The sequence below is a fragment of the Heterodontus francisci genome, unplaced genomic scaffold (genome assembly GCF_036365525.1).
Source record: "Heterodontus francisci isolate sHetFra1 unplaced genomic scaffold, sHetFra1.hap1 HAP1_SCAFFOLD_172, whole genome shotgun sequence".
Taxonomy (NCBI): domain Eukaryota; kingdom Metazoa; phylum Chordata; class Chondrichthyes; order Heterodontiformes; family Heterodontidae; genus Heterodontus; species Heterodontus francisci.
Genome location: NW_027141631.1, coordinates 2,243,865 through 2,315,953, shown reverse-complemented (window position 1 = coordinate 2,315,953; position 72,089 = coordinate 2,243,865). Strand labels below are relative to the sequence as shown.

At 46.0% G+C, this 72,089-nt stretch overlaps 7 non-coding genes across 7 annotated transcripts; 3 read left to right on the top strand and 4 right to left on the bottom strand.

Moving 5' to 3' along the window:
• Nucleotides 1-2,479: 2,479 nt before the first annotated feature.
• Nucleotides 2,480-2,552, bottom strand: trnaf-gaa (transfer RNA phenylalanine (anticodon GAA)). Its single transcript has one exon. It is a non-coding gene; the product is annotated as a tRNA-Phe (tRNA).
• Nucleotides 2,553-7,708: 5,156 nt separating this feature from the next.
• On the bottom strand, nucleotides 7,709-7,781 carry trnaf-gaa (transfer RNA phenylalanine (anticodon GAA)). Its single transcript has one exon. It is a non-coding gene; the product is annotated as a tRNA-Phe (tRNA).
• Nucleotides 7,782-16,653: 8,872 nt separating this feature from the next.
• On the bottom strand, nucleotides 16,654-16,726 carry trnaf-gaa (transfer RNA phenylalanine (anticodon GAA)). The gene has a single exon. It is a non-coding gene; the product is annotated as a tRNA-Phe (tRNA).
• A 6,323-nt stretch (nucleotides 16,727-23,049) lies between these two features.
• On the top strand, nucleotides 23,050-23,140 carry trnar-ucu (transfer RNA arginine (anticodon UCU)). The gene is given in 2 exon segments: nucleotides 23,050-23,086; nucleotides 23,105-23,140. It is a non-coding gene; the product is annotated as a tRNA-Arg (tRNA).
• A 27,003-nt stretch (nucleotides 23,141-50,143) lies between these two features.
• trnal-uaa (transfer RNA leucine (anticodon UAA)) lies at nucleotides 50,144-50,226 on the top strand. Its single transcript has one exon. It is a non-coding gene; the product is annotated as a tRNA-Leu (tRNA).
• Nucleotides 50,227-53,972: 3,746 nt separating this feature from the next.
• On the top strand, nucleotides 53,973-54,055 carry trnal-caa (transfer RNA leucine (anticodon CAA)). The gene has a single exon. It is a non-coding gene; the product is annotated as a tRNA-Leu (tRNA).
• Nucleotides 54,056-65,648: 11,593 nt separating this feature from the next.
• trnap-ugg (transfer RNA proline (anticodon UGG)) lies at nucleotides 65,649-65,737 on the bottom strand. The gene is given in 2 exon segments: nucleotides 65,649-65,684; nucleotides 65,702-65,737. It is a non-coding gene; the product is annotated as a tRNA-Pro (tRNA).
• Nucleotides 65,738-72,089: the final 6,352 nt, after the last annotated feature.

Sequence of the window (72,089 nt, the reverse complement as noted above, 5' to 3'; positions counted from 1 at the left end):
TAGGCAGGGGGTTGGACTAATTGCATCTTTTTGTCAGAGAGTCAGCAGAGGCACAATGGGGCCGAATGGCCTCCTTCTGTGCTGCATGATTCTATGAACATAAGAACGAGGAGCCGGAGTCGGCAAGTCAGCCACTCGAGCCTGCTCTGCCGTTCAATACAATCATGGCTGATCTCATCACGGCAGTTCTTGTTTCTTGCCAGTAGATGTCACTTCACTCCAATACAGTGAAGTTTACAAATCTGAGAGAGACACAACAGGAAAGAATTGTTCACATTATAGTGAATGTGTGGGATTTAGAAATACTAGGAGTGGAGACGAGTTATTACTTGTCTGCTCGATCCCCATAGCCCTGTAAAATTATTTCCTTCAAGTGCCCATTCAAATTCCTTTTGTAATCCTCTATTGTCTCCATTTCCACCGCCCTCTTGGGCAGCGAGTTGCAGATCATCACCAATCAGTGTAAAAAAGTTCTTGCGCACATTCCCCCTGTATCTCCTGTCCAAAACCTTCAATCTGTGTCCCCTAGTCCTTGTACCAAGAGTTAACGGGAACAATGTTTCCTTGCCAATTTATTTAAAACTGTCATAGCCAAAAACACATCTATCAATTCTCCCCTCACTCTCCTTTGATGCAGGTAGAACAACCCTAGCTTTTCCAACCTAACCTTGTGACTAAAATCCTCCATCCCTGGACCCATGCTGGTGAATTTCCTCTGCATCCTCTCAAGGACGCTCACATTCTTTCTTAAGTGTGGTAAGCAAAACTGGAAGCAACACTCCAACTGGGGGCTAACCAGAGCTTTATAATGGTTCAGCATAACTTCCCTGCTTTGTACTCAATGCCTCTTTTTTTCAAGCCCAAGATCCCATATGCTTTGCTAACCACTCTCGCAATATGTCTTGCCACCTTCAAAGATTGATGCACATGAACTCCAAGTCCCTCTATTCCAACACACACTTTAGAACTGTGCCATTAAGTAAATATTGCCTCTCCCTATTCCTTATGCCAAAATACATCACCTCACACTTGTCACTATTAAATTCCATCTGCCACCTGTCTGACCATTCTGCTAGCCTATCATTCCTGTTGCAGGCAGTTCATATCATCCTCACTGTTTGCCACTCCTCCAAGTTTGTTGTCATCGGGATATTTTGAGATTCTACTCAATATTCCAAGATCCAAGTCATTAATCTTTAGCAAAAAAAGCAGTGGTTCTGGCACTGACCCTTGGGGAACACCTCTGTCGACTATCCTCCAGTCTGGCAAAGAATCATTTCATAAGACTCCCTGTTTTCTGTCCTTAAACCAATTTTCTATCCAATTGGACACTGACCCTCCTATACCACGAACCTCAATTTTGTAAACCCCACTTTTATGTGGAACCTTGTCAAACGCTTCCTTAAAATCCATATAAACAACATCCACTGCATTCCCTTCATCAAGCTGCTCTGTTAGTTCATCACAAAATGCAGTTAGATTAGTCAAGCATGAACTCCCATTTATAAATCCATGCTCACTCTACTTAATTAACTCAAACCTCTCCAAGTGACTGTTGATTTTTTACCCTGATTATTCTTTCTAAAACCTTACCCACCGCTGCTGTTAATCTAACTAGCCTGTAATTAGCCGGACTGTCCTTACACCCTTTCTTGAATAAGGGCGTCGCATTTGCCACTGTTTACTTCTCGCACCTCCCCCGTATCCAGGGAAGATTGGAAGATTATGGCAAACTCTTCCATTATCTGCATCCGCATTTCCTTTCGCAACCTGGGATGCCAGCCATCCAGACCAGGTGATTTATCTACCCTAAGCACAGCCAGCCTTCTTAGTACCTCCCTCTCTCAATTTCTACCCTCTCCATTGACTCTACTCTCTTCACTTCGACTGATATTTTGTCAAATTCCACTTCCTTAGTGATCACTGATACAAAGTACTCATTAAGTAGATTAACATTGCCCTGCACCTCTCAGCTTATATTATCCTTTTTGTCACTAATAGGGCCGACTCAACCTCTTACTACCCACTTATCATTTACATGCTGCTCGAAGATTTTTGGGTTTCCTTTCATGTTGACTGCCAGTCTATTCTCATAGAAATAGAGAATAAGCAAATATAGAAGATGTAAGTATTTCCCATCCTTGATGAGGTGGAATTTTTTATGTTGTGGGTGGTAATGACTTGGCCCACGAGTGTGGTGGAAGCAGAGACAATCAATGATTTGAAAAGGAAATTGGATGGATACTTGAAGGAAAGAAACTTGCAGGAGGAAAGGGATCGAGCTGGTGAGTGGAACTGACTAGATTGCTCCGGGGTGAGCCAGCATGGATGTGATAGGCCAAACGACCACCTTCTGTGCTGTAAATGACTCTGTGTTGTTTCTCAAATTCAATCCACTGGTGCTTGGTAAATAATTTCAAAGTAAATTGTGCAACTGGAAAATCAGAACCAAGGCAAGGGACGCATAAGGAAGCAAAATTGCTGAAACCCGGGATTGAACCAGGAACCTTTAGATCTTCAGTTTAACGCTTTCCCAACTGAGCTATTTCAGCCCTGCATTGACAGAGGCTTGTTGTCCTTGTTTTGGAAGAAAATACATACATTCAAGTTTTCCAAAAAATTAAAGAACACAACATGTGAGTAATATTCCCCATTGCTTTCTCAGTACTGAGGGATTGTGAAGTGGGTGACACCCAGAAGTGCCACTGAGCCGCACAGACCCCGAGCTGAGAATGAAATGAGATCAAATTCAATCTTTCATCGTGAGATGCTGCTGAGAGGTAAGAGTCCTGAATCAAAGCGAGACTTGCTCATTTCAAACACTCCCTGTACTCTCTGCTCATGAAGCCTTACAAAAGGGAAAAACAGAATGGCACTCAAACTCACAACCCTGCCATTAAAAGTCTCATATTCGACTGACAGAACTGTCACTTCTACTCGGTCTCTTATTGGATGGATGCAACTCCAACGCAGGGATGGCATTCAAATCCTCCCATGCGTCCACATGTCAGACTGAGTTCCATGTTGTAGACTCAAGCAAAGGAAATCTGCTCACTTCCAAAACTATCAGCGAATTGAAGCTGATTACAATCAACATCATCAGAGGTCAGAACTACCTGGTGAAAGAAGACACCCTGAAGAAGGATCCACAATTATTCAAAGGCATCGACAAAGTGAAAAACAAGAAAATCGATGAGTCAATGCAAGCCAAACAACAGAAACACTGAAGAGTTCCATTCCATTCCAGTCCAGATGTTTTTGGAGTCAGGTCACAATTCCAGCAACAACTTTATATTACCACTTGGCTATCTGTACATTTAGTTAATTACAATTTTGTCGACAAGCTCTTTGAATCCAGTTGTCTTGTCCTCAAGCCAGCTCCGGATGGAAGTCAATTCCGCCTTCTGCAAGGCTGAAAACAATAGATAACCTTAATCTAAAAACACCAGCAGACCAGGGCTCGTCCGGGACTTGAACCCAGGATCTCTCGCATGTTAATTAACCATACTCACTAAGCGAGGATCACGCCCCTAGACCAACGAGCCGCTAACAGGCCAACCTTTATTAGCTGCTGTGGAATTTCACTGGAACCCCCCAGCCAATCATCCATTTTTTTTCAGATCAAAGCAACATCCTGCAAATGCTGAAATAAAAACAGAAAGTGCTGGAAATGTTCAGCAGCTCTGGCAGCATCTGTGCTGTGAGAAACACAGTTAACGTTTCAGGGCACTCACCTTTTGTTTAGCCATCCTTTCAGACTGCTTCTGTCCATCCAATCTCACTTTCTATTCTATCCACATTCTAACCATTCACTACGTTACTACATTTTTCATGAATTCCTCATTTCTTTTATTAATGACAATTTTGTATTTCTGGCCTTTGCTTCAGACACCACTACAAGTGGAATCATGTCTCCATCTACCCAATCAAACCACTTCGCTGTTTCCACACATTGCAATGTTTCTTTAACCCTGACAGACTGTGGAGTTTCTGCTGCTTGATTGCAGTTCTTGCTTCCCGCCAGTAGATGTCACCTCACTCCAATACAGTGAAGTTTACAAATCTGAGAGAGACACAACAGGAAATAATTGTTCACATTATAGTGAATGTGTGGGATTTAGAAATACTAGGAGTGGAGACGAGTTATTATTGCACTCTGCTATAACATCTTTTATAATGGACTCCAGCATTTTCCCCACGACTGATGTGTGGCTTCTTTTGGGCCCCCTTATCTCGAGAGACAATGGATACGCGCCTGGAGGTGGTCAGTGGTTTGTGAAGCAGCGCCTGGAGTGGCTAAAAAGGCCAATTCTGGAGTGACAGGCTCTTCCACAGGTGCTGCAGAGAAATTTGTTTGTCGGGGCTGTTGCACAGTTGGCTCTCCCCTTGCGCCTCTGTCTTTTTTCCTGCCAACTACTAAGTCTCTTCGACTCGCCACAATTTAGCCCTGTCTTTATGGCTGCCCGCCAGCTCTGGCGAATGCTGGCAACTGACTCCCACGACTTGTGATCAATGTCACACGATTTCATGTCGCATTTGCAGACGTCTTTATAGCGGAGACATGGACGGCCGGTGGGTCTGATACCAGTGGCGAGCTCGCTGTACAATGTGTCTTTGGGGACCCTGCCATCTTCCATGCGGCTCACATGGCCAAGCCATCTCAAGCGCCGCAGACTCAGTCGTGTGTATAAGCTGGGGGTGTTGGCCGCTTCAAGGACTTCTGTGTTGGAGATATAGTCCTGCCACATGATGCCAAGTATTCTCCGAAGGCAGCGAAGATGGAATGAATTGAGACGTCGCTCTTGGCTGGCATACCTTGTCCAGGCCTCGCTAACCGGTATATAATTCGCTGTTTTCTTTCTGCCTCTTTTTTTAAATAGTGGAGTTACATTAACTACCGTCCAATCCATTGGAACTGTTCCAGAGTCGATAGAATTTTGAAAAAAGACCAGAAATGCATCTGCTATTTCAAGGGCCACTTCCTTAAGTACTCTGGGATGTAGATTATCAGGCCCTGGGGATTTATCGGCCTTCAATCCCATCAATTTCCCAAACATTCCCTACTAATACTGATTTCATACAGTTCCTCCTTCTCACTAGACCCTATGTTCCCCAACATTTCTGGGAGATAATTTGTATCCTCCTTTGTGAAGACAGATCCAAAGTATGTATTTAATTGGTCTGCCATTTCTTTGTTCCCCATTATAAATTCCCCCGTTTCTGACTGTAAGGGGCCCACATTTGTCTTCAGTAATCTTTTTCTCTACACATATCTATAGAAGCTTTTAAAGTCAGTTTTTATGTTCTCTTCTAGCTTACTGTCATACTCTATTTCCCCCTTCTTAATCAATCCTTTTGTCCTCCTCTGCTAAATTCCAAACTGCTCACAATCTTCAGGTTTGCTGCTTGTTCTGGCCATTTTATATTTCTCCTCCTTGGATCTAATACTTTCCTTAATTTCTTTTGTAAGCCACAGTTGAGCCACCCTTCCTGTTTTACTTTTGCACAGACAGGAATGAACAATTGTTGTAATTCATCCATGCGCTCTTTAAATGCTAGCCATTGCCTATCCACTGTCAACCCTTTAAGTAACGTTCCCCAATCTACCAAAACCAACTCCCGCCTCATACCTTCATAGTTCTCTTTGTTTAGATTCAGGACCCGAGTCTCGGAATCAACTCTCTCACTCTCCATCTTATTGAAGAATTTTATCAGATTATGGGCGCACTTCCCCAAGGGACCCCACACAACAAGATTGTTAACTAATCCTTTCTCATTACACAATACCCAGTCCAGGATGGCCTGTTCTCTAGAGGTGTTATACACCTCTAACAATTCTCCACTCAATCTCCTTTGAGAAAGGCAGAATAATCCTAGCTTTTCCAACCTAACCTTGTAACTAAAATCCCCCATCCCTGGATCCATTCTGGTAAATCGCCTCTGCGTCCTCTCAAGGACCCTCACATTCTTTCTAAAGTCTGCTGAGCAGAACTGGAAGCAACACTCCAATTGGGGCCTAACCAGAGTTTTATAATGGTTCAGCATAACCTCCCTGCTTTTGTACTCAATGCCTCTACTTATAAAGCCCAAGATCCCATATGCTTTGCGAACCACTCTCGCAATATGACTTGCCTCCTTCAAAGATTGATGCACATGAACCCCAAGTCCCTCTATTCCAGTACACTCTTTAGAACTGTGCCATTAAGTATATATTGCCTCTCCCTATTCCTTATGCCAAAATACATCACCTCACACTTGTCACTATTAAATTCCATCTGCCACCTGTCTGCCCATTTTGCTAGCCTATCACTGTCCTGTTGCAGGCAGTTCATATCATCTTCACTGTTTGCCGCTCCTCCAGGTTTGGTGTCATCGGCATATTTTGAGATTCTACTCTGTATTCCAAGATCCAAGTCACTTACCTTGAGCAAAAAAGCAGTGGTTCTAGCACTGACCCTTGGGGAACACCACTGTCGACTATCCTCCAGTCTGACAAAGAACCATTTAATAAGACTCGCTGTTTTCTGTCCTTAAACCAATTTTCTATCCAATTGGACACTGGCCCTCCTATACCACGAACCTCAATTTTGTTAACCGCCCTTTTATGTGGTACCTTGTCAAACGCTTCCTTAAAATCAATATAAACAACATCCACTGCATTCCCTTCATCAACCTGCTCTGTTAGTTCATCAACAAATGCAGTTAGATTAGTCAAGCATGAACTCCCTTTTATAAATCCATGCTCACTCTCCTTAATTAACTCAAACCTCTCCAAGTGACTGTTGATTTTTTACCCTGATTATTCTTTCCAAAACCTTACCCACCGCTGCTGTTAATCTAACTAGCCTGTAGTTACCCGGACTGTCCTTACACCCTTTCTTGAATAAGGGTGTCGCATTTGCCACTGTTTAATCCTCTGGCACCTCCCCCGTATCCAGGGAAGATTGGAAGATTATAGCAAGCCCTTCCGTTATCTACATCCGCATTTCCTTTCGCAACCTGGGATGTGGGCCATCCGGACCAGGTGATTTATCTTCCCTAAGCACAGCCAGCCTTTTTAGTACCTCCCTCTCCTAATTTGTACTCTCTCCATTGCCTCTACTCTCTTCACTTCGACTGATATTTTGTCAAATTCCACTTCCTCAGTGATCACTGATACAAAGTACTCATTAAGTAGATTAACATTGCCCTGCACCTCTAAGCTTATATTATCCTTTTTGTCCCTCATAGGCCCGACTCAACCTCTTACTACCAACTTATCATTTACATGCTGCTCGAAGATTTTTGGGTTTCCTTTCATGTTGACTGTCAGTCTATTCTCATAGAAAGAGAGAATAAGCAAATATAGATGATATAAGTATTTCCCATCCTTGATGAGGTGGAATTTTGTATGCTGTGGGTAGTAATGTCTTGGCCCACGAGTGTGGTGGAAGCAGAGGCAATCAATGATTTGAAAAGGAAATTAGATGGATACTTGAAGGAAAGAAACTTGCAGGAGGAAAGGGATCGAGCTGGTGAGTGGAACTGACTAGATTGCTCCGGGGAGAGCCAGCATGGATGTGATAGGCCAAACGACCACCTTCTGTGCTGTAAATGACTCTGTGTTGTTTCTCAAGTTCAATCCACTGGTGCTTGGGAAATAATTTCAAAGTAAATTGTGCAACCGGAAAATCAGAACCAAGGCAAGGGACGCATAAGGAAGCAAAATTGCTGAAACCCGGGATTGAACCAGGGACCTTTAGATTTTCAGTCTAACGCTCTCCCAACTGAGCTATTTCAGCCCTACATTAACAACGGCGTGTTGTCCTTGTTTTGGAAGAAAATACATACATTCAAGTTTTCCAAAAAATTAAAGAACACAACATGTGAGTAATATTCCCCATTGCTTTCTCAGTACTGATGGATTGTGAAGCGGGAGACAGCCAGAAGTGCCACTGAGCCGCACAGACCCCGAGCTGAGAATGAAATGAGATCAAATTCAATCTTTCATAGTGAGATGCTGCTGAGAGGTAAGAGTCCTGAATCAAAGCGAGACTTGCTCATTTCAAACACTCCCTGTACTCTCTGCTCATGAAGCCTTACAAAAGGGAAAAACAGAATGGCACTCAAACTCACAACCCTGCCATTAAAAGTCTCATATTCGACTGACAGAACTGTCACTTCTACTCGGTCTCTTATTGGATGGATGCAACTCCAACGCAGGGATGGCATTCAAATCCTCCCATGGGTCCACATGTCAGACTGAGTTCCATGTTGTAGACTCAAGCAAAGGAAATCTGCTCACTTCCAAAACTATCAGCGAATTGAAGCTGATTACAATCAACATCATCAGAGGTCAGAACTACCTGGTGAATGAAGACACCCTGAAGAAGGATCCACAATTATTCAAAGGCATCGACAAAGTGAAAAACAAGAAAATCGATGAGTCAATGCAAGCCAAACAACAGAAACACTGAAGAATTCCATTCCATTCCAGTCCAGTACCCAGTCCTTTTGTTTTTGGAGTCAGGTCACAATTCCAGCAACAACTTTATATTCCCACTTGGCTTTCTGTACATTTAGTTAATTGCAATTTTGTCGACAAGCTCTTTGAATCCAGTTGTCTGGTGCTCATGCCAGCTCTGTTTGGAAGTCAATTCCACCTTCTGCAAGGCTGAAACCAATAGATAACCTTAATCTAAAAATGCCAGCAGACAAGGGCTCGTCCAGGATTTGAACCCAGGATCTTTCGCATGTTAATTAACTATTTTCCCTAAGCGAGAATCATACCCTTAGACCAACAAGTCAGGTTTTATTAGCTGCTGTGGAATTTCACTGGAACCCCCCCCCCCCCAGCCAATCATCCATTGTTTTTCAGATCAAAGCAACATCCTAATAATGCTGAAATAAAAACAGAAAGTGCTGGAAATGTTCAGCAGCTCTGGCAGCGTCTGTGCTGAGAGAAACACAGTTAACGTTTCAGGGCACTCACCTTTTGTTTCAGCCATCCTTTCAGACTGCTTCTGTCCATCCAATCTCACTTTCTATTCTGTCCACATTCTAACCATTCACTACGTTACTACATTTTTCATGAATTCCTCATTTCTTTTATTAATGACAATTTTGTATTTCTGGCCTTTGCTTCAGACACCACCACAAGTGGAATCATGTCTCCATCTACCCAATCAAACCACTTCGCTGTCTCCTCACATTGCAATGTTTCTTTAACCCTGACAGACTGTGGAGTTTCTGCTGCTTGATTGCAGTTCTTGCTTCCCGCCAGTGGATGTCACCTCACTCCAATACAGAGAAGTTTACAAATCTGAGAGAGACACAACAGGAAATAATTGTTCACATTATAGTGAATGTGTGGGATTTAGAAATACTAGGAGTGGAGACGAGTTATTATTGCACTCTGCTATTACATCTTTTATAATGGACTCCAGCATTTTCCCCACGACTGATGTCAGGCTAACCGGTATGTAATTCGCTGTTTTCTTTCTGCCTCTTTTTTTAAATAGTGGAGTTACATTAACTACCGTCCAATCCATTGGAACTGTTCCAGAGTCGTACGAAGTTTGAAAAAAGACCAGAAATGCATCTGCTATTTCAAGGGCCACTTCCTTAAGTACTCTGGGATGTAGATTATCAGGCCCTGGGGATTTATCGGCCTTCAATCCCATCAATTTCCCAAACATTCCCTACTAATACTGATTTCATACAGTTCATAGAACAAGAACAAAGAACAAAGATAATTACAGCACAGGAACAGGCCCTTCGGCCCTCCAAGCCTGCGCCGATCCAGATACTCTCTCTAAACATGTCGCCTATTTTCTAAGGTTCTGTATCTCTTTCCTTCCTGCCCATTCATGTATCTGTCTAGATACATCTTAAAAGACTCCATCGTGCCCGCATATACCACCTCCGCTGGCAATGCGTTCCAGGTGCCCACCACCCTCTGCGTAAAGAACTTTCCACGCATATCCCCCCTAAACTTTTCCCCTTTCACTTTGAACTCGTGTCCTCTAGTAATTGAAACCCCCACTCTGGGAAAAAGCCTCTTGCTATCCACCCTGTCTATACCTCTCATGATTTTGTACACCTCAACCAGGTCCCCCCTCAACCTCCGTCTTTCTAATGAAAATAATCCTAATCTGCTCAACCTCTCTTCATAGCTAGCGCCCTCCATACCAGGCAACATCCTGGTGAACCTCCTCTGCACCCTCTCCAAAGCATCCACATTCTTTTGATAATGTGGCGACCTGAACTGTACGCAGTATTCCAAATGTGGCCGAACCAAAGTCCTATACAACTGTAACATGACCTGCCAACTCTTGTACTCAATGCCCCGTCCGATGAAGGAAAGCATGCCGTATGCCTTCTTGACCACTCTATTTACCTGAGTTGCCACCTTCAGGGAACAGTGGACCAGAACACCCAAATCTCTCTGGACATCAATTTTCCCCAGGACTTTTCCATTTACTGTATAGTTCACTCTTGAATTGGATCTTCCAAAATGCATCACCTCGCATTTGCCCTGATTGAACTCCATCTGCCATTTCTCTGCCCAACTCTCCAATCTATCTATATTCTGCTGTATTCTCTGACAGTCCCCTTCACTATCTGCTACTCCACCAATCTTAGTGTCGTCTGCAAACTTGCTAATCAGTCCACCTATACTTTCCTCCAAATCATTAATGTATATCACAAACAACAGTGGTCCCAGCACGGATCCCTGTGGAACACCACTGGTCACACGTCTCCATTTTGAGAAACTCCCTTCTACTGCTACTCTCTGTCTCCTGTTGCCCAGCCAGTTCTTTATCCATCTAGATAGTACACCTTGGACCCCAAGCGCCTTCACTTTCTCCATCAGCCTGCCATGGGGAACCTTATCAAACGCCTTACTGAAGTCCATGTATATGACATCGACAGCCCTTCCCTCATCAATCAACTTTGTCACTTCCTCAAATAATTCTATTAAGTTGGTAAGACATGACCTTCCCTGCACAAAACCATGTTGCCTATCACTGATGAGCCCATTTTCTTCCAAATGGGAATAGATCCTATCCCTCAGTATCTTCTCCAGCAGCTTCCCTACCACTGACGTCAGGCTCACCGGTCTATAATTACCTGGATTATCCCTGCTATCCCTCTTAAGCAAGGGGACAACATTAGCAATTCTCCAGTCCTCCGGGACCTCACCCGTGTTTAAGGATGCTGCAAAGATATCTGTTAAGGCCCCTGCTATTTCCTCTCTCGCTTCCCTCAGTAACCTGGGATAGATCCCATCCGGACCTGGGGACTTGTCCACCTTAATGCCCTTTAGAATACCCAACACTTCCTCCCTCCTTATGCCGACTTGACCTAGAGTAATCAAACATCTGTTCTTAACCTCAACATCCGTCATGTCCCTCTCCTCGGTGAATACCGATGCAAAGTACTCGTTTAGAATCTCACCCATTTTCTCTGAGTCCAAGCATAACATTCCTCCTTTGTCCTTTAGTGGGCCAATCCTTTCTCTAGTTACCCTCTTTCTCCTTATATATGAATAAAAGGCTTTGGGATTTTCCTTAACCCTGTTTGCTAAAGATATTTCATGACCCCTTTTAGCCCTCTTAATTCCTCGTTTCAGATTGGTCCTACATTCCCGATATTCTTTCAAAGCTTCGTCTTTCATCAGCCGCCTAGACCTAATGTATGCTTCCTTTTTCCTCTTAGCTAGTCTCACAATTTCACCTGTCATCCATGGTTCCCTAATCTTGCCATTTCTATCCCTCATTTTCACAGGAACATGTCTCTCCTGAGCGCTAATCAACCTCTCTTTAAAAGCCTCCCACATATCACATGTGGATTTACCTTCAAACAGCTGCTCCCAATCTACATTTCCCAGCTCCTGCCGAATTTTGGTATAGTTGGCCTTCCCCCAATTTAGCACTCTTCCTTTAGGACCACTCTCGTCTTTGTCCATGAGTATTTTAAAGCTTACGGAATTGTGATCACTATTCCCAAAGTAGTCCCCTACTGAAACGTCAACAACCTGGCCGGGCTCATTCCCCAACACCAGGTCCAGTATGGCCCCTTCCCGAGTTGGACTATTTACATACTGCTCTAGAAAACCCTCCTGGATGCTCCTTACAAATTCTGCTCCATCTGGACCTCCAACACTAAGCGAATCCCAGTCAATGTTGGGAAAATTAAAATCTCCTATCACCACCACCCTGTTGCTCCTACATCTTTCCATAATCTGTTTACATATTTGTACCTCTATCTCATGCTCGCTGTTGGGAGGCCTGTAGTACAGCCCCAACATTGTTACCGCACCCTTCCTATTTCTGTGTTCTGTCCATATTGCCTCACTGCTCGAGTCCTCCATAGTGCCCTCCTTCAGCACAGCTGTGATATCCTCTTTGACCAGTAATGCAACTCCTCCACCCCTTATACCTCCCTCTCTATCCCGTCTGAAGCATCGATATCCTGGGATATTTAGTTGCCAATCATGCCCTTCCCTCAACCAAGTCTCAGTAATAGCAATAACATCATACTCCCAGGTACTAATCCAAGCCCTAAGTTCATCTGCCTTACCTACTACACTTCTTGCATTAAAACAAATGCACCTCAGACCACCAGTCCCTTTATATTCATCATCTGCTCCCTGCCTGCTCTTCCCCTTAGTCACACTGACTTCATTATCTAGTTCCTTACAGGCTTTTGTTACTACCTCCTTACTGTCAACTGACCTCAATTGGTTCCCATCCGCCTGCCACATTAGTTTAAACCCTCCCCAACAGCGTTAGCAAAAGCACCTCCAAGGACATTGGTTCCAGTCTGGCCCAGGTGTAGACCGTCCAATTTGTAATAGTCCCACCTCCCACAGAACCGGTCCCAATGTCTCAAAAATCTGAACCCCTCCTTCCTGCACCATCTCTCAAGCCACGCATTCATCCTGACTATTCTTTCATTTTTACTCTGACTATCACGTGGCACTGGTAGTAATCCTGAGATTACTACCTCTGAGGTCCTACTTTTTAACTTGGCTCCTAACTCCGGAAACTCTGCTTGTAGGACCTCATCCCGTTTTTTACCTATATCATTAGTGCCTATGTGCACAATGACAACTGGCTGTTCACCCTCCCCCTTTAGAATGTTCTGCAGCCGATCTGAGACGTCCCTGACCCGTGCACCTGGGAGGCAAGATACCATTCGGGACCCTCGTTTTCGACCACAGAACCGCCTATCTACTCCCCTTACAATCGAATCCCCTACGACTATCGCCCTTCCACTCTTTTTCCCACCCTTCTGAACAGCAGAGCCAGCCACGGTGCCATGGACCTGGCTACTGCTGCCTTCCCCTGGTGAGCCATCTCCCTCAACAGTATCCAAAACGGTATACTTGTTTTGGAGGGAGATGACCGCAGGGGACTCCTGCGCTGCCTTCCTGCTCTTTCTCTGCCTTTTGGTCACCCATTCCCTTTCTCCCTCAGCAATCCTAATCTGCGGTGTGACCAATTCACTAAACGCGCTATCCACGACCTCCTCAGCATCGCGCATGCTCCAAAGTGAGTCCATCCGCAGCTCGAGAGCCGTCATGAGGTCTAACAAGAGGTGCAGCTGGACACACTTCCTGCACGTGAAGGAGTCAGGGTCATCAGCCATGTCCCTGAGCTCCCACATTGAGCAAGAGGAGCATGATACGGGTCTGAGATCTCCTGCCATTTTTAATCTTAAGTTTAAACTTAGTTAAATGAAAAAGGAAAGTAAAGTTTTTACCAATCACAATAAAACCAGAGAAATCGAAAAAGCCTTACCTTATAAACACCCCACCGAGTCCTTTTTTTTTGGTTGGAGCAGGAGGGCGGGTGGGAGACACTACAAGTGTGGTGTCTCGGGTTCAGAAACCGCCCAAATATACAGTGTTTTACTTACCCAGCAGCCCCCTGGCCTCCGCCGAAAAACAAAAGGAAATTAAATTTACTTTCAAACTGACTTTCCCAGCTGCTCACTCGCTCACACTCTGCTCCCGAAAAAGCTGCTGCACTGAAAGGCTCCTTCTCCGAGACCCTTCTCCTCCTTCTCACTAGACCCTATGTTCCCCAACATTTCTGGGAGATAATTTGTATCCTTCTTTGTGAAGACAGATCCAAAGTATGTATTTAATTGGTCTGCCATTTCTTTGTTCCCCATTATAAATTCCCCCGTTTCTGACTGTAAGGGGCCCACATTTGTCTTCAGTAATCTTTTTCTCTACACATATCTAGAGAAGCTTTTACAGTCAGTTTTTATGTTCTCTGCTAGCTTACTGTCATACTCTATTTCCCCCTTCTTAATCAATCCTTTTGTCCTCCTCTGCTAAATTCCAAACTGCTCACAATCTTCAGGTTTGCTGCTTGTTCTGGCCATTTTATATTTCTCCTCCTTGGATCTAATACTTTCCTTAATTACTTTTGTAAGCCACAGTTGAGCCACCCTTCCTGTTTTACTTTTGCACAGACAGGAATGAACAATTGTTGTAATTCATCCATGCGCTCTTTAAATGCTAGCCATTGCCTATCCACTGTCAACCCTTTAAGTAACATTCCCCAATCTATCATAGCCAACTCCCGCCTCATACCTTCATAGTTTTCTTTGTTTAGATTCAGGACCCGAGTCTCGGAATCAACTCCATCTTAATGAAGAATTTTATCATATTGTGGGCGCACTTCCCCAAGAGAACAACAAGATTGTTAACTCATCCTTTCTCATTACACAATACCCAGTCCAGGATGGCCTGTTCTCTGGATGTGTTATACACCTCTATCAATTCTCCACTCAATCTCCTTTGAGAAAGGCAGAATAATCCTAGCTTTTCCAACCTAACCTTGTAACTAAAATCCCCCATCCCTGGATCCATTCTGGTAAATCGCCTCTGCGTCCTCTCAAGGACCCTCACATTCTTTCTAAAGTCTGCTGAGCAGAACTGGAAGCAACACTCCAATTGGGGCCTAACGAGAGTTTTATAATGGTTCAGCATAACTTCCCTGCTTTTGTACTCAATGCCTCTACTTATAAAGCCCAAGATCCCATATGCTTTGCGAACCACACTCGCAATATGACTTGCCTCCTTCAAAGATTGATGCACATGAACCCCAAGTCCCTCTATTCCAGTACACTCTTTAGAACTGTGCCATTAAGTATATATTGCCTCTCCCTATTCCTTATGCCAAAATACATCACCTCACACTTGTCACTATTAAATTCCATCTGCCACCTGTCTGCCCATTCTGCTAGCCTATCACTGTCCTGTTGCAGGCAGTTCATATCATCTTCACTGTTTGCCGCTCCTCCAGGTTTGGTGTCATCGGCATATTTTGAGATTCTACTCTGTATCCCAAGATCCAAGTCACTTACCTTGAGCAAAAAAAGCAGTGGTTCTAGCACTGACCATTGGGGAACACCACTGTCGACTATCCTCCAGTCTGACAAAGAACCATTTAATAAGACTCGCTGTTTTCTGTCCTTAAACCAATTTTCTATCAAATTGGACACTGACCCTCCTATACCACGAACCTCAATTTTGTTAACCGCCCTTTTATGTGGTACCTTGTCAAACGCTTCCTTAAAATCCATATAAACAACATCCACTGCATTCCCTTCATCAACCTGCTCTGTTAGTTCATCAAAAAATGCAGTTAGATTAGTCAAGCATGAACTCCCATTTATAAATCCATGCTCACTCTCCTTAATTAACTCGAACCTCTCCAAGTGACTGTTGATTTTTTACCCTGATTATTCTTTCTAAAACCTTACCCACCGCTGCTGTTAATCTAACTGGCCTGTAGTTACCCGGACTGTCCTTACACCCTTTCTTGAATAAGGGTGTCGCATTTTCCACTGTTTAATCCTCTGGCACCTCCCCCATATCCAGGGAAGATTGGAAGATTATGGCAAACTCTTCCATTATCTGCATCCGCATTTCCTTTCGCAACCTGGGATGCCAGCCATCCAGACCAGGTGATTTATCTTCCCTAAGCACAGCCAGCCTTTTTAGTACCTCCCTCTCTCAATTTGTACCCTCTCCATTGACTCTACTCTCTTCACTTCGACTGATATTTTGTCAAATTCCACTTCCTTAGTGATCACTGATACAAAGTACTCATGAAGTAGAATAACATTGCCCTGCACCTCTAAGCTTATATTATCCTTTTTGTCCCTAATAGGCCCGACTCAACCTCTTACTACCCACTTATCATTTACATGCTGCTCGAAGATTTTTGGGTTTCCTTTCATGTTGACTGCCAGTCTATTCTCATAGAAATAGAGAATAAGCAAATATAGAAGATGTAAGTATTTCCCATCCTTGATGAGGTGGAATTTTTTATGTTGTGGGTGGTAATGTCTTGGCCCACGAGTGTGGTGGAAGCAGAGACAATCAATGATTTGAAAAGGAAATTGGATGGATACTTGAAGGAAAGAAACTTGCAGGAGGAAAGGGATCGAGCTGGTGAGTGGAACTGACTAGATTGCTCCGGGGAAAGCCAGCATGGACGTGATAGGCCAAATGACCACCTTCCACGTTGCAAATGACTCTGTGTTGTTTCTCAAATTCAATCCACTGGTGCTTGGGAAATAATCTCAAAGTAAATTGTGCAACTGGAAAATCAGAACCAAGGCAAGGGACGCATAAGGAAGCAAAATTGCTGAAACCCGGGATTGAACCAGGGACCTTTAGATCTTCAGTCTAACGCTCTCCCAACTGAGCTATTTCAGCCCTATATTAACAGCAGCTTGCTGTCCTTGTTTTGGAAGAAAATACATACATTCAAGTTTTCCAAAAAATTAAAGAACACAACATGTGCGTAATATTCCCCATTGCTTTCTCAGTACTGATGGATTGTGAAGCGGGAGACAGCCAGAAGTGCCACTGAGCCGCACAGACCCCGAGCTGAGAATGAAATGAGATCAAATTCAATCTTTCATAGTGAGATGCTGCTGAGAGGTAAGAGTCCTGAATCAAAGCGAGACTTGCTCATTTCAAACACTCCCTGTACTCTCTGCTCATGAAGCCTTACAAAAGGGAAAAACAGAATGGCACTCAAACTCACAACCCTGCCATTAAAAGTCTCATATTCGACTGACAGAACTGTCACTTCTACTCGGTCTCTTATTGGATGGATGCAACTCCAACGCAGGGATGGCATTCAAATCCTCCCATGGGTCCACATGTCAGACTGAGTTCCATGTTGTAGACTCAAGCAAAGGAAATCTGCTCACTTCCAAAACTATCAGCGAATTGAAGCTGATTACAATCAACATCATCAGAGGTCAGAACTACCTGGTGAATGAAGACACCCTGAAGAAGGATCCACAATTATTCAAAGGCATCGACAAAGTGAAAAACAAGAAAATCGATGAGTCAATGCAAGCCAAACAACAGAAACACTGAAGAATTCCATTCCATTCCAGTCCAGAACCCAGTCCTTTTGTTTTTGGAGTCAGGTCACAATTACAGCAACAACTTTATATTCCCACTTGGCTTTCTGTACATTTAGTTAATTGCAATTTAGTCGACAAGCTCTTTGAATCCAGTTGTCTGGTCCTCATGCCAGCTCTGTTTGGAAGTCAATTCCACCTTCTGCAAAGCTGAAACCAATAGATAACCTTAATCTGAAAATGCCAGCAGGCCAGGGCTCATCTGGGATTAGAACCCTGGATTTCTTACATGTTAATCAACCACATTTCCTAAGCAAGAATCATGCCCCTAGACCAACGAACCACTGATCAGTCAGGTCTCTTTCGCTGCTGTGGAATTTCACTGGAACCCCCCAGCCAATCATCCATTTTTTTTTCAGATCAAAGCAACATCCTGCAAATGCTGAAATAAAAACAGAAAGTGCTGGAAATGTTCAGCAGCTCTGGCAGCATCTGTGCTGTGAGAAACACAGTTAACGTTTCTGGGCACTCACCTTTTGTTTCAGCCATCCTTTCAGACTGCTTCTGTCCATCCAATCTCACTTTCTATTCTATCCACATTCTAACCATTCACTACGTTACTACATTTTTCATGAATTCCTCATTTCTTTTATTAATGACAATTTTGTATTTCTGGCCTTTGCTTCAGACACCACCACAAGTGGAATCATGTCTCCATCTACCCAATCAAACCACTTCGCTGTATCCTCACATTGCAATGTTTCTTTAACCCTGACAGACTGTGGAGTTTCTGCTGCTTGATTGCAGTTCTTGCTTCCCGCCAGTAGATGTCACCTCACTCCAATACAGTGAAGTTTACAAATCTGAGAGAGACACAACAGGAAATAATTGTTCACATTATAGTGAATGTGTGGGATTTAGAAATACTAGGAGTGGAGACGAGTTATTATTGCACTCTGCTATAACATCTTTTATAATGGACTCCAGCATTTTCCCCACGACTGATGTCAGGCTAACCGGTATATATTTCGCTGTTTTCTTTCTGCCTCTTTTTTTAAATAGTGGAGTTACATTAACTACCGTCCAATCCATTGGAACTGTTCCAGAGTCGATAGAATTTTGAAAAAAGACCAGAAATGCATCTGCTATTTCAAGGGCCACCTCCTTAAGTACTCTGGGATGCAGAATATCAGGCCTTGGGGATTTATCGGCCTTCAATCCCATCAATTTCCCAAACATTCCCTGCGAATACAGATTTCTTACAGTTCCTCCTTCTCATTAGACCCTATGTTCCCCAACATTTCTGGGAGGTAATTTGTATCGTCCTTTGTGAAGACAGAACCAAAGTATGTATTTAATTGGTCTGCCATTTCTTTGTTCCCCATTATAAATTCCCCCGTTTCTGACTGCAAGGGACCCACATTTGTCTTCACTAATCTTTTTCGCGACACATATCTGGAGAAGCTTTTACAGTCAGTTTTTATGTTCTCTGCTAGCTTACTCTCATACTCTATTTCCCCCTTCTTAATCAATCCTTTTGTCCTCCTCTGCTAAATTCCAAACTGCTCACAATCTTCAGGTTTGCTGCTTGTTCTGGCCATTTTATATTTCTCCTCCTTGGATCTAATACTTTCCTTAATTTCTTTTGTAAGCCACAGTTGAGCCACCCTTCCTGTTTTACTTTTGCACAGACAGGAATGAACAATTGTTGTAATTCATCCATGCGCTCTTTAAATGCTAGCCATTGCCTATCCACTGTCAACCATTTAAGTAACGTTCCCCAATCTATCATAGCCAACTCCCGCCTCATACCTTCATAGTTTCCTTTGTTTAGAATCAGGACCCTAGTCTCGGAATCAACTCTCTCACTCTCCATGTTAATGAAGAATTTTATCATATTATGGGCGCACTTACCCAAGGGACCCCACACAACAAGATTGTTAACTAATCCTTTCTCATTACACAATACCCAGTCCAGGATGGCCTGTTCTCTCGAGGTGTTATACACCTCTATCAATTCTCCACTCAATCTCCTTTGATATAGGCAGAATAATCCTAGCTTTTCCAACCTAACCTTGTAACTAAAATCCCCCATCCCTGGATCCATTCTGGTAAATCGCCTCTGCATCCTCTCAAGGACCCTCACATTCTTTCTAAAGTCTGCTGAGCAGAACTGGAATAACACTCCAATTGGGGCCTAACCAGAGTTTTATAATGGTTCAGCATAACTTCCCTGCTTTTGTACTCAATGCCTCTATTTATAAAGCCCAAGATCCCATCTGCTTTGCTAACCACTCTCGCAATATGTCTTGACACCTTCAAAGATCGGTGCACATGAACCCCAAGTCCCTCTATTCCAGCACACTCTTTATAACTGTGCCATTAAGTATATATTGCCTCTCCCTATTCCTTATGCCAAAATACATCACCTCACACTTGTCACTATTAAATTCCATCTGCCACCTGTCTGCACATTCTGCTAGCCTATCACTGTCCTGTTGCAGGCAGTTCATATCATCCTCACTGTTTGCCACTCCTCCAAGTTTGGTGTCATCGGCTTATTTTGAGATTCTACTCTGTATTCCAAGATCCAAGTCACTTACCTTTAGCAAAAAAGCAGTGGTTCTGGCACTGACCCTTGGGGAACACCACTGTCGACTATCCTCCGGTCTGACCAAGAACCATTTAATATGACTCGCTGTTTTCAGTCTTTAAAACAATTTACTATCCAAATGGACACTGACCCTCCGAATCCATGAACCCCAATTTTGTTAACCACCCTTTTATGTGGTACTTTATAAAATGCTTTCGTAATATCCATATAAACAACATCCACTGCATTCCCTTCATCAGTATTCTCAGATAGTTTATCAACAAATGCAGTTAGATTCGTCAAGCATGAACTCCCATTGATAAATCCATGCCCACTCTCCTGAATTAACTCAAACCTCTCCAAAGGACTTGATTTTTTTCCCTGACCTGTTGATCTCATGCTGATAGCAAGCTCACCATAGAGCATGTTTTTGGCAATGTGACCGTCATCCATTTGGCCCAGTCAGCAGAGTCACCGCTGACTCAAGAGGGCAAACATGCTGCGGATCCCTGCACGCTGGTGTACTTCCGCATTCGGCACTCTGTCCTGCCAGGAGATGCCCAGTATCCATCTGAGGCAGTGGAGGTGGAAGCTGTTCAGCCGCTTTTTTTGGCTTGTATAAGTTGTTGATGCTTCTCTACTATAAAGGAGGGTGCTGAGAACACAAGCCTGGTACACGTGGAGCTTTGTATTTTCGGTCAGTTTGCTGTCGGTTCACACTTGTCTTCTCAACTTTGACATGACAGCTGCAGCATTGACAATCCTGGTGCTGATTTCAGCATCAAGGAACAGATTGCTGGTGATTCTTGATTGAAGGTATGTGAAGCTGTTGACAACCTCCAAAGTGAGGTTGTCGATGTTGATGGAAAGTGGAGTCTCTACGTCCTGGCCCGTAACTTTCATCTTCCTGATGCTGATTGTCAGTCCAAACTCTTTGCAGGCCAGGGAGAACCGATCTACAAGCTGCTGTGACTGAACTTAATTATGGGATGTCAGCACAGCATCATCAGCAAATAGCAACTCACAGACTAGGAATTTACCCACTTTGGTCTTGGCGCACACTCTTGCCAAGTTGAACAGCTTGTCGTCAGCTCTGATGTGCAGGTGAACACCTATTTCTGAGTAATTGAAAGTGTACAATAGCAGCATGGAGAAGAATATGCCAATTATAAAGGATGTGATAACTAGACAGTTCGAAAATGATGACATGATTGGGCAGAGTCAACATAGATTTATGAAAAGGAAAACAGGTTTGAAAAACCTGTTGAGATTTTTGAGGATGTTACCGATAGAACAGATAAAGGAGAACCAGTGGATGTGTGGTATTTGTATTTTCCTTTGGTAAGGTCCCACACAGGAGGTGAGTAAACAAAATTAGAGCACATAGGCTTGGGGATAATATACTGATATGGATTGAGAATTGGTTAACAGACCGAAAACAGAGAGCAGGAATAACGGGTCCTTCTCAGGATGGCAGGCTGTTACTATTGGGGTACTGCAAGGATCAGTGTTGGAGCCACAGCTGTTAACAACCTATATAAATGATTTGGATGTGGGGATTAAATGTAATATTTCCAAGTTTGCAGATGACACAAAGCTCGGTGAAGTGTGAGTTGTGAGGAGGATGCAGAGAGGCTTCCAGGGGACCTGGAGAGGCTAAGTGAATGGGCAAGAACATGGAATATAATGTGAATAAATGTGAAGTTATTCACTTTGGTAGAATAAACAGAAAGACAGAGTATTTCTTAAATGGTGAGAGGTTGGGAAGTGTCGATGTCCAAAGGGACCTGGGTGTCCTTGTTCCTGAGACACTAAAAGCTCTTGTGCAGGTGCAGCAATCAATTAGGAAGGCAAATGGTATGTTGTACCCACACGAGGGGTCATGAGTACAGGAGTAAAGATGTCTTGCTGCAATTGTCTAGAGCCTTGGTGAATCCGCACTGGAGTATTGTGTACAGTTTAGTCTCCTCATCTTATGAAGGATACACTTGCCATAGAGGGGGTGAAACAGAGGGTCAACAGACTAATCTTTTTTTTGCATTTATTTCATTTCATCTCAGTTTGTTCAGTTTGCTTACCTACTGTTTTTTTTCAGGTTTGTACTTCCTGCTGTTCAATATTCAGTCCATTAACACCTAATCTGTACTAATGCTTTGTCTTTCAACACACCATTAACATATTGTTTGCCTTTGCTGCATGAACATTTGGTCAGCTATGTGGCCTTGTCCAATCTACACCTTCTCCTTTGTTATCTCTTGCCCCACCCCCACCCCACTTGCTTATAACCTGTGACTTTTCTAATATATGTCAGTTCCGAAGATGGGTCACTGACCTGAAACGTTAACTCTGCTTCTCTTTTCACAGATGCTGCCAGACCTGCTGAGTGGTTCCAGCATTTCTTGTTTTTATGTCACCAGACGAATCCCTGGGATGGTGGGATTGCCTTTAAGTTTCGAAGAATGAGAGGTGATCTGATTGAAACTGACAAAATTCTTACAGGGCGTGACAGTGTGGATGTAGACAGGATGTTTGCCCTGGTTGGTGAGTCTAAAACCAAAGGACATCGTCTCAGAATAAGGAGTAGGCCATTTCAAACTGAGATGGGTGGAATTTCTTCACTCAGACGGTGGTGAATCATTGGAATACTGTGCCCCAGAGGGCTGTGGCAGCTCAATCATTGAGCATGTTCAAGACAGAAATTGATAGAAATCTTGATACTCATGACATCAAGGAATATGGGGATAGCATGGGAAAGGGGCTTTGAGGTAGGTGATCAGCCATGATCGAATTGAATGACAGAGCAGGCTCGACGGGCTGAATAGCTTACTCCTATGTTCCTCTGTTCCTAAGAGAGTTGGCGCCAGAGCGCAGCCCTGCTTTACCCCACTGCTGATCTTGAAAGCGTCTGATGTTGCTCCATTGGAACTGATGGAACTGTGCATGTTCTCGCGGAAAGAAGAGATGATGCCCAAGAGGTCAGGAGGGCAGCCTATGTTCCATTGCAGTTTGAAGAGGCCGTCTCTGCTGACAAGATCAAAGGCCTTAGTGATGTTAATAAAGATGTGTGAGGCTCTGTGGCGCAATGGGTAGCGTGTTGGACTTCTAAATAATGATTAAGACGATATTCAAAGGTTGTGGGTTCAAATCCCACCAGAGTCAGATTTTTGGACCAGAAACAGAGGAGCACAACGGAACAACAAATGAAGAAATGCGCCAAAAGCACAGACTCGGAGACAGAGCGAGAGAGAGAGGAGCAGAGCAGGGGGGAAAAAAATCGAGGAGTGACGTCATAATGGAGAGTGAGAGCAGGGAATCAGAGAGCCGCTGGGGTGAGGATACAGGATTTGGTTCTTTCTTCGGTGCAGTGGAAGGAGCTGTTTGGTGAGGATCTGGTAAGCTGTGACATCACAGGCAAGCAGGTAGTTGATTGGTTTGGAAGAACCGACCTGCTTGATGCGCATCTAGTAAGTGATTAAGATCCATTTTAGTCCTAACGTTTAAAATAGTAAACAAACTAGTGGTAAGTTTAATAAAATATGCAATAAAATGAATAATTGAATAAAATATTGAAGTAGTTAATTGAAACACGTTAAGGATGACAGGACAGGTGATGTGTCACAGCTGCAGCATGTGAGAGTTCCTGGATGCCAGTGTGATCCAGGGCAAACACGTCTGCAGTAAGTGTTTGCGGCTCAAAGAGGGAGAAAAAAGGAATGTAGTGGTAGTAGGGGACAGTATAGTAAGGTGGATTGACTCTGTTCTCTGCAGCAAAAGCAAGAGTCCAGACGGCTGTGTTGCCTGCCGGTGCCAGGATTCAGGACATCTGCTCAGGGCTGGAGCGAAACATACAATGGGAGGGGGAGGATCCAGTCGTTGTGGTCCATGTCGGTACCAGCGACATAGGCAGGACAAGGATAGAGGTTCTGCAAAGTCAGTATGAGCAACTAGGCACCAAATTAAGAAGCAGAACCTCAAAGTTAATCATCTCTGGATTATTACCTGAGCCATGTGCAAATTGGCATAGGACAAATAAGATTAGAGAAAGTAATGTGCGGCTGAAAGACTGGTGTGGTAGTAGTGGGTTCTGGTTCATGGGGCATTGGCACCAGTACTGTGGAAAGAGGTGGCTGTACCGTTGGGACGGTCTACACCTGAACCGTGCTGGTGCCGGTGTTCTAGCGAGCCACATAACGAGGGAAGTAGAGACGGTTTTAAACCGAATAGTGGGGGCAAGGGATCAAATTTGGGAAGATATGGTGAATCAAGGAGGAGAGACAAGGCAAGAGAGAAAAGTATAAATATGGGAAATGATAAACAGACTGTGACAGGAAGGGACAGAATGTTCAAATCTAAGAGTAACTCGACAGATAAGGCTAGAGGTGACAAAAATAATAAAAGGACAAAACTAAATGCTCTGTATCTGAATGCATGGAGCATTTGAAACAAAACAGATGAACTGGGAGCACAAATAGAATAAATACGTCCGATCTGATAGTCATTACAGAGACATGGCTGCAGGGCGACATAGATTGGGATGTGAATATTGGAGGTGACATGGCATTTTGGAAGGACAGGAAGCTAGGAAAAGGTGGCGGGGTAGCTCTGTTAATTAATGATGGTATTAGCGTAATAGAGAGGGATGACCTGAGTTCTGGAGATCAGGATGCAGAAGCAGTTTGGGTACAAATGAGAAGTCATAAAGGCAAGAAGTCACTTGTGGGAGTGGTGTACAGGCCACCTAACATTAACCACACTGTCGGATGGGATATAAAGGAAGAAATAATGGCAGCTTGTCAGAAAGGTACTGTGATAATTATGGGGGATTTTAATCTACATATAGATTGGAAAATTCAGATGGGCAGAGGTAGCCTAGATGAGGAGTACATAGAATGTTTTGGGGATAATTTCTTGGAACAATACATTCTGGAGCCAACCAGAGAGCAGGCTATACTAGACCTGGCATTGTGCAACGAGATAGGATTAATTAATGACCTCATAGTTAAGGTGCCCCTAGGTAGTAGCGATTATAATATGATTGAATTTTACATTCAGTTTGAGGGAGAGGAGAGTGGGTCCCAGACTAGTATTTTAAATTTAAATAAGGGCAATTATAAGGTCATGAAAGCAGAGCTAGCTAAAGTGAACTGGCAAATTAGGTTAAGGGATAAGTCAATCGAGATGCAGTGGCAGACATTTAAGGGGATATTTCAGAATACACAGAATAGATACATTTCAACGAGAAAGAAAAGTTCCAAAGGTGGGACTCACCATCCATGGTTCACGAAAACAGTTAAAGATACAATCAAACTTAAAGAAAAAGCCTATAATTGTGCAAAGGTGGGAGGCAGGTCAGAAGATTGGACAGAATATAAAAAAAACAGCAAAGAATTACTAAAAGATTGATAAGGAAGGTAAAATTAGAGTATGAGAGAAAGCTCGCAAGGAATTTCAAGACAACTAGTAAGAGTTTCGATAGATATTTTAAAAAGAAAAGAGTTAACAAAGCGACTGTTGGTCCAATAGAAAGTGTGTCTGGGGAATTAATAATGGATAATTAAGAGATGGCAGATGAATTGAACAGATACTTTGCATCGGTCTTCACTATTGAGTATACAAATAACATCCCAGTATTAGCCGGCGATCAGGAAATTGAAGGGATGGAGGAACTCAAGAAAATTACAATCACCAGGGAAGTGGTACTAAACAAATTGTTGGAGCTGCGGGTTGACAAGTCGCCAGGTCCTGAATTGGCTAGTGAGATAGTTGATGCGCTGGTTTTAATATTCCAAAATTCCCTAGATTCGAGAAGGTTCCGTTAGATTGGAAAAGAGTGAATGTAACTCATTTATTCAAAAAGGGAGGGAGACAGAAAGCAGGAAACGACAGGCCAGTTAGCTTAACATTTGTCTTAGGGAAAATGTTTGGAGCTATTACAGAGGATGTTATAGCAGGGCATTTAGAAAAAATTAAGGTAATCAGGCACAGTCAACATGGTTTTTTGAAAGGGAAATCACGTTCAACCAATTTATTGGAGTTCTTTGAGGGAGTTACATGTGCTGTGGATAAAGGGGAACCAGTGGATGTATTGTATTTCGATTTCCAGAAGGATAAGGTGCCATATCAAAGGTTATTACAGAAAATAAAAGCTCATGGTGTCGGGGGTAACATATTGGCATGGATAGAAGATTGGCTAGCTGACAGGAAACAGAGAGTAAGCATAAATGGGTCATTTTCTGGTTGGCAAGAAGTAACGAGTGGTGTGCCACAGGGATCTGTGCTGGGGCCTCAACTTTTTACAATTTATATAAATGACTTAGATGAAGGGACCGAAGGTATTGTTGCTAAATTTGCTGATCACAAAGATAGGTAGGAAAGTAGGTTGTGAAGAGGACATAAGGGGGCTACAAAGGGATATAGATAGGTTAAGTGATTGGGCAAAGACCTGGCAAATGGAGTATAATGTGGGAAAGTCGGAAATTGTCCACTATGGCAGGAAGAATAAAAAATCATATTATCTAAATGGTGAGAGATTGCAGAGCTCTGAGATGCAGAGGGATCTGGGTGACCGAGGGCATGAATTGCAAAAGGTTAGTATGCAGGTCCAGCACGTAATTAGGAAAGCTAATAGAATGTTATCATTTATCACCATGGGAATTGAATACAATAGTAGGGAGGTTATGCTTCAGCATTACAGGACATTGGTGAGACCTCTTCTGCAGTACTGAGTACTGTACTGGTCTCCTTATTTGCGGAAGGATGTAAATGCATTGGAGGTAGTACAGAGAAAGTTTACGAGACTAATACATGGAATGGGTGGGCTGTCTTACGAGGAAAGATTGGACAAGCTAGGCTTGTCTCCGCCAGAGTTTAGAAGAGAAAGAGGCGACATGATTTGTTATTTAATTTATTAATTAACAAATTAGCTATCCTCCAGTCTTCCGGTACCTCACCCGTGGCTAACGATGATCCAAAAATCTCTGCCAGCGCCCCAGCAATCTCCTCCCTTGCTTCCCATAGCATCCTAGGATACATCTGATCAGGCCCTGGGGATTTATCCACCTTAATGCGCTTCAAAACCTCCAACACCTCCTCCTTTGTAATGTTGATATGCTGCAGGATATCGCTGTTCCCTCCCTTGAACTCACTAGCTTCCATGACCTTCTCCACGGTAAATACAGACGAGAAATATTCATTTAAGACCTCGCCCATTTCGCGTGGCTTCACACATAGATTGCCACACTGATCCTTAAGGGGACCTACTCTCTCCCTAGCTACCCTTTTACTCTTAATACACTGATAGAATCTTTTAGGATTCTCCTTTATCTTATCTGCCAGGGAAATCTCATGGCCCCTTTTCGCCCTTCTAATTTTCTTCTTAAGTATACTCCTACATCCCCTATACTTCTCGAGGGACTCGCTCGATCCCAGCTGCCTATACCTGACGTATGCCTCCTTCTTTCTCCTGACCAGATCCTCAATATCCCTCGTCAACCAAGGTTCCCTAAACTTGCCAGCCTTGCCCTTCCATCTATCAGGAACATGCTGGCCCTGAACTCTTCCTATCTCACTTTTAAAAGCCTCCCACTTGCCAGACGTCCCTTTACCTGTAAACAGCCTCTCCCATTCAACTTTTGAGAGTTCCTGTCTGATGCCATGGAAATTAGCCTTCCCCCAATTTAGGACTTCAACCTGAGGACCAGTCCTATTCTTTTTCATAACTATCTTGAAGCTAATAGAGTTATGGTCACTGGTCCCAAAGTGCTCCCCCACTGCCATATCAACTACCTGCCCATCCTCATTTCCTAAGAGGAGATCGAGTGTAGCCCCTTCTCTAGTCGGGCCATCCACGTACTGCTTCAGAAAACTATCCTGGACTCACTTAACAAATTCTTCCCCATCTGATCCCTCAGCACTAAGGCAGTCCCAGTCAATATTAGAGAAGTTAAAATCACCTACTATTACAACCCTATAATTCGTATACCTGTCTGTGATTTCCCTCCATATATGCTCCTCCACTTCCCTCTGACTATTGGGGGGCCTGTAGTATAATCCCATCAAAGGGATCACCCTTTTATTATTTTTAAGTTCTACCAGTATGGCCTCACTGGACATTCACCCCGGGATATCCTCTCTAAGTACTGCCGTGATGTCCTCCCTAATCAATAGTGCAACTCCCCCTCCTCTCTTACCTCCACCTCTGTCACGCCGGAAGGATCGGTACCGCGGAACATTGAGCTGCCAGTCCTGCCCATCCCTCAACCACGTTTCCGTAATAGCTACAATACCACAATCCCATGTACCGATCCATGCTCTGAGTTCATCTGCCTTACCTGTAAGGATACTTGCATTCCACAAATCAAAGGCAGTTGGGTAACAGTTAGAGGTGGGAAGAGGTCAGTGCAGGGATCTCCTGTGGTCGTTCCCCTCAACAACAAGTATACAGTTTTAGATACTGTTGGGGGGACGGCCTATCGGGGGCAGGCTGCAGTGACCGGGCCTCTGGCACGGGGTCCTGCACTGTGGCTCAGAAGGGAAGGAGGGAGAATGGGAGAGCACTAGTCATCGGGGACTCGATGGTGAGGAGTACGGACAGGCGGTTCTGTGGGCGCAGGCGAGACGCACGGATGGTTTGTTGCCTCCCTGGTGCCAGGGTCCGTGATGTTTGTGATCGCGTCTTCAGGATCCTTAAAGGGGAGGGGGAGCAGCCAGAGGTCGTGGTGCACATTGGCACCAACGACGTAGGAAGGAAGGGTGGCACAGATGTTAGAAGTGAGTTTAGGGAGTTAGGCTGGAAGCTGAAAGCTCGGACGGACAGAGTTGTTATCTCTGGTTTGTTGCCGGCGCCACGTGATAGTGAGGCTAGGAATAGGGAGAGAGCACAGCTGAACACGTGGCTGCAGGAATGGTGTAGGAGGGAGGGCTTCCAGTTCTTGGATAATTGGACTGCATTCTGGGGAAGATGGGACCTGTTCAAACAGGACGGGCTGCATCTGAACCAGAGGGGCACCAATATCCTGGGAGGGAGGTTTGCTAGTACTGTTCGGGAGGGTTTAAACTAGTTTGGGAGGGGGATGGGAACCTGAGTTGTAATCCAGGGACCAGTGGGTCCACTCAGAAGGACAAAGAGTGTAGTGAGGTATTGGGGAAGGTAGCACTGTCACAGAGGACAGATGGGCACGGAGAAGGGTTAAAGTGCGTATACTTCAACGCAAGAAGCATCAGGAATAAGGTGAGTGAATTGAAGGCGTGGATGGGCACTTGGGACTACGATGTTGTGGCCATCACTGAAACGTGGATAGGTGAGGGGGAGGAATGGTTTTTGGAGGTACCTGGTTATAGATGTTTTCATAAGATTAGGAATGGTGGTAAAAGAGGTGGGGGGGTGGCATTGTTAGTTAGAAATAGTGTAACAACTGCTGAAAGAATTTTCGAGGAGGATCTGCCGACTGAGGCACTGTGGGTTGAGGTCAGGAACAGGAAAGGAGCAGTCACCTTGATGGGAGTTTTCTATAGGCCCCCCAATAGCAGCAGGGAGGTGGAAGAGCAGATTGGGAAACAGATTTTGGAAAGGAGCAGAAGTCACAGGGTAGTAATTATGGGGGATTTCAACTTCCCAAATATTGATTGGCAACTCTTTAGATCGAATAGTTTGGATGGGGTAGTGTTTGTGCAGTATGTCCAGGAAGCTTTTCTGACTCAGTATGTAGACTGCCCGACCAGAGGGGAGGCAATATTGGATTTGGTACTAGGTAATGAACCAGGGCAAGTGATAGAGCTGTTGGTGGGCGAGCACTTTGGAGATAGTGATCACAATTCTGTAGCATTCACTGTGGTAATGGAGAGGGATAGGTATGTGCAACAGGGCAAGGTTTACAATTGGGGGAAGGGTAGATATGATGCTGTCAGGCAGGAACTGAGGAGCATAAGTTGGGAGCATATGCTGGCAGGGAAGGGCACGGTCGAAATGTGGAACTTTTTCAAGGAGCAGATAGTAGGGGCCATTGATAAGCATGTCCCTGTCAGACAGGGAAGGGATGGTCATGTGAGGGAACCGTGGTTGACAAGAGAGGTTGAGAGTCTTGTTAGGAAGAAGAAGGATGCGTATATAAAGTTGAGGAAAAAGGGCACAGGCATAGCTCTGGAGGGATACAAGATGGCCAGGAAGGATCTGAAGAAAGGGATTAGGAGAGCTAAGAGAGGGCATGAAAAATGCTTGGCGGGTAGGATAAAAGAAAACCCCAAGGCCTTTTACGCGTATGTCAGAAATATGAGGATGACCAGGGGGACCATAGGTCCGGTCAAGGACAATAGCGGGAGACTGTGTGTTGAGCCGGAAGAGATAAGTGAGGTTTTGAATGAGTACTTCTCTTCGGTATTTACGAATGAGAAGGGGTGTATTACTGAAGAGGACGGTGCGAAACAGACTGGTAAGCTCGAGGAAGTGCTCGTTAGGAGGGAAGATGTGTTGGGGTTTTTGAATAACTTGAAGATAGACAAGTCTCCCGGGCCTGACGGGGTATATCCAAGGATGTTATGGGAAGCAAGGGATGAAATTGCAGAGCCGCTGGCAATGATCTTTTCATCTTCTCTGCTGACGGGGGTGGTACCAGGTGATTGGAGGGTGGCAAATGTTGTGCCCCTGTTCAAGAAAGGGAATAGGAACAACCCTGGGAATTACAGGCCAGTTAGTCTTACTTCGGTGGTAGGCAAGTTGATGGAAAAGGTGCTGAGGGATAGGATTTCTGAGCATCTGGAAAGACACTGCTTGATTCGGGACAGTCAGCACGGTTTTGTGAGGGGTAGGTCTTGCCTCACAAGCCTGATTGAATTCTTTGAGCAGGTGACCAAGCAAGTGGATGAGGGTAAACCAGTGGATGTGGTGTACATGGATTTTAGTAAGGCATTTGATAAGGTCCCCCATGGTAGACTTATGGAGAAAGTCAGGAGGCATGGGATAGTGGGGAATGTGGCCAGTTGGATTAAGAATTGGCTAACTGATAGAAGGCAGAGAGTGGTCTTAGATGGTAAATACTCAGCCTGGAGCCCAGTTACCAGTGGCGTGCCGCAGGGATCAGTTCTGGGTCCTCTCCTGTTTGTGATTTTTATTAACGACTTGGATGAGGAAGTCGAAGGGTGGGTCAGTAAATTTGCAGATGATACAAAGGTTGGTGGAGTTGTGGATACCGAGGAGGGCTATTGTCGTCTGCAAAGGGACTTGGATAGGTTGCAGTGCTGGGCTGAAAAGTGGCAGATGGAGTTTAACCCTGAAAAGTGTGAGGTCGTCCATTTTGGAAGGACAAACATGAATGCAAAATACTGGGTTAACGGTAGGGTTCTTGGGCATGTGGAGGAGCAGAGAGACCTTGGGGTCTATGTGCATAGATCATTGAAAGTTGCAACTCAAGTGGATAGGGCTGTGAAGAAGGCATATGGGGTGTTAGCGTTCATTAGCAGAGGGATTGAATTTAAGAGCCGTGAGGTGATGATGCAGCTGTACAGGACCTTGGTAAGGCCTCATTTGGAGTACTGTGTGCAGTTCTGGTCGCCTCATTTTAGGAAGGATGTGGAAGCCTTGGAGAGGGTGCAGAGGAGATTTACCAGGATGTTGCCTGGAATGGAGAATAAGTCTTACGAGGAAAGGCTGAACATTCTAGGCCTCTTCTCATTAGAAAGGAGAAGGATGAGGGGTGACATGATAGAGGTTTATAAGATGATCAGGGGAATAGATAGGGTAGACAGTCAGAAACTTTTTCCCCGGGTGGAGCAAAGCGTTACAAGGGGTCATAAATTTAAGGTGAAGGGTGGGAGATATAAGGGGGATGTCAGGGGAAGGTTCTTTACCCAGAGAGTGGTCGAGGCATGGAATGCCTTGCCCGGGGAAGTTGTTGAGTCAGAAACTTTAGGGACTTTCAAAAGGCTTTTGGATAGGTATATGGATAAAGGAGAATGATGGGGTATAGATTAAATTGTCCTTGACAGAGGACAAAGGATCGGCACAACATTGTGGGCCGAAGGGCCTGTTCTGTGCTGTATGTTCTATGTTCTATGTTCTATGTTCTAAAGTAAATGCAGTTTAGCCCACCAGACCTTCCACGCTCCCTGTCCTGCCCCTTCCTGGCCTGCCTACTGGACTTGCTTGCTTTAACCTCTCCATTTGCCTCAACTATCTCATCGGAGAGACTACTACTTTGGGTCCCACCCCCGCTGCAAGACTAGTTTAAACCCTCCAGTGTATTACTATAAAATCTCCCTACAAGGATATTGGTCCCCTTCCAGTTCAGATGCAACCCGTCCCTCTTGTACAGGTCACCTCTGCACCAGAAGAGATCCCAATGATCCAAGTACCTGAAGCCCTCCCGCCTTCGCCAGTCTTCAGCAACGCATTCATTTGCCTAATCCTCCTATTCCTACCCGCACTAGCACGTGTCACAGGGAGTAATCCTGAGATTACAACCCTAGAGGTCCTGCTCTTTAACCTTCTGCCTAACTCCCTATATTCACTTTGCAGAACCTCATCTCTCTTCCTGCCTATGTCGTTCGTACCAATATGGACCACGATCTCTGGCTGCACACCCTCCCCTTTCAAAATTTCCGGCAGCTGCTCCGAAACATCCTTGACCCTAGTATTAGGGAGGCAACATACCATCCTGGAGTCTCGTTTGCGGCCACAGAAACGCCTATCTGCACCCCTTATGATAGAATCCCCTATCACAATAGCTCTTCCACCCCTTTTCCTCCCCTGCTGTGCAGCAGAGCCCTCCGTGGTGGCACGGACCGCGCTGTTGCTCTTTTCCCCTGGGAGGTCATCCCCCCAACAGTAACCAAAGCAGTATCTCTGTTTGAGAGGGGGATGGCCACAGGGGACTCCTGCACTACCTGCCTGCTCCTACTATTCCATATGGTGGTCACCCATCCATTTTCTGCCTGTGCATCCATTACCTGCGGTGCGACCACCTCACTAAACATGCTATCCATGATGCCCTCAGCTTCGTGGACGCTCCACAGTGAAACCACCCGCAGGTCCAGCTCCATAATGCGAGTAGCCAGTAGCTGCAGCCTGATACACTTCCTGCACACATGGTCGTCATGGAGACTTGGAGCGTTCCTGAATCCCCACATAGCGCAGGAGGAGCATGTCACGGGGCTGAGCTCTCCTGCCATGACTTAGCCTTAGATTAATTAGTTACTCCCTTAATTAAAAAATACTTATGACACTAGGGGCCTTGTTCTACCCACTACAATCTCAAGTCCTTCATAAGCGACACTGAATAAAAAAAAACACTTTAGTAGTACTCATCTTATCAGCAGAGGTTTTTTTTTCAAGTAAAAAAACTTTGCCCTTTTCTTTAAGATATTTAAATACACTAACAGCAGTGACTCACCAACCAATCACCTTGCAGCTCTCCTCTGACATCACAGTTGGCTTCTTTTTTTTCAAAACTCCAGCACACTGGAAGAGCTCCACTCCACTCCTGGAAGGGAAGAGACTGGGCCTCGATCCTCGGATTGGATTTATAGGCTCCTCTCTCAACGTTCTCCTCATGTCGGTCCATATAGGTCTCCTCCGCTCCGCTCCTCTCCGCTCCCGGAAGGTAATTCACCAGCTTTTGCAGAAAAGTAGGTCTTAAGCTGTTGCAGTACCTGTTAGAAAGATAGTCTAAGCTATTCTGAAATCATCTTCCAATGTCATCTACATGGAAGCAGGATTTTAAAGGATAAGATGTAGTTTTTAAAAGTCACTTCAATCTTGCTCAAGAGTCTTGACAAAGAAGCCAAGTAAATCTTGATAAAAAGTCATATACATTTAGAGATCTTTTAAAAGCACTTCAATCTTGTTAATAAAAAGTCAGATGTAAATTTAAGAACTCTGATCAGGCCATGCTAAAAAGTTACATACAATTAAGAAATAAAATACAACATTTAAAATGTCTGAATTCCCTCTGAAAGTTGACCACTGCTGCTGCCGGTGTCTTCCTGGAATAGTGGAGCTGTTGTGTCAACAGAAAAGTCTTTCCCGAGCAGCCTGTTGGTACCGGCTTTAATCCAACCCAGGTAAAAATCAGGGTACATTGTGGGCAATGAGCCCAAATTGCTGAACTACAGGTCCCTGTCACTTTAAAGAGTGGGCTGGTGCGATTATGATCAGAGGCTCCTTCTAAGCACATTTCTCACCACCACAACTTCCAGATGCTGGTGTTAGTGTGTGCATGTACCAGCAGTTGCAGTGCTGTTCAGACCCTCAATAGCAGTGAAAGTCTCAGAATTCACCGCTATTGGGGCTGTAAAATCCAGGCCAATATCTCACAGTCCTGTTAGATTTGCTCTCCCTCTGTACAAAATCAAAATCCACACATTGTCTTTCACTCACTCCTGTTTCCAGCCCTGATGGTGCAGAAATCCCCTCTCAAAGGTACACAATCCAGTTGATTTCTGATCAAATACCTCCTTCCTCATTCAATCGAGGAAACAGAGACATGAACAGGAGTCAGGTGCAAGAAAGTTTCACCAACAGAGCAAAGAAAACACCAACAAAAGTCACACCTACTTTCCAAATCATTTCACAGGAATATTCTTTCACTTGTTTCTCGGATGACTGCAATAAATCTGAAAATGAGCACCATGAGGTTTGTGTTCACTCGTCACTTGTTCTCCTGTGTTTGTCTGTCAGGTTTGTAATTCAGTTTGTATTGGATATTGAAGAGAATCTCTTTTCAAGATGATTGCACATCGTACTGTGTTTAAAGCAACCAACTTGTAAAATGGCAGAAAATGAATGTTTCAATACCTGTGTGACCAGATTCTTCCAATACTTTTCAACAGCTAGATTGATGATGCTTGCAATCTGTATCCTGAGGAGAATGGGAGAGGAGAACAAAAACATGGTGCATGAACAGGACAGACTGTGTAAAATGGGAGCACAGAAATACTGCCACCTCATTGAAAGTTAATGAGATTTATTCTAAGTCAGACACCTGTCCACAATGAACAAGTGAATACATTAATTGTCCACTTTCAATCTAAATGGGACTGAGGTTCCAACAGAGAAGTTTTCTGGAAAATACCTGCTGCAGTTTTAAAATTGATGAACTGGAACATCTTATACTAACTTTCAAATAACTGTAGTGATTGTATAGTTCTCATAGTGGAGAGAAGGAGTTGTTTATAAATATAAGCAGAAAGACACATTTGTGGATTGGTGAATGAGCTTTATCTTTCTGAAATGTATTTGTCCATTGGTTGCAGGTCACTGGAAATTCTTTTTTACATTTCAATTGTAGCAGCAGCAGTTAGCAGCAAAATGTCTGATTAATCAGAGTAGTGGGTCTGGGAAACACTTCAACAGCCGAGACCCTGTAAAACAGAACTCCAAGTAATAGTTTAAATAAGGCACTGAACTGTCAGGAAAAAAAACCCGGCACGAACCTGACAGAACCACATTGGACCCGAGCCCGACCCGGCCCGAGTATCTCCATTTATTCCCGCGCCCTAACCGACCCGAGCCTTACCCGACCACCGGAATGTTCACTTTCCCTCACTCCCGATTCCGAATCTACAGGAAGCTGCAGCATGAGCGCAATGACGTCATAGAGATGCTCACTTGCTCACTGAGCAGACTCAGAGTTTCCCTCCTTGATGACCCGGACTCCCAGCTTAGGTTGGCTTTTCAACTTTTGACACTTATTAAACTCAACTTCCCAGCAGAGTTAAATGTAATACTTCCTGTGTGTGTCCGACACGGACTCAGCCCGACCTGGACCCAGCCCGACCCGAACCTGGCCCGACCTGACCCGAGCCCGAAAGCCAGACCCGGAAGAGCGACCCAACACGACCCGGACCCGACACAGGTCGTCGGGTCCCGCTGGGTTCAGGTCGGGTGGCAGGCCTTTTCAGAGCGGAGTTCAGATGAGGATTGAATTAATTTCAATCACTGAATCTAAACAAGAAGTAAATCTGCCAGGAATGGAAAACTTTGCTCTATCTGTGAGCTTGTGGCGCAACGGTAGCGCGTCTGACACCAGATTAGAAGGTTGTGTGTTCAAATCATGTCAGGCTCACTTATATTTTACAGCAGCTCAAGTTCCTGGATTTTATATCAGAAGAGAGTTCGTTCTCTTGGAATGTTCGTGCATGTTAGAATTTCAAGATCAACTTTAATAGATTAAAGTCCTGATTGCTGGTTCCGTTCCATTTCCATGCTCAATTCTTATTTCACACTGTTTTATATCAGAACAATGTTTCAGGGATGTGATGTGTCCATTGTTTGTACAATTGCACTGTCATTCAGTGTGAGAAATAAAACACAACCCGCACAGCGTGCGGCTCAAAACCATACCTGGCTCTGTCTATAGGCCGCTTAGTTCAGTTGGTTAGGACGCAGTGTTGATAACAACAAGGCTGTGGATTTGATCCCCATGTGCGCTGTCACATGGTCAGTCATTAATTTGACACATTTTTGTAACACTTAAAATCCAACTTTTAGATGCAAACACGTTTACATCAAATGTCAAAGGGAATTTATTTTGAATAACATCCATTGCATCTTTGTCACTGGTCTGGAGTAACACAGAATTCTTTCCAATTATCTTCCGTTTGCTGATAAACATTGAACTCGTGGCCTGTTCTCGTTAATGGTCACGAGCAGCAAAAACAGACAGAGCAAGTCTGACCGCCCAGAGATGTGGAAAAGGCTTCAGTTTGGGACATGTGCAGCAAATCAAATGTTCACCCGGCCCCGAAAGATTCAAAAACTGGGGAAAAGGACACAAGGAGATAGAGAATAAGCAAAAGCAGACAATGTAAATATTTCCCATCCTTGATATCTCTCTATTCCAATCCAACCTTCAGAGTTGGGTAAATAATTTCAGTGTAAATTGTGCAGCTCAAGAGTCAAAACCAAAGGGCGATGCAGAATAAAGGAGAACTGCCAAAACCCCAGATTGAACCAGGGATCTTCAGTCGAACACACTCCCAACTGAGCTATTTCAGTCTCACAGGCTTGGGATGATAAGTGGCAAGTAACATTCGCACCACACAAGTGCCAGGCAATGACCATCTCCAACAAGAGAGAATCTAACCATCTCCCCTTGACATTCAATAGCATTACAATCACTGAATCCCCCACCATCAACATCATGGAGGTTACCATGGGGAGCCATACAAATAACTTGACTAGACGAGCAGGTCAGAGGCTTGGAATCCTGAGATGAGTAATTACAGTGCAGCTGTTGGCTCCACCCCAGGGGCTGAATTTGTTCTGTAAACCATGAAGCAGCTTCCTCTCAAATCCCAGGTGTATCAATAAATCCTCTTACAAAAGCCCCAAAGTGTGATATATTCCTCTCACTCATCCATGACTCCTGACTCCCCAAAGCCTGTCCACCATCTGCAATTCACAAGTCAAGAGTGTGATGGAATACTCTCCACTTGCCTGGATGGGTGCAATTCCAACTCAAGAACCTCAACACCGTCCAGGACAAAGCAGCCCACTTGATTGGCACCCCATCTACAAACATTCACTCCCTCCACCATCGGCACACAGTGGCAGCAGTGTGTACCGTCTACAAGATGCACTGCAGCAATGCACCAAGACTCCTTCGACAGCACCTTCCAAACCAGCGACCTTTACCACCGAGAAGGGCAAGGGCAGCAAATGCACGGGATACCACCACCTGCAAGTTCCCCTCCAAGCCACACACCATCCTGACTTGGAACTATATCGCCGTTCCTTCACTGTCGCTGGGTCAAAATCCTGGAACTCCCTTTCTCACAGCACTGTGGGTGTACCTACCCCACATGGACTGCAGCGGTTCAAGAAGGCAGTTCTCCACCACCTTCTCATGGGCAATTAGGGATGGGCAATAAATGCTGGCCGAGCCAGCGATGCCCACATCGCATGAATGAATGAATAAAAATGTGTAGTATCCCTTGTGTCATTCTTTTGGTAGAAAATATAACCCTGGTGGAATTGCCCCTCCCAATCACACCTCACTTCATAGAACATAGAAAATGGAGAAAATTTATGGCACAGAATGAGACCATTTAGCAATCGTGTCTGTGCCAGCTGAAAAAGAGTGATCCAGCCCAATCCCACTTTCCAGGTCTTGGGAATGGGATCTGAACAGATCTCAGAGCTCACATTATGTGAATGTTCTGTTGAAGTGTTGGTGAGCTGATATACCAGGGGAGATTCACACTGTTGGACACAGTGTGAAATACATTCAAGTATTTATAAAACATTACAACATGTGAGTAATATTCCCCATTGATTTCTCAGCACTGATGGATTGTGAAGTGGGAGACAGCCAGAAGTCCCAGTGATCCACACTGACCCTGAGCTGAGAATGAAATGAGAAAAAGTTCAATCTTCAGCAGCGAGATGCTGCAGAGAGGTAAGAGTCCTGAATCAAGGAGAGACTTTCTCATCCTGCTGTTGAATCTCATTTCAAACACTCCTTGAACTCTCTGCCGAGGAATTCAGAGCTGGAGAATGCCTGTAAAATCAGCCTACAAAGGAAATAGAAAACACCCACCGTGGGCTCAAACTCAAAAACTTGAGATTCAGAGTTTCATGCTTTCATCGACTGAGCTCACCAGGCCTGAGACAGTGTCCCCGTCCTGTCTGTTATTGGACGGTGCAGCTGTTGGCTCCACTCCAGGGGCTGAATTTGTTCTGTAAACCATGAACCAGCTTCCTCTCAAATCCCAGGTTTATCAGTAAATCCTCTTACAAAAGCCCCAAAGTGTGATATATTCCTCTCACTCATCCAGAATAAAAGTTACATCTTTTGCTCTTTGACCGTCCAAACATTGACTTCTATTTTACTCAGCATTTATTTCTCTCTCCTTTTTATGTTGTGCATTTCCTAATAAACATTTCATTTCAATTATTTATGAGGGATGAAATGAACAGAAAAGATTTTCTGCAATGGTACCGGGGTGTGGGACAGAGTGAGTGGTTCGGATCTGGAATACACTGCCTGAGAGTGTGCTGGAGGCAGATTCAATCGTGGCTTTCAAAAGGGAATTGGATAAACACCTGAATAGAGAAAATTTGCAGGGCTACAATGAAAGGGCAGAGGAGTGGAATTAGCTGATCTGCTCTTGCAAAGAGCTGTCATGGACATGATGGACTGAATGGTCTCCTTCTGTACTGCAACCATTTGATTCCTTGATTCTAACTCTGTCAAAGTTGTTCTGAATTTGCTCTGCTCCAAGGAGAACAACCCCAGCTTTTCCAGTCTCTGCACATAACTGAAGTTATGAGGAACCATGGGGAACCCACTGTAAACCTTCCTCCAGACAGAAATACAACTGTTCACCACCACACTGTGACCCAGCTGTTCACATGATTTGGATGCGGGGACCAAATGTAGTATTTCCAAGTTTGCAGATGACACAAAACTAGGTGGGAATGTGTGTTGTGAGGAAGTTGCAAAGTGGCTTCAAGGGAATTTGGACAGACTTAGTGAGTGGATAAGAAAGTGGCACATGAAATATAATGTGTAAAAATGTGAGGTTATCCACTTTGGTAGGAGAAACAGATGTGCAGATTATTTGTTAAATGGTAAGAGTGTGAATGTACAAAGGGGCCTGGGTGTCCTTGTCAATCAGTGACTGAAAGCTAACATGCAGGTGCAGCAAGCAATTAGGAAGGCTAATGATATGTTAGCCTCTATCGCAAGAGGATTTGAGTACAGGAGTAGTGAAGTCTTGCTTCATTTGTATATAACCTTGGTTGGATTGCACTTTGGAATACTGTGTGAAGTTTTGTTCCCCTTACCTTCGGAAGGATATCATTGCCATAGAGGGAGTGCAACGAAGGTTCACCAGACTTGTTCCCGGAATGGCGGGACTGTCAAATGAAGAGAGATTGGGGAAACTGGGCCTGTATTCTCTAGAGTTTTGAAGAATGAGAGGTGATCTCATTGAAACTTACAAAATATTTAAAGGGATAGACAGGTAGATGAAGCTAAGATGTTTCCCCCGGTTGAGGAGTCTGGAACCAGGGGACACAATTTCAACGTAAGGGGAAAGCCACTTCGGACAGAGATGAGGAGAAATTTCTTTACTCAGTGGGTTGTGAATCTTTGGAATTCTCTACCTCAGAGGGCTGTGGAAGCTCAGTCATTGTGTATGTTTAAAGCAGAGATTGACAGATTTCTAAATACAAATGACATAGGGGATATGGAGATAGTGTGGGAAAAAGGCATTGAAGTGGACGATCAGTCATCATCATATTGAATGGCAGGGTGGGCTCGACGGGCTGAATGGCCTACTCCTGCTCCTATGTTCCTATCAGTCTGCAAACTTCATATGCATGCTGTCATTGTCCGTTTTATTCCATGGGCTTCAGTTTTACTGGCAGTCTAGTATGTGACATCATCAAGAAGGTTTTCAATAAGTTAAATAAGGAGAAATTGTTTCCAGTGGCAAAAGGGTCAGTAACCAGAGGATGTATTTATCAGGTGATTGAGAAAAGAACCAGAGGCGAAATGAGGAATGATTTTTTATACAGTGATGTGTTGTGATCTGGAATGCACTGTCTGATCAGGACTTGAAAGCAGATTCAGTCGTAACTTTGAAAAGCGATAGGGATAAATACTGGAAGGAAAAATGTACAGATTACAGGAGACAGCACTGACACAATGGACCAAATGGTCTCCTTCTTTGGGTATCATTCTATGGTTTTATGAACATAATGTTGAAACAATTCGCTGAGTTGGAAGGGAAGTGAACCCAGATTCCGGGTATTCTAAACACCAGACCCAAACCAAATGAACAAGCCCGTTGTTTAATCTCTGTTTTTCACACCAGCTTCTCCTCGCTCTTTCTGTGTTTCCAGCCTGGTCTGTTCCTCTGACCTTCATTCCTGACACTCTATTGAGAATGGCCAACTCACTGCACCTCTCACTCACACCGTCACTCCACCCCTTCACCCACTTCCAAACCTCTCTGTTCAACAGTACCTCACATCTGCTCCTCTGCTCCATTAATATAACAGGAAAACATTTTCAAACAGACATCTCCAGACAGTGAACGTTCCAGTAAGACAAGGTAAAGATCAGATTCATTCACTTTAAACACAGAGAGAGCAGCTCTCCCTGTTCAGTCCAAGGAGCAGATGTGGTTTCACTCCCATTAGTCTTAGAGACATGGGCCAGAATTTTAAGGGACCGTTGGAGACGGGAATGGAGGCCGGGGAGGGGGAGGGGGTGTGTATAAAATAGGGATGGAAGACGTTGGACAGGATTTTTCTGTCGGCGGCTGACATGGAGGGCAGACTTCGCACATCCACTCGGCAAGAAGGCATTTAAAGTATTTATGAGTCCAATTGTCAGCAATTTTATTCACTGGATCCAATTGAATTAATAGCACACGGGAACCCTGGGGCTTCAGAGCCTCGCCTGGTTAAAGGAGGTGACTGGGATGTGGGAGCTGAGTGTTGTCTTCACTGGGAAGCTATCGGGTGAGGCAGCAAAACTTGGCAGCAAGGGTGGAGGGGGAAAGGGCATCGGGAAACACTGTCAGGAGTGGGGGCCAATGTGCCAGCTCTGCAGGGTGAGCCACACCAGGGTGTCATTGGGGCAGTGCCACCTCATTGAGGATGACAAGTGAGGTAAATGTGGCTGGGTGTTGTTTACTGTGAAGGCCTTGCACTCAGGGAGGGGCAACCTGTCATGGGCCTCATTCGAGGCTCTCATTGTATTCGAGGCTCCCATTGAGGAGGAGGAGGAGGAGTAGAGAGGAAGGGAGGGAGGCGCAGGCACCAGCAGGGGCACCACAGCAGCTTGGGGGCCAACAGGAAGGCCAGCCTCAAACATGAGGCTGGAGAAGGAGGCAGAGGAACACGTCAGCCGAGGTTCAACTACCTGCAGATGTCCGAGTGACAGTGTCTCCGCAGACTGCACCTCTCCATGGAGGTCGTCACTGATCTCTCTGCCATGATGCAGCTGTGCCCCCTGCGACTTGGTGGGCACCTGATGCCAGTGTCACTGAAGGTCACCGTGCCACTGAACTTCTTCACCACCAGATCATTGCGGGGATCCACTGGAGATATATGTGGAATCTCACAGTCTGTAGTGAATCAGTGCATCAAGGAGGTCACCAATGTCCTGTTCAGGAGGGCCGGTGACTATGTGCACATTGATCCAAACAGTCAAGCTGAGAGAGCTATAGGATTCGGGGCCATCGCTGGATTCCACCAGGTGTAGGGTGTCATTGACTGCACCCATGTGACCATCAAGGCTCCTGCAGACCAGCCAGCAGCCTTCAACAGGAAGGGCTTCCACTTGCTCAGTGTGCAATTGGTCTGCGACCACTGCAAATGGATCCCATAGGTGTTTGCACAAATCCCGGGAAGCAGCCACAACGCCTGCATACCAAGGCACTCCCAGGTGCCAGAACCTTTCCGCGGCCCCATCCGCTTTCGGAGATGGATCCTTGGAGACAAGGGCTCCCCACTGAGGACATGACTACTGACGTCTGTGAGGAACCCACGCACGGATGCAGAGGAGAGGTACAACACCTGCTGCGGGTCAACCCGAGCGACCATCAAGGAGGCCATTGGTCTCCTGAAGATGAGATTCAGGTGCCTAGATCGATCCAGTGGAGCCCTTCAGTATGTCCCGGCGAGGGTCTCGCATATCGTGGTGGTTTGCTGTGCACAGCACAATCTGGCATTACAGAGGGGTGAGGTGTTGACTAGTGAGGATATCGTGGAGTGTGGTGTCTCCTCTGATGATGAGGATGTGGAGGAGGATGCTGCCCAAGCAGTGCCAGATGAAGAACCTCAGGCACAGCAGGAAAGGGGCCATGAGATACACACAAGGGAGACATGAGACACCCTTATACATTCAAGTTTCCTTTGAGCCTTACCACCTTCTGGAACCACAGCAATAAAGTCTTAGCTTTAAGCAGCCCTGTTGTCACCTCCTTCCTTCTGTTCTGCAGCGTCCAGGTACACATCGCACAGTGACAAGGCCGAAGCTTTGTAAACTCAGGGCTTGGTCCCTCACTTCCAGCCCCTTGGGAGGAAGGGTTTAAATGAAGTCCCAAAGTGTATCAACAATAAGAAGGAGACATAGTGAGAGAGCATCATTTCTATATTCCGTGTGACACCAAACACAACCCTATCCATCTGGAATGTACATTCACCCGTGAACCCCTCAGTGAATCTAGGTGCTCTTCTTAAATCTTTTCCGGGTGCTCCTACGTGGTGCTCCCCCTGCTCTGTCAACTGAGATGGAGACAGGCTGCTGACCTTGCTGCCCCATGGCTTGGAATGACATTGGTGGCCGTCCTCTTGCTGCCTGAGGCCTGGAGGGCCCCGGCACACTGAGGGCCTCCTGCACAGGTACAGGGACCCCACTCTGTCATCGAGGATGATGGAGGCAGGCACTGGCATCACTTGTGTCACTCGCAGAGGGGATTTGGAGCTACTGTCCACACCAGGAACACCCTGAGAGGAGACCCCAGATGTAGCAGCCAGCTGCTCCTCCCCCTTATAAGACACACTTGTACCTCGCTGCTGACCTGAGAGGGACGTGGACCTGGTGAAGAGTTCAGGTGCCACGTCCCCCCTCTCACCTTGTCACCGCTGGATGGAGCTCATGGACAAAGCGATGGAGTGCAAGTCTGCGCACATCTCCGGCAGCCACTGATTGGTCGGCTGGATCTGGCTCTCCATCAGAGTCACCAATCTCTCAAGGAAGGAAGCCAGACACACCCCCATCAGAGACAGTACAGCATGCAAGGCCTGGATGGACTCCTCCATCATCCGAACTTGGGTACACATAACCTCTGGCAACTCTGCCAGATGTTGCCTGACCTCTTGCTGCAGCTGCAGTATTTCCCGTGTTGCTGGTAACACCAGAGGCACGTCATCAGCCTGGGACTCAGCATGGGCCTGGCCTCCCACAGACTTCCAACTGCCAGTGGCCTCGGCTATCACAGCCTCCGTCAGCTGCCCGGGCCTGTCTGTGACGTGCTCACCAGCTTGTGTGCCCAAATCTAACAGCAAGTGGATACCCACCGAGTGAGGGTTTCTGTGCTGGTGGAGGGTGCAGGGGAATGAGGTGATGGTGCACCATCTGAGGCTCCCTCCTCCTCCTCAGAGGTGTCTGGCTGTCCCCCAGTCTCTCCAGCTCTTCGCTCTTGTCGTTCATCCCAGCCTGCATGTGAAAACAGGGACATTGAAGGGTTAGGGTCTGCCCATCGTGACATTCCAACCACCCCTACTGTGCAGCTCCATTGATGCAGTGGTGAACAGATGAGCAGTATGGCTCCTTTGCAGCGGATGCTCCCTTGTGCCCCAGGAGATGTTCACTCACTCTCTTAGGTAGGTGTCCCTGTCTCTCCATCAGCTATGGAGCAGCTGCTTTGCTGCCCTGCCTGTTCCATGGCCTCCTCCTCCATCGGAATGAGGACATGGAGATAAGGCATCCACTGCCAGTCTTGACATGCTCTTTCCGATTGTGGGCTGTCTTCTCCTGCAGCCACTATGATCAACAAAGTTAGTCTCCCAGCGGAGACAAACCCAATATCTCTGATGGTGATAGTCCAGCAGTCCATGATGTGGACACACATATTCCTCCTGCATGTGGCCCCTCTCGAGGGACTGTGTGAGTTTATTCAATGACTGATGTGCACCTCCCACCGAGATGCAGCCAAGCCTCAGGCAGCATGTCCTGCTGCCCTTCCCCAATACACATGACTGGGCGGTCACTCCCTTTCCACCAAACACTCCCTCTCACTCTGCCATGCGCAATGTCCAAAGGGTCCAAAGTGTTTTGAGTTTGCGCCTGAGCAGCCCGGATCCGGTCATTGACCCACTTCGTGCACTGGATCCATGTCTTGGGGGTGACCCCACGGCTGCTGACTTCACCTACTATCTCAAAGCAGCTTTGCTTGGTCAGGTGGACAGGTCTCCACCTCCCATCCCTGGGGAAGAGGATCTTCCACCTATCTGTTGTCACCTGGAGGCGAACCTGCAGGAAGGCATCGCCAAACCATTGGACCATGGTCACTGCAGGCTCGCATTCAGCTCCTTACCTATCAGGCAGCAGAGACAGCAGAACGGGTCCTGGGGCATCAGTGACAGCAGAACGGATCCTGGGCAGCAGAGGCAGCAGAACAGGTCCTGGGGCAGCAGATGCAGCAGAACAGGTCCTGGGGCAGCAGAGGCAGCAGAACAGGTCCTGGGGCAGCAGAGGCAGCAGAACAGGTCCTGGGGCAGCAGATACAGCAGAACAGGTCCTGGGGCAGCAGATGCAGCAGAACTGGTCCTGGGGCAGCAGAGGCAGCAGAACAGGTCCTGGGGCAGCGGAGGCAGCAGAACTGGTCCTGGGGCAGCAGATGCAGCAGAACTGGTCCTGGGGCAGCAGATGCAGCAGAACAGGTCCTGGGGCAGCAGATGCAGCGAACTGGTCCTGGGGCAGCAGAGGCAGCAGAACTGGTCCTGGGGCAGCAGAGGCAGCAGAACAGGTCCTGGGGCAGCAGATGCAGCAGAACTGGTCCTGGGGCAGCGGAGGCAGCAGAACAGGTCCTGGGGCAGCAGAGGCAGCAGAACAGGTCCTGGGGCAGCAGATGCAGCAGAACGGGTCCTGGAGCAGCAGAGGCAGCAGAACGGGTCCTGGGGCAGCAGAGGCAGCAGAATGGGTCCTGGGGCAGCAGAACGGGTCCTGGAGCAGCAGACGCAGCAGAACGGGTCCTGGTGCAGCAGAACGGGTCCTGGGGCAGCAGAGGCAGCAGAACGGGTCCTGGGGCAGCAGAACGGGTCCTGGAGCAGCAGAGGCAGCAGAACGGGTCCTGGGGCAGCAGAACGGGTCCTGGGGCATCACAGGCAGCAGAACGGGTCCTGGGGCAGCAGAACGGGTCCTGGAGCAGCAGAGGCAGCAGAACGGGTCCTGGGGCAGCAGAACGGGTCCTGGGGCAGCAGATGCAGCAGAACGGGTTCTGGGACAGCAGAGGCAGCAGAATGGGTCCTGGGGCAGCAGAGGCAGCAGAACGGGTTCTGGGGCAGCAGAGGGCTCTCAGGAAGACACTCATTTAAACCAGGCAGCAGTGAATGCAGGTCTGGCAGCCCTTTCAATATGGTGCCAGCACCTGCCGTTGTGTCAGATGTCGGTGCCATCGGTGCCTCGTTCCCTACCTCTGGTCCTTGTTTACATGGGCCCCACGCCTCCCCTTCATTAATTGGTCGGCTGCTCCGTGATTGGGGTCGGTCGGCCACATTTCACTCGTGTGGTGACGGCACCCACTTCCGGTGCCTCTGCCCAGAGCCGCACCGTTAGTTTAAAATTCAGCCCATGGGGTCAAGAGTGGAAAATCTCCCCTCTGATTCTCTCTACTTAAAATGAAGGAGACACCAAATTAAAACTGATGAAACCAGGGATTGTATCCTGGTTCTTCAATCTAGTGTTCTCCCAAATGAGCTATTCCATCCTCACTGTGAACTCATCTTCATTGGAGACAAATATAACTCCAGGTGGAATTTCCCACCCGTTCATTCCTCACTTCAGGGGAATGGGACCCGACCAGATCGCGGAACTCAGATTATGTTAATGTTCTGCTCTTGATATCTTAATATTATCTTGCGTTTGAGCCACTTTTAATCAGGTTCACGGACAAATTCTTCCATCATCCCTTTTCCCACATTCTCTCTCTCTCATTCATTCTTTATTCCTCACAATCCAGAAAGGGTTAGGAATCAGAGCTCACCCCCAAACCCTCTGCACACAGACCTCTGTCTGTTACCCTGTTTGATCCAAGAGACCAGTCAATAAATTACACTCTTTATAAACACAGAAAGCTGCCTCAGAGTGTTGGACAGAGATAAATACACTGAAGTCTTTTGAAAAAAGTTCATCTTACGGGTTGTTACTGAGCCCACAGAGCAGGGCGGGCCCAGGCTCCAGCCCCAGCCCCAGCCTGTGCTGTGTTAGCTGATGCCACCTGGTGTGATACTGAGCCACACGGAGCAGGAAAGGTCCTGGTTGTATTCATGGCCTGTGTTGTGTTAACTGATCCCACTCAGTGTGGTCGGAGCCACACAGAACAGAATGGGCCCAGGCTCCTTCCTCAGCCTGAGGGATGATAGTTCTTCTCACACGTTGTTGCACAGAGCCCCACACAGAACAGGGAAATCTCAGGCTCCATCCCCGGCCTGTGGTATTTTACTTCATCGCACCTGGTATGGTACGGAGTCCCCAGAGCAGGAAAGATCCAGCTTCCATCTCCGGCCTGTGCTGAATTAGCTGATCTGACCTGGTTGGCACTGAACCGCAATCAGGGAAGGATGGGCCGAGGCTCCATGGCCTGTGGTGTGTTAGATATTCTCATTTGGTGAGGTACTGAGCACCATATAGAGCAGGATGGGCCTGTGCTCAGTGAGCTGATCTCACCTTGTGTGGTCCTGAGACCCACACACAAAGCAGGACAGGCCTAGGCCTCATCCCCGGCCTGTGTTCAATTAGCAGATCTCAGTCAAAAGATTTTGATAAGGTTCCACACAAGAGGCTTCTCTATAAGATTAAAGTCCCTGGTATCAGTGGTAATATATTGATCTGGATTGGGAACTGACTGGCAGACGTAGGCAGAAAGTAGTTACAGATGGATCTGGATCTGTTTGGAAACCAGTTACCAGTGGTGTCCCACAGGGATCGGTGTTGGGACTGTTGCTCTTTACTATTTTTATTAATGATCTGGATGTAGGTGTAGGGGGCACCATCTGTAAATTTACAGATGATTTGAAGATCTGTGCGAGTGTTCAGACTGTAGACGATACTCGACTGTTTCAGGCTGATCTTAATGTGTTGGAAGATTGGGTTCATGACTGGTAAATGATGTTTAATTTGGGAAAGTGCAGTGTTATTCATGTGGACAGGGCGAATGCTCAACATTCATACACCCTTCAGGGAAAAACATTAAAGTAGGTGGAAAAAAGAAAATAATTTTGAGCAGAGATCTGGATGTTCTAGTGCACAGATCTCTAAAGGTACAGCAGCAATGCTGTGAAGTGATAGTTGGAGCAAATAGAGGGTTGGGCTGCATTCAGAGGACAATTGAGTATAAAATGAGGCATATTCTTTCATGGGATGTGAGCAACACTGGCAAGGCCAGAATTTGTTACCCATCCCTAATTGTCCTTGACAAGGTGGCGGTGAGCTCCCTTCTTGAGATGCTGCACTCCATGTGGTGTAGGTACACCCACAGTTCTGTTAGGAAGGGAGATCCAGGAATTTGACCCAGCATCAGTGCATGAACAGCGATATATTTGCAGATCAGATGGTGTGTGACTTGGAGGGGAGCTTGCACATGGTGGTGTTTCCATGCATCTGCAGTCCTTGTCCTTCAAAGTGGTGGAGGTCTTCGGTTTGGAAGGTGCTGTCTGCGGAGCCTTGGTGAGTTGCAGCAGTGCATCTGGCAGATGGTACACACTACTGCCACTGTGCGTCAGTGATGAAGGGAGTGAATGTTTCAGGTGGTGAATGGGGTGACAATCAAGGCGGCTGCTTTGTCCTGGACAGTGTCGAGTTTCTAGAGTATTGTTGGTGCTGCACTCATCCTGGTTTGTGCCTTGTAGATGGTTGACAAGTTTTGGAGAGTCAAAAATCACAAAATTATTGCAGTGCAGAAGGAGGCCATTCGGCCAATTGTGTCTGCATAGAATCATAGAACATAGAAAGTTTACAGCACAGGCAGGCCAAAAAAACGAGCCACCCAGCTGAATCCCATTGCCCAGCATTTGGACCGTAGCCCTGCAGGTTCAGGTACTTGAGGTGCACATCCAGACACCTTTTAAATGAGTGGAGGGTTTCTGCCTCAGCTATCCTTACAGGCAGTGAGGTCCAGACTCCCACAGCCCTCTGGGTGAAAAAACCTTTCCTCATCTCCCCTCTAATTGTTCAACACATCACTTTAAATCTATGCCCCCTAGTCACTGACCTCCCTACTAAGGTAAATAGACCCTTCCCATCCATTCTATCCAGACCCCTCACAATTTTGTACATTTCAATCAAATCTCCCCTCAGCCTCCTCTATTCAACCCCAGCTGATCCAATCTTTCCTCATCGCTGCATTTTTCCAGAGCTGGCAACATCCTCGTAAATCTCCTCTGTAACCTCTCTAGTGCAATTACATCCTTTCTGGAATGAGGTGACCAGAACTGCACACAGAACTCAAGTTGTGGCCTAACTAATGATTGACACTGTTCCAGCATAACCTCCCTGCTCTTATATTCTATACATCCGCTAATAAAGGAAAGGATTCCATAAGCCTTCTCAACCAACTTATCAACCTGTCCTGCTACTTTCAGGGATTTGTGGACATTCACTTCAAGGTCCCTCACTTCCTCTACACCTCTCAGCATTCACCCATTAATTGTGTATTCCTTTGCTGTGTTTGACCTCACCAAAGGCATCACCTCACACTTCTCCAAGTTGAGTTCCATTTGCCACTTTTCTGCCCACCTGACCAGTCCATTTCTCCAGCTCTCCTAATGAGCATTTCACCACGTGCCTTGAGCTGAGTTACTCATCACAGAATTCCCACTATCTGATTTACTCTTGTAGCCAGAGTATGTATATGAATGGTCCAGTTAAGCTTTTGTCAATGGTAACCCCCAGGATGTTGATGGTGGGGGGATTCAGCGATGGCAATGCTGTTGATCGTCAAAGGGAGATGGTTACATTCTCTCTTGTTGGAGATGGTCATTGTCTGGTACTTATGTGGTGTGAATGTTACTTGCCACTTAGCAGCCCAAGTCTGAATGTTGTCCAGGTCTTGCTGCTTCTGGACACGGACTCCTTCAGTATCTGAGATGTCCTGAATTTGTCCTTTTATGAAACCTTGGTCAGGACTCACTTGGAATATTGTATCCAGTCTTGGTCTCCTCACATGATGGGTGATATTGAGGCTTTGGAAAGGGTACAGAGGAGAGACATTCGACGAATTCCCAGTATAAGACATCTTGGTTATCAAGTTAGACTAAAAGAGTTGGGACCCTACACCTTAGAGAAACCTAGACTGAGGGGTGATCCGATTGAGGTTCATAAATAATGAAGGGTCCAATTTAGCATGGGAGAGGAGTCATAACTTGATATTGGAAAAGGCCAGATGGCACCCAGATCACATTAAATTTCATTTTCAGTGGTGGGCTAACGTACCAGGATGGCCAAGTGGTTAAGGTGTTGGACTTAAGATCCAATAGATATGTGTTTGCGTGGGTTCAAACCCCCCTCCTGGTATCTGTGCTTATAAAATGTTATTTATTCTTTCCCTGACTTTTGCCTTGCATCATCATCTCTTCTGTCATTTAATCACTCTTGCCTTCCAACTGATCACAGCTTCCTATTATTTGATCTGCCCCAGCACCGTTCCTTGGCTCTGTGCTTGCTTATAAACTGGTAAATCTTTAACTTAACCTCCTCTGTACCCTGACAATGACCTTCTCATCCTTCCTGGATTGTGGTTCCTCACAGGATCCGCTGCCTCACCGACTCCCCTCCAGGTAACTGAAGGCCCTGAGCCTTGGTCTCGCTTTATACGCTAGCTGGTAGTTGATTCCTTGCAGGTCTGCCACCGCTCAGGAGAAACTCAAGACCCAGATCAAGCAAAGTATCAAGAGGAATGTGAGCAAAGGCTCCCTGGTGAAGAGCAAGGGACAGGGCGCCTCCGGCTCCTTGAAAATCAGCAAGAAGGAAAACCCAGGGAAAAGTGGGAAAGAAGGTGAAGAAACCAGCAGCCAAGAAATCTTTAGTGAAGAAACCAGGAGACAAGAAATCTTCAGTGAAGAAACCAGCAGACAAGAAATCTTTAATGAAGAAACCAGAAGACAAGAAAGTGACAACAAAGAAAGTAACAGCCAAGAAAACGAGCAGCAAGGCGGCGGCAACGCCAAATAAGGCGGTGAAGAAAGCAGCGCTTCAGAAAAAGTCTCCTGTGAAGAAGGTCAAAAAAGGCAAGAGTGCGGCGGGCGGAAAGGCGCTGAAGAAAGTGCAGACATGGAACAACAAGGTCAAGCCGAAAGCAGCGAAGTCTCAGAAAGCAGGGTCTGGAAAGAAGTGAAAGTGCGGGAAACTTGTAAACATCTGAACACAAAGGCTCTTCTCAGAGCCACCCACATCTCAAAGGAAAGAGCTGATCCCCTGATCAAATGATCCCTGTCCAGGCCCCGCCTGCAGATTCCACATGGAAATGATTTGGAGTAAATCCAGGATCCCTGGTGACTCCCCTCCACCCAGCCCTTTCCGCACTCTCTGTCATAAAACAGAGGGATGTCCGGCCCTCACTCTAACTGGGGATGTGTTCGGTGCAGTCTCAGTTCACAAATTCAGGGGGAGAGTTTGTAAGACAGTAACACTGTCGGAGAAACCCCACCTCACAACGCAAATCCCAGCACATGAGTTTCTCCAATTCAGCTGGAGCCGGGTGACAACAGGAGCTGGGATAGGCTGTGATCGGGAATGTTAGGAATGGATTTGTTCAGGGAGGAATGTACCTGGAATCTCCGAAAATAATAGTTCCTTATTTCCCCAGATGACACATTCTGCAGTGAGAATGAAAAGTCTCTTCACTGCTTCACATTTATTAATTGTTTGGTTCGAGATGAATAATGAGTCAGAGAGTAATGACAGGATCTGAAGCTTCTCTCACACCAGCCCTTGAATGACTCAGTGTGAAGTGTCCAATGTGTGAAGCTACTGCCAGGGTTTGTCAATCTGAACAGTTTCCGCTCAGTTACTGGGGGCCTGGAATCCCCGCAGTTTGACTCTGTCTCTGATTGGTCACCGCTTCTCAATCCAATTCTTAACCAATAGGAGAATCACATATAAGTAAATAGAAGTTCTCATTGGCTTAGATTTTCCAATTGGAAAAAGCCTGGCAATTCCAGAGCAGGAAGGAATTGAAGTGATGGAAAATTTCAATTTTCAGGCAACAATTTTAAAACCTCTCATTTTATGTTCTGTTTTACTGTATGTACCGTCACAAAATCCTCACGCGATTTTAGGAATCGTTTTCATTTGTCAATCTGTTAACTGTAAGCGGCGGGAGGAAGGTCCGGTTCAGCAATTTAAAACGGGACAAATATCAGCTTCCACTCTGTAAAAGGAACAAATTAGCGACTAACCGCTTCTCACAGGCTTCTCGGGGACTGACAGAAACGAGCGGTTTCTGATCTTTTCTCCTGAAAGAGGCGGATAATGCTGCAGGGAGCAATGAACTGCCCTTCACTTTCTGGCTGCTAATACACCACTGACTTTAAACAGTTCAAACAGCGACTGATGCTTCTGTCAGAAAATGAGCAGATTCACCAGAATGATCCCGGTCCATCATGACCAAAGACATCCAGCTGGCCCGCCGCATCCGCGGGGAACGCACCTAAAACCCAGCTTCAGTAACAAGTGTAACAAGGGCTCTTTTCAGAGCCACCAAATCAGCAAAGGAAAGAGCTGCCATCTCTGTTCATCATCAAACCCATTAGATTGGAGGGGCGGCCACATGGTTTCTGTTTTGTCACATCACTTTCCCGAAAGGCCTGTCGGACTGAGAGCTGATCTGGAATTTAAAAAGCAGCATTACCGGAGACTCATTGCTGCTCAGCACAATCTCAACCCCGCTCCTGGGATCCGTTAGCTGGCATTTGGGGAAAAGAAATGGATCCCAGTTTTATTTGGAAGGCATTAATGGAGCCGGGTCCGTTCACATGAGGGTTATTTACTAACATTACCCAATGAGTTCACTAATATTTGAATCCATTGGAGATTAGTACACAGGATATGTAAGGCAGCTCGGTCACTCTGACTGAAACCGCCAGTTCCCCGGGGTTGCAGACCCTGACACTGCGGGGAGAGAATCCCCGACTCTATCCCGCCGCCGGGGGAAACAGACAGCTCTGTGTCCGGAGAATAGGGAGGGCCGGGGGGAAGGCACATATTAAAGCGCTGCAATGGACTCAGCTCCTGTGTGTGCACAACTCTCACTGATTCCGTCCTCTGGGAACAGTGCGGTCTAAACAGATCAGGTTAGGAGAGAAACACACAGCCCGAGAATGGCCTCTTCCTTCCTGCATTTACTCTGTTCCGGGAGCAGATTCTCATTGAGAAGCGGCGCTCAGATCACCAGAGAGAAAAAAAAAAACACAATTCAAACTGTCTAAATGAAAAACAGAGAATTAACCCGGACACTTCCATTATTAAATTAATTCATCAGCTCCGAACCAGTTCCCGTTAATGTACCGGGATAATCTCGGGATTTATCAAATCGAAGGCAGCGGGATTTATTAAATTGTTGATTCTGACACCCTGTAGTTCAGTTCTTCACTTAACTAGAGGGGGAGATGTGTGAGCAGAGAAACAGAGCGAAATGCAGAGAGGGAACTGAAAACACACCTGGACAGATGTGAAACAGGTCAATCCACTGTTCCAATAACTCCATCTCTGACTCCCTCCTGACAGTAACCAGCCCTTTCACAGAGACTGTGAGTGGCTCTGAAAAGAGCCTTTGGTTTATTAGATGACATTTTGGCCGCTTTACTTTTTCTGGGAGCTCTTGAGTGCTGGTTTTCTTAGGCAGCAGCACGGCCTGGATATTAGGCAGCACCCCGCCCTGAGCGATGGTCTCCCCTCCCAGCAGCTTGTTGAGCTCCTCGTCGTTGCGGACGGCCAGCTGCAGTTGTCTGGGGATGATGCGGGTCTTCTTGTTGTCCCGGGCCGCGTTACCGGCCAGCTCGAGGATTTCAGCGGTCAGATACTCGAGCACAGCAGCCAGATCGACCGGGGCTCCGGCACCCACACGCTCAGCATAGTTACCCTTTCTCAGGAGCCTGTGAACACGGCCCACCGGGAACTGCAGTCCAGCCCGGGAGGAGTGAGACTTGGCCTTGGCCCGAGCTTTCCCGCCGGTCTTTCCTCTTCCAGACATTTCCACAATCTCACAAATACTTTCACAAAGAATGAATAATTTCCTTAGCATTGATAATACATCGCAGGCAGTCAGGATGGCTGAGCGGTCTAAAGCGCTGCGTTCAAATCGCAGTCTCCACTGGAGGCGTGGGTTTGAAACCCACTTCGGACATGTTGTGTTTTGACTGAACTGGAGGCGTTTGGGAGCAGCGGCAAAAAGCAAAGAAAAAGCATGAAAGAACATGGACAAACAAAATAACAATGGACCCAAAGATGTTGCATTAAAACATTAGAGTAAGAGGCAACTAAACAAACAGCTGGGCACATAAAAGATCAAAAATGTAACCTTTGTATCGGGGTGGAAGATGTTGCCAATATCCTTAATGAATACTTTACTGTTTTCCCGAATGAGAGGGTGATGCAGATATTGTTTAAAGGAGGAGGAGTGTGAAGTATTGGACGTGATAACTTAAGGAGAGAGGAAGTCTTCATGGGATGAGCATCCTTGAATGTGGATAAATCATCAGGACCAGATGAAATGTACCCCAGGCTGTTGAAAGAAGCCAGGGAAGAAATAGTGGAACAAAAACAAGAAATGCCGGATTCACTCAGCAGGTCTGGCAGCATCTGTGGAAAGAGAAGCAGAGTTAACGTTTCGGGTCAGTGACCCTTCTTCGGAACTCCGAAGTTCCGAAGAAGGGTCACTGACCCGAAACGTTAACTCTGCTTCTCTTTCCACAGATGCTGCCAGACCTGCTGAGTGAATCCGGCATTTCTTGTTTTTGTTTCAGATTTCAAGCATCCGCAGTATTTTGCTTTTAAGAAATAGTGGAAGGTCTGACCATCATTTTCCAATCCCTCACTGGATACAGGTGTGGTGCCAGAGGATTGGAGGTCTTGTAACGTTGCAATAAAAGCAAAATACGAGGCAGATCAAGCATGGCTGATCCTTTCGAGTAGAGAAACAGGGCTGAATTCCCTGAACCAGTGCTACAGCTTTCAGAATAGAAGGAGCCTATACAAACCTGATGGGTTCCACTTAAACAAAAGAGCTGGAGGTGTTGACAGTCAGAACAGATAAAATGAGGAGGAGTGTTTGAAGCAGATTCTGTGTGGTTACTGTCGTTGTACTATGGAGTTATTTCAAGGAGGTGATTCTGAATGTAATGGATCAACGTGGACCCATCCAAGGCAAAGGTTCTTAGCTTCCCTGTGGTCCAGCCTGGTTGAATGGAAAAGAAGCAAACAAATCATCCAGAAGAGGAAAAGATATTTAAGGCCATGAAAGCACAGAATTCAGATGGATGCAATACCAGATGGTATGGCAAGAGTGTAAAACAGCAACAGACTGGTGAATAAAACTTTCCCATTGAATAAGACAAGAGAAAAGAAGGGTAATAATAGTGTCAGGTGAGTTGTGACAGTATTCACATTCCACCTTGATCTGAATAGGACTGTTGAAGGGAGTGATTGAGAAGAATAGAGGAGAAATGAAAAGAAAGGAGAAATAAACAAAAGGTCTTTTGATTTTAGAATGCTTGTTTTTGGAAATGACAGACTGTAAAGTGTGTGTGTCAGTAGATATAGAGCGAAGTTGGGTATGACAAGATCACAGGAAAGTTGTGCCCTGAGACAAGGTGTGTGTTGACAGGAAAGCTGATTTCTTTTGCACAATATGTATTTTATTCGTATAATTTGTGCAATTACATTGCAAAGCAGTTCAAATTTAATATTACATAAGGTACAATACAGATCAGTTTCCTTCAATAATGTACATGATGTATCTCACTATCCCTGCCTGCACAGGTTATATTTACAGTATTTACATTACACATCAAACATTCTCTGGTGCAAACAGCCCGAGGGGTTTTACACGGGTTCCAGCCCCTCACTGTACTATGGCCTACTAGGGCCTTAGACTGCAGCCTTTCCCCATTGAGTCTCCATGGTGGCTTCCCCAAGCTTTAATGCCGTCCCACAGCACATAGTCTTGGACGTTGCAATGTGCCAGTCTGCAACACTCGGTCATGGACAGCTCTTTGCACTGGAATACCTGTCCCACGGCCGGGCTCGTTCTCAATAGAGATCATTTCAAATGAACATTTCCTAAATCCGTGCTTTCTCTCTCGCATTAAAGAGAACAGGATGTCGAGCAGATTCAGTGTGAGACAATAACACTGCCGGGTAAAGGCCGCTTTCCAACTCCAATCTTAACACAGGAGATTCCCCAAGCAGCTGCAGTAAGGTGCTGTAAACTGCTGGAAGCGGATGTGTGTGGAAATGGTGATGTGACTGAGGAGGTTTCTTTGTATAGAATGGACTGTGTTTAGGTGGGAATATTACTGAGTGTTAATTGCATCGGGACCATATTTAAAAGCTCCGGCTTTCTGGAAAGCCTTGACTATGAAGACCGAGTCTGGAAGGCTTTGTGTGGAGAGCTGGGTTTCGGTTCCACTGTTAATAAAGGGTTTGAAATTGGCAGCCCGGAGGAAACTGGAGGTGGAGCTGAAAGATGAGGGGCCGTTCTCTCTCCGTCTGTCACTCTGGGTGTCTCCTCCCCATCTGCTCTCTGTTCAATCTTCACTCTGTCTCCTCCCCTTCCTGCTCTCTCTCTGCCATTCTCAGCCAGGTCCGGGTGGCCTGTATAAAAAGGAGCCTGACGGAATCAGTCTCTTTTATTGTGCACTGATTTGAGGCAAGAATCAACTTGTCTGGCAGTAAACAAGAGTATGCTCCAGGCTGGCAGTATGTTAGAATCCATGAGGAAAGGCATCATCACCCTCATCGACAAGCGGAAGGGGGAGAGGACAGAAATAAGAAATTGGTGGCCCATTTCACTGCTTAATGCTGACAACAAGATTCTGTCAAAAGTCATAGCCAGTCGATTCAAGTCTGCTCTGGAGTTGGTGATTCACCCTGATCAGACCTATACTATACCAGGCAGGACAATCTCTGATAGCATTGCGCTACTCAGGGATATGATCACCTATGTACGGGACAGGAGGGTGGACACCTGCCTCATCAGCCTGGACCAGGAGAAGGCTTTTGACAGGATATCGCACACTTACATGATGGATGTGCATTCCAAAATGGGGTTTGGGGAGGGAATCTGCAATGGGGTCAAACTACTCTACACAAACAGCAGTAGTGCAGTCTCAATCAATGGGTGGGAATCAGAAAGTTTCCCGATCCAATCTGGAGTCAGACAGGGCTGTCCTCTCTCCCCTGTCTTGTTTGTTTGCTGTATTGAACCCTTTGCTGAGTCTATTAGGAAGAATGCGAGCATCAGAGGGGTGACAATCCCAGGCAGCGGAGGCACTCAGGTGAAAACCTCCCTGTACATGGATGACATCGCCATTTTATGCTCAGATCCACTGTCTGTGCGCAGAGTGATGAGCATCTGCGACCAGCTCGAACTGGCCTTGGGAGCCAATGTTAAACACGGCAAGAGCGAGGCCATGTTCTTTGGGAACTGGGCTGACCGATCCTTTGTCCCCTTCACCGTTAGGTCAGACTACCAGAAGGTGCTGGGGATATGGTTTGGAAGGGCTGGGACGTGCACCAAAACCTGGAAGGAGCGAGTAGCCAGGGTACAACATAAGCTGAGCATGTGGGAGCAGCGATCTCTCTCCATTATGGGTAAGAACCTGGTCATCAGGTGCGAGGTGCTCACATTGCTGTACGTGGTGCTGGTCTGGCCCATACCGCATTCCTGCGCTGTGGCGATCACCTGAGCCAGTTTCCGCTTCATCTGGGGATCCAAAATGGTCCGAGTCCGGAGGGACACGATGTTCAAACCTCTGGATAAGGGCGGGAAAAATGTACCCAACGTCGCCCTCATCCTTATGGCTACCTATGTGTGCGGCTGCATCAAGCTGTGTGTAGATCCCCAGTTTGCAAACTTCAAGTGTCACTACGTGCTGAGGTTCTATCTGTCCCCGGTGTTGCAAAGGATGGGCCTGGTCATATTGCCGCGGAATGCTCCATCCAGTTGGACTGTGCCGTACTGCCTATCCTTCATGGAAAAGTTTCTGTGGAAAAACACCTTTGACCACCAATCCATCAGGCAGTGGTCTGCACGGAATATCCTCAAGGCCCTACGGGAAAAGGAGATGGTGGATCCTGTCGGATGGTCCCCTGAGCAGAAGTCCAAAGTCATTTGGCAGAATGCCTCATCACCAGAACTTTCAAACAAGCACCAAAATGTAGCCTGGCTGATGATGAGAAGAGCCCTCCCTGTCAGATCCTTCCTGCACACCCGAAGTCTCACCCCATCCACACGCGGCCCTCGAGGTGGCTGTGGTGGAAAAGAGACGTTGCCCACCTCTTTCTGGAATGTGTCTTTGCAAAGCAGGTGTGGAAGAGATGCAGTGGTTTTTGTCGAGGTTCATCCCAAGCAGCTCTGTAGCACAGGAGTCTGTGCTCTGTGGGCTGTTCCCAGGGACGCACACCAAGATAAAAATCAACTGTTGCTGGAGGACTATCAATTCGGTGAAAGATGCCCTTTGGTCTGCCCGAAACTTGCTGGTCTTCCAGTGCAAAGAGTTGTCCACGACCGAATGTTGCAGACTGACACATTCCAAGGTCCAGGACTATGTGCTGAGGGACGCACTAAAACTTGGGGCAGCCGCAGCAAAGGCTCAATGTGGAAAGACCACTGTGTAAGGTCCCCTCACCAAGCTGAACTGAGGGGCCGGATCCATGGGAAACCACTCGAACTGTAGCCAGAAAATATTTGTTTGCTGTAAAATGTACATGGCATGACAATGAAATGGAAGGGTTGTGAGGCAACTCACTCCTGTATTGAAGGAAACTGATCTCCTTTGCACTCTTTGTATTGTTTGACTTGGTGCTTTTGGGAACTGTTTTGTAATGTATTTTATTTTACAGATTTTAATGAATAAAGTATATTTTGGAAATTAATAAAAGAAAGTCTGGCAGAGGTAAAGGAGGGAAAGGACTGGGCAAAGGCGGAGCAAAGCGGCACCGCAAAGTGCTTCGTGATAATATCCAGGGCATCACCAAACCAGCAATCCGCCGCCTGGCTCGCCGTGGCGGGGTCAAGCGGATCTCGGGTTTGATCTATGAGGAGACTCGCGGGGTGTTGAAGGTTGTCCTGGAGAATGTGATCAGGGATGCGGTCACCTACACTGAACATGCCAAGCGCAAGACGGTCACTGCCATGGATGTGGTGTACACTCTGAAACGGCAGGGCCGCACTCTCTACGAATTCAGCGGCTGAACAACTCGACCCTTTCCAGCAAACACAACAAAGGCTCTTCTCAGAGCCACCCACCGCCTCACAGAGAGAGCAGTGACCTGGAAACGGGAGCTGGGATAGGCTGTTTAGAACTGTCTAAACTGTGCTGTGTTCGGGATACAAAACTAGAATCCCCAAATTTGACATTTGTAGCAAGGATATGCAGTGGATTTGATTTTCTGAACGGGCTGTGTAAACAGCACCTGAGGCTCTTCAGTTAGTTATTTCTCCAGTCGACACATGCCATCAGTGAAAAGCCACATCACTCCTCCAGAATCACTCATTGTTTTCATAGAATTTCAAAATGATTTCGCTGCAATGAGGGAATCCGGGAGTTTTGCAGCAGCCGTTGAATCGGTCGCTGGAACCAGACCCACTTGTGATGTTATTTCCCCCGAGACGGTGTTTCCTGCACTGAAACTGACAGGGTTTGTGAAACTGATCAGTTTCAGCTCAGTCATTCAGGGACCTGGAATTCCCGCAGTTTGAGCCCGCGCTATCCAGAGCCCACTTCTGATTGGTCACCCTCTTCCCATTCGCATGTCTTAACCAATTGCCGAACCTCGAATTAGAAAATACAGCAAATCATTGGCTTAAATTGTCGTCCTGGCAGAAAGGTTGAATTCAAAAAAGCCGCCAATTTCAGTGTTGGGCAGAATCGAATTACTCAATGAATCTCAATAACGAAATTGGCGGCACATTTTATACTTTCCCCGATTTTCCTTTCCATCGATTGGGGTGCTAATTCACTCGGGTGCGTTTGCTAATACTAACTGTAATCCTCAGATCCATTTAACATTTCAGTAATCCTATTAAATACAAAAGGAATTTTATGATTGAATTTCCATTGGAAGATAGTGAATTAGCACCCCGATCGATGGAAAGGAAAATCGGGCAGAGGATAAAATGTGCTGCCAATTCGTTATTGTGATTTGTTTATATAACTGACCAGGATTGACTTCACCCGAACGCAGCTACTAGCTCCCACCTCACTGACCGCTCTCCCCCCTCTGCAACTCGCTTTCTCCCCCTCCTCCCTACTGGCGAAATTCCGCACTCTGGCTGTTCGCTCTCCGCACCCCCACCCCCCATCCTGTCCCAGCCCAGCCCTCAGCTGCTAGCTCTGGCCGTGACACTCGCTCCCACATTTCTTCACCAGGCGTCACCTGTAGAAGCAGGAGGGCCGCAAGGAGTGACAGGGCGACGGAGGAGTGAGTAGCTGAGAGGAGGGAAGCGGCGCGGCCTGGAGCGAGTGGTCAGAGAGTGGGGTAGTGCGAAGCGAGGAACAACTGGCCAGGGGAGTGGGGGGGGGGGGGGATGGGGGAGCAGCGAGGTCTGGAGCGAGCGGCTGAGGGGGGGAATCGTCGAGGCCTGGAGTGAGTTGCCGAGGGGGGAGAGCTACAGCTTCAAAATCTCCCATTCAGCCACTTCCACCAGCCAAGTGGTGAGGGGATGGGGTGGCTAGATACCCAATGACGCTTTATCACGCGTGCACGAAGATGGATTTGTTGCGGAAATGTGATGATGTTGGCGCTGCAAAATGACATCATCCCGTGCACGCGCCACTCAATCCTGGCAAGATGTCAAAAATCACTGTGATTTTTTGGTCTTTTCAGTGCACTCCTCTTTCCTTAGTTGCCTCTCACCTTAATGTATTGAAGAAACATCTTTGGGTCCATTTTCATTTTCCTTGTCAATAATCTTCCATGCTTTCCCTTCACCGCTGCTCCCAAATCCCTCCAGTTCAGTCAAAACACAACTTGGTAGATTTGGGATTTGAACACACGCCTCCAGAAAACACTACGACCTGAACAGAGCCCCTTAGACCACTCGGCCATCCTGACTGTTTCAAGCTTACGACAAAAGCTGAGAAATTATCCATTCTTTGTGAAAGTATTTGTGAGATTGTGGAAATGTCTGGAAGAGGAAAGACCGGCAGGAAAGCTCGGTCCAAGGCCAAGTCTCGCTCCTCCCGGGCTGGACTGCAGTTCCCGGTGGGCCGTGTTCACAGGCTCCTGAGAAAGGGTAACGATGCTGAGCGTGTGGGTGCCGGAGCCCCGGTCTATCTTGCTGCTGTGCTCGAGTGCCTGACCGCTGAAATCCTCGAGCTGGCCGGTAACGCGGCCCGGGACAACAAGAAGACCCGCATCATCCCCAGACACCTGCAGCTGGCCGTCCGCAACAACGAGGAGCTCAACAAGCTGCTGGGAGGGGTGACCATCGCTCAGGGCGGGGTGCTGCCCAATATCCAGGCCGTGCTGCTGCGCAAGAAAACCAGCGCTCAGAGCTCCCAGAAAAAGTAAAGCGGCCAAAATGACATCTAATAAACCAAAGGCTCTTTTCAGAGCCACCCACTTTATCTGTGAAAGGGCTGGTTACTGTCAGGAGGGAGTCAGAGATGGAGTTATTGTAACAGTGGATTGACCTGTTGCACATCTGTCCAGCTGTGTTTTCATTTCGCTCTGTTTTTCTGCTCACACATCTCCCCCTCGAGTTAATTGCAGAACTGAACTACAGGGTGCAGAATCAACAATTCCCAGGATCGGGGGTGAGATTGTGCTGAGCAGCAATGAGCGTCCAGTAATGCTGCTTTCTAAATTCCAGATCAGCTCTCAGTCCAACAGGCCTTTCGTATTTTAAATATCACAACAGAGCTGAGCTGGGGTGAGCGCAGCCTCAGCTGCACCGAGTCTCAGGGGCTCTCAGGACCCCAATCAGAGCCACCAGGCCTGGCGGACGTGCAGCGAGGACCCCGGGGGAGGGTGGGTGCACCATTAAAGTGATGGTGCAGCACCTCCCCCATCCTCGCCGCCACTTCCCGGTTTCTTCTCCCGTTTATCTCAACATTAAGAAGACGCTTTTGCTCTGGACTACACTGGTTATAAAGTAAGACCCAACTTTGTCTCTGAAAGTGATGAATAGCAGCAACAACAGCAGAATCCAACCCCTGCAGTTACATGTGAACTTGCTGATGTTGCAGCAGATTGAATGACTGAGTGAATCCCTTCCCACACACATGGCAGGGGAACGGCCTCTCCCCAGAGTGAATGTGTTGGTGTTTCAGCAGATCATTACTGCTTTTCAAGCTCTTCTCACAGTCAGGACATTGAAAAGGTCTCTGATCAGTGTGAACAAGTTGATGTTCAGTGAGGTTGGATGACTGAGTGAACCCCTTCCCACACACGGAGCAGGTGAATGATCTCTCCCCAGTGTGAACTCACTGGTGTTTCAGCAGGTTGACTCTGGCTGGGTTCCTCTCTCTCTCCTCCCCTGAAGGTGCTGATTCTGACTGTATGTACATGCTCTCTCCCCCTCCGACCCTCCCTGTCCAATGTAGTATCTCCAGTTTTGGTGATGTGCTCTCCCTGACCTGTCTCCATTTCTCCTTCTTATACAGACTTGCCCTGAGTGTCACTATTTCATAGAATCAAACAGCACAGAAGGAGGCCAATCGGTCTTTTGTGCCTGTGCTGAATCTGTGAAAAAAATGATGCAATTAGTCCAACCCCCTGCCTATTTCCCCATAGTCCTGGAGAAATTCACTTTGAAATATTTGTCCAATTCATTTATGAAAGTTATAATTGAATCTGTTTCCACCACCGTCAGACAATTCATTCCAAATCCGAATAAGTTACTTTTTAAATGTTGTGAGGGTTCCGGCCTCTACCACCTCTTCAGGGAGTGCGTTCCAGATTCCAACCACCCTCTGGGTAAATTTCTTTCCTCAAATCCCATCTCAACCTCCTGTCCCTTACCTTAAATCTATGCCACCTGGTTATTGACCCCTCCGCTAAGGTAAAATGTTTCTTCCTATCTAACCCATCAATGCCCCTCATAATTTTGTAAACCTCAATCTTATCTCCCCTCAGCCTTCTCTGCTCTAAGGAAAACAACGCTAGCCTTTTCAGTCTCTCTTCATAGCTGAAATGCTCCAGCCCAGGCAACATCCTGGTGACTCTCTTCTGTACCCTCTCCAGTGCAATCACATCCTTCCTATAGTGTGGTGCCCAGAACAGTACACAGTACTCCAGCTGTGGCCTAACTAGCATTTTATACAGCTCCGTCATAACCTCCCTGCTCTTATATTCTCTGCCTCGGACGATCTATATTGGCCTGTAATCTAAGGCTTTCCTCCTCACTAATTACGACACCACCAATTTTCGTGTCATGTGTGAGAAAGGGTTTGATTCTGTCCCTATCAGTATCCGTTACATGCATGTGTTTTTAATCTGCACCCCCTCTATTTTATTCTCTGTACTTGTCAGCCTCTTGTAGGTGAGTCTGTGTTTTGCTCTTTATCTCTCAGTCTTCGAAGTATGAGCCTGGGTTTGTACCTAATTTTCTTTGTACATTGCAGGATGGATATTGAAGAGAGGTTTTTACACATTAACTGCCAAATCCTGATAAGTGATTTTTGGGTTTCACACAGTATCTGTCAGTTTCTTGTCTAGGACTGTTGGTTTTACTCTGTCCCTGGCATTTGCTGGTTTGTTAGTGTGGGGTTTACACTGTACCTGTCAGTTTCTCATATGTGAGTGTTGGTTTCACTTTGTATAGAATCATAGATCACAGAATACTTACAGCACAAAAGGAGGGATTCAGCTCATCGTACTTGTGCTGCCTCTCTGCACAAGCAACTCAGCTCATGCCACATCCTCATGTATTCCATGAAAAGCTGATTTTTTTCCCTTCAGATAATTATCATATATCCTTTTGAAAGCTATGGTTGAATCTTCCTCCGTCACACTCTCAGGCAGTACATATCAGATCTTAACCATTTGCTGCATAAAAAAGGTTTTTCCTCATGTTGCCTTTGGTTCTTTTCCCATTCACCTTAAATCGGTGTCCTCTGCTTACTCAGCCATGAGTAATATTTCCCATTGCTTTCTCAGCACTGATGAATTGTGAGGTGGGAGACAGCCAGAAGTCCCACTGAGCCGCACTGACTCCCAGCTGAAAAAGAAATGAGGTAAAGTTCAATCTTTCACAGCGAGATGCTGCAGAGAGTTAAGAGTCCCGAATGAAAGAGAGCGTTTCTCATACTGTTGTTGAATTTCATTTCAAACACTCCTTGTACTCTCTGCTAATGAAGCCTAAAAAGTGGAAAAACTAAATGGCGCTCAAACTCACAACCCTGAGATTAAAAGTCCCATGATCGACAGACTGAACTGAATATGTCACTTCTACTGTACCTCTGTTTGGATGGATGCAACTGTATGCTCCAATGCAAGGGCAGCTTTCAAATCCTCCCATGGGTCCACACGTCAGACTAAGTTCCTTGTTGTAAACTCAAGCATAGGAAATCTGCTCACTTCCAAAACTATCAACAAATTGAAGCTGATTACGATCAACATCATCAGAGGTCAGAACGACCTGGTGAAAGAAGACTCCCTGAAGAAGGATCCACAATTATTCAAAGGCATCGACAAAGTGAAAAACAAGAAAATCGATGAGTCAATCCAAGCTAAACAGAAACACTGAAGAATTCCATTCCAGACCAGAACACAATTAGAGGCATTTTTTGTATTCAAAACTGGGCATTAGTATTTAATAGTTGATATATAATTTTGAATATATTTGAATTTCTTTATTCATTTGGCACTGCTGAACATGAAGCAGTCTTAAATCATTTAATTTTTTTTTTGTAAAATCTGACTTACCAGATTAAAATATTAGATCAAGGGAGAAATTTCAAAGATTACTGGACCAGTAATCCAGAGGCCTGGACTCAAGATCCAGTGAAAGCCAGGACGTCAAGGCGGGAAAAACTCCGCACTAGTCTGCAGTGAGCGATTCCATCGAAGGTAGAGCACAATCTCCTTAATATAAGAATGTATATTTTATAATAATTAATCACTCAAGACCTTCCTGGTCTCTGCATCTCAGCTGCTCTCTGGATAAACTTGCAGAAAGTATTTCAACCTGTAAAGCAGGAGTCTAGGGAATGTATAATGATATTTTCTCGCCTTCGGGCAATATTTTAATCAATACAGTGTGGGACAACCTGTCTGGGCACAACTCCACGAGTTTCTCTTGAACTAGTGACCTCACAATCACTAACTTCTATGGTAACAATCTTCAGCTCATCACCTCCGGTACGTAGCTCTAATCTTAATGTACATTTAAACAACCTTTCAAGTCCAGTTACAGTTTTTGTTGCCTTACCTGCACAAGCTTAAAAAGTGAAAAACGGAAGCAAGTTTAACTGAACATTCTGGTGGTCAGTTCGGGCACGGGAAAAAAATGAAAGGACTCGGACCAGGTCGGATGCGGTGCTGTCAGGCTTGGGTCGGGTTTCATTTGCTGACCCGAGCAGGCCTTTAGTTACTGTTGCAACCTAATATTCCCACTTGACAATCTGTATATTTTGTTCATTTCAATTTTGTCGACAAGCTCTTTGAATCCAGTTCCCCGGTCCTCAAGCAGGCTCAGTTTGGAAATCGATTCCGCTTTCTGGAAGGCTGAAAGCAATCGATGACCTTCAACTAAAAATGGCAACAGAGAAGGGCTCGTCTGGGATTTGAACCCAGAACCTCTCACATATTAATCATTTATATACCCAAAGCGAGAATCATACCCCTAGACCAACGAGCCACCGTTGGCATAGTTTTTATTCGCTCCTGTGGAATTTCACTGGCACCCACAGCCGATCATGCATTTTTTTCAGATCAAAACAATATCCTACAAAGCTGAAATAAAAACAGAAAGTGCTGGAAATACTCAGCACCTCTGACAGCATCTGTGGAGAGAGAAACAGAGTTAACATTTCAGGGTTTTCACCTTTTGTTTGAGCCATCTTTTCAGACTGCTTCTGTCCATCCAATCTCACTTTTTACTCTATCCACATTCTAAGGGTGGTGCAGTGGTGAGCACTGTAGCTTCACAACTTCAGTGACCCTGATTCAGTTCTGTATACTGCCTGTGTGGAGTTTGTAAGTTGTTTATGTGGGCTTCCACAAGGTACTCTGGTTTCCTCCCACAACGAAAGACTTGTGGGTTGATAGATAAATTGACTGTTGTAAATTGGCCCTAGGGTAGGTGATAGGAGAAATGTGGGGATGTGGTAGGGAATTCTGGGTTAACATAGGATTAGTATAAATGGGTGGTTGATGGTCAGTGCAGACTCAGTGGGCCAAAGGGCCTATATCAGTGCTGTATATCTCTAGAACCATTCTCTAAGCAAATGCATTTTTCATGAATTCCTCATTTCATTTATTAACGACAATTTTATATTTCCGGCCCTTGCTTCATACGATACCACAAGTGGAATCATGTTTCCATCAACCCGATCAAACCCCTTCACTATTTCCTCATATTGCAATGTTTCTTTCACCCTGACAGACTGTGGAGTTTCTGCTGCTTGATTGCAGTTCTTGCTTCCCGCCAGTAGATGTCACCTCACTCCAATATAGTGAAGTTAACAAATGTGAGAGAGACACAACAGGAAATAATTGTTCACATTATAGTGAATGTGTGGGATTTAGAAATACTAGGAGTGGAGACGAGTTATTATTGAATTTGTCAAACCAAACATATGTTATAATGTTGTGTTAAATCTGTCACTCTGTTGTCTTGATCCTGAGAGTGATATCGACTCATCGAGTCATTGGGTCATTAGTGGGAAAGAAGGAGGTCATTCGCCCCATCGAGTACAGGCCAGCTCTCCATGGAGCGATCCAGTCAGTCCCACTCTTCTGCTCGATCCCCCTAGCCCTGTAAATTTATTTCCTTCAAATGCCCATCGAAATTCCTTTTGTAACCAACGATTGTCTCCACTTCCTCCGCCCACAGGGGCAGCGAGTTACAGATCATTACCAATCACTGTGTAAAAAAGTTCTTCCGCACATTCCCCCTGCATCTCTTGTCCAAAACCTTCAATCTGAATCCCCTAGTCCTTGTACCAATAGTTAATGGGAACAATTTTTCCTTGCCAACTTATCTAAAACTGTCATAGCCTTCGACACCTCTATCAATTCTCCCCTCAATCTCCTTTGATACAGGCAGAAAAAACCCTGTTTTTCTAACCTAACCTTGAAACTAAAACCCTCCATCCCTGGAACTATTCTGGTAAATCTCCTTTGCATCCTCTCAAGAATCCGCACATCCTTTCTAAAGATTGGTGAGCAGATCTAGATGCAACACTCCAATTGGGGCCTAACCAGAGTTCAGCATAACAACCCTGCTTTTGTACTCAATGTCTCTATTTATAAAGCCCAAGATCCCACATGCTTTGCTAACCACTCTCGCAATATTTCTGAACAGTTGAGGTGACTGAGCGGTTTCAGCTTCTCTGTTCAGATTGCAGCTTTCACTGGAGGCATGTGTTTAAATCCCACTTCTGACAACTTGATTTTCAGTTACTTTGCAGAGCTTCCTTGAAGGTTTGAGGTAGAGTAAATACTGAGGAACTGTTTCTAACTGCTGAACCGTCAATAACCGAAGGTTACAGATTTAATGTGACTCACTAAACTGGAAAGAACTTGAGGAAAAATTCCTTTCTGCAACGTATGGTTAGGATTTCAGTTATGTGGATAGATTGGAGAAGCTGGGGTTGTTCTCCTTGGAGAGGAGATTTGATAGAGGTGTTCACAATCATGAGGGGTCGTGACAGACCCGATAGAGAGAAACTGTTGGTAGAAGGATTGAGACTCAGGTAAAAGCTGTGGCTCAGTTGGTCACACTCACCTCGAAATCACAAGCTTCTGGGTTCAGAGTTCACAGCTGACACTCCAGTACAGCACTGAGGGTGTTGAAGGTGCTGCCTTTCAGGTGTGATGTTAGACCAAGACCTGGTCTGCATGTTTGGGTGAATGTAAAAGATCCCATGCTGCAATTTCAAACAAGTGAAGAGCAATTCTCCCTGGTGTTGTGATCAATATTTGCCCCTCAATCAGATCAGTTGGTCATTATCACATTGCTGTTTGTGGGTATTTGCTGCTGCATTTCTGACATTACATCAGTGATTACACTTCAAAAGTATTTCATTGTCTACAAAGTGCTTTGATATGTCCAGTGGTCTTGAAAGGTGCTATATAAATGCAAGTCTTTTCTTTCTTTATCACAACACATTACTGTGTAAAAAATGGTTCTTCATGTCACCTCTGGTTCTTCTGCCAATCACCTGATATCTGTGTCCTCTGCTTACTGACCCTTTTACCACTGGAAACAGTTTCTCCTTACTTAAACTATTGAAAACCTCCATGATTTTGAACAAATGTGTCAAATCTTTTCGGAACTTTCTCTGCTTCAAGGAGAACAACCCCAGCTTCTCCAATCTCTCCACATCACTGAAGTCCCTCACCCTGCTACCATTGTGGCAAATCTCTTTTTTATTCTTTCACGGAATGTGGGCATTGCTGGCAACGGCAGCATTTATTGCCCATTCCTAACTTCCCTTGAGAAGGTGGTGGTGAGCCGCCTTTTTGAGCTGTTGCAGTCCATGTGGTGTAGGTAAATCCACAGTGCTGTTCGGAAGGGAGTTCCAGGATTTTGATCCAGTGACAGTGAAGGAATGGTGATATAGTTCCCAGTCAGGATGGTGTGTAGCTTGGACGGGAACTGGCAGATGGTGGTGTTCCTATGCATCCAATGTCCTTCTAGGTGGTCGAGGTCATGGGTTTGTAAGGTGCTGTCGAAGGAGGCTTGGTGAGTTATTGCAGTGCATCTTGTAGATGGTACGCACTGCTACCACTGTTCACTGGTGGTGGAGGGAGTGAATATTTAAGGTGATGGATGGGGTGCTGATCAAGCGAGCTGCTTTGTCCTGGATGATGTTGAGCTTCTTGAGTGTTGTTGGAGCTGCACTCATCCAGGCAAATGGGGAGTATTCCATCACGCTCCTGACTTGTGCTTGTAGATGGTGGACAGGAGGTGAGTGATTCACAGCAGAATTCCCAGCCTCTGACCTGCTCTTGTAGCTACGGTATTTATGTGGCTGATCCAATTCAGTTCCTGCTCGACGGTAACCCCCAGAATGTTGATAGTGAGGGATTCAGCAATGGTAATGCCATTGAATGTCAAGGGGAGATGGTTAGATTCTCTCTTGTTGGAGATGTTCATTGCCTGGCACTTTTGTGGGTTGAATGTTCCTTGTCACTTATCAGCCCAAGCCCAATGTTGTCCAGGTCTCTCTACATGTGGACACGGACTGCTTCAGTAGCTGAGGAGTTGCTAATGCTACTGAACATTTTGCAATCATCAGCGAACATCCCCACTTCTGACCTTATGATAGAGGGAAGGTCATTGATGAAGCAACGGAAGATGGTTGGGGCCTCGGACACTACCCTGAGGAACTCCTGAGTGCTGTTCTGGGACTGAGATGATTGGCCACCCACAACTATCACCATATTCCTTTGCGCTAGGTATGACTCCAACTAAAGAACAAAGAACAAGGAAAATTACAGCACAGGAACAGGCCCTTCGGCCCTCCAAGCCTGCGCCGATCCAGATCCTCTACCTAAACATGTCGCCTATTTTCTAACGGTCTGTATCTCTTTGCTTCCTGCCCATTCCTGTCTCTGTCTAGATACATCTTAAAAGACGCTATCGTGCCCGCGTCTACCACCTCCGCTGGCAACGCGTTCCAGGCACCCACCACCCTCTGCGTAAAGAACTTTCCACGCATATCCCCCCTAAACTTTTCCCCTCTCACTTTGAACTCGTGACCCCTAGTATTTGAATCCCCCACTCTGGGAAAAAGCTTCTTGCTATCCACCCTGTCGATACCTCTCATGATTTTGTACACCTCAATCAGATCCCCCCTCAACCGTCGGCTTTCTAATGAAAATAATCCTAATCTACTCAACCTCTCTTCATAGCTAGCACCCTCCATACTAGGCAACATCCTGGTGAACCTCCTCTGCACCCTCTCCAAAGCATCCACATCCTTTTGGTAATGTGGCGACCAGAACTGTATGCAGTATTTCAAATGTGGCCGAACCAAAGTCCCATACAACTGTAACATGACCTGCCAACTCTTGTACTCAATACCCCGTCCGATGAAGGAAAGCATGCCGTATGCCTTCTTGACCACTCTATTGACCTGCGTTGCCACCTTCAGGGAACAATGGACCTGAACACCCAAATCTCTCTGTACATCAATTTTCCCCAGGACTTTTCCATTTACTGTCTCGTTCACTCTTGAATTGGATCTTCCAAAATGCATCACCTCGCATTTACCCTGATTGAACTCCATCTGCCATTTCTCTGCCCAACTCTCCAATCTATTTATATTCTGCTGTATTCTCTGACAGTCCCCTTCACTATCTGCTACTCCACCAATCTTAGTGTCGTCTGCAAACTTGCTAATCAGACCACCTATACTTTCCTCCAAATCATTTATGTATATCACAAACAACAGTGGTCCCAGCACGGATCCCTGTGGAACACGTCTCCATTTTGAGAAACTCCCTTCCACTGCTACTCTCTGTCTCCTGTTGCCCAGCCAGTTCTTTATCCATCTAGCTGGTACACCCTGGACCCAATGCGACTTCACTTTCTCCATCAGCCTACCATGGGGAACCTTATCAAACGCCTTACTGAAGTCCATGTATATGACATCTACAGCCCTTCCCTCATCAATCAACTTTGTCACTTCCTCAAAGAATTCTAGTGGAGAGTTTTCTCCCTGGTGGCCATTGACTTCAATTTTGCAAGGGCTCCTTGATGCCCTTGGCAAGAGCAGTCACTGTCTCCTCACCTCACCTCTTGAGTTCAGCTCTTTTGTCCAAATTTGGGAAAAGGCTGCAACGAGGTCAGGAACCAAGTGGCTCTGGCAGAACCCAAAATGAGCATTGATGAGCAGGTTATTGCTGTGTAAGTGCTGCTTGATAGCACTGTCAATGACACCTTCCATCACTTTACTGATGATCAAGAGGAGGCTGATGGGCAGTAATTGGCAGGGTTGGATTTGTCCTGCTTTTTGTTTGCAGGACATACCTGGGCAATTTTCCATGTTGCTGGGTAGATGCCAGTGTTGGAGCTGTACTGGAACAGCGTGGCTAGTGGCGCGGCTAGTTCTGGAGCATCAGTCATCAGCACTACAGCCGGGATGTTGTCAGTATCCAGTGCCTTCAGCCATTTCTTGATATCATGTGGAGTGAAGTGGATTTGCTGAAGATTGGCATCTGCGATGCTGGGGACATCAGGAGGAGGTCGAGATGTATCATTTAGTTGATACTTGTGGCTGAAGATGGTTGCAAATTATTCAACCTTGTATTTTGCACTGATATGCTGGTCTCCCCTATCATTAAGGATGGGGATATTTGTGGAACCTCCTGTTGATTGTTTAATTATCCACCACCATTCAGGACTGGATGTGGCAGGACTGCAGAGCTTTGATCTGATCTGTTGGTTGTGAGATCATTCAGCTCTGCCTATTGCATGCTGCTTCCACTGTTTGACATGCAAGTAATCCTGTGTTGTAGCTTCACTCATTTTTAGGTCTGCTTGGTGCTGCTCCTGACATGCCCTCCTGCACACTTCATTGAACCACTATTGCTCCCTTGGCTTGATGGTAATGGTAGAGTGAGGGATATGTCAGGCTATGAGGTAACATATTGTGTTTAAATACAGTTCTGCTGCTGCAGATGGCCCACAGTGCCTCATGGATGCCCAGTTTTGAGTTGCCAGATCTGTTCATTTCTTCCCTCAGATATAATTGGAAAAAAATTCCAAAGGAATGCATGTACTAAACAAAAAGGAGAGAGAAATAAATACTGACAAAATAGATGGCAGCATTTGCAAGGTAAAAAGATTTATAAGTTTTATTATCGATGAGTGAGAGGAATATATCACACTTTGGGGCTTCTGTAAGTGGATTTACTGATAATTTTGGGAATTGATAGGAAGCTGCTTCATGGTTGGTGGAACAAACTCCCGCCCTTGGGGTGGAGCCAACAGCTGCATCCGTCCAATAACAGACAGAGTAGAAGTACTGTATCAGGCC